This window comes from Carettochelys insculpta, chromosome 22 (genome assembly GCF_033958435.1).
Source record: "Carettochelys insculpta isolate YL-2023 chromosome 22, ASM3395843v1, whole genome shotgun sequence".
Classification (NCBI taxonomy): Eukaryota; Metazoa; Chordata; order Testudines; family Carettochelyidae; genus Carettochelys; species Carettochelys insculpta.
The window spans coordinates 20,050,213-20,119,096 of record NC_134158.1 but is presented as its reverse complement, the minus strand read 5'-3'; the positions used below and the strand labels follow the sequence as shown (position 1 = coordinate 20,119,096).

The window sequence follows — 68,884 nt, the reverse complement described above, 5'->3', positions numbered from 1 at the left end:
GTCTCTGCTCTACAGCCTCAGCTGAGACCCAGCTGGCCTTTAGCTCATGTGGTAGAGTGCTGGGCTTTAGACCCTATGCTTGCAGGTTCTGTCCCTGGTGTCTGCAACCCCAGGTCTGTTGGTGTTACACGAGGTCTAGAGAACAGGAACTATGAGTGGAAGAACTGAGCTTGTTTAGTTTAGAAAAGTGAAGATTTAGGGGGGGACCTAATAGCAGTTTTCAAGTACCTCAAAGAGGGTTACAAGGAGGAGGGAGAAAACTTGTTCTCTGTGGCCTCTGAGAACAGGACAAGAAGCAATGGGCTTAAACTGCAGCAAGGGAGGCTTAGGTTGGAGATTAGTTAAAACTTTCTGTCGGGTATCAGAGAGGTAGCCATGTTTTCTTTCTAACTGTCAGGGTGGTTAAACCCTGGAGTAAATTGCCTAGGGAGGTTGTGAAATCTCCACCCTTGAGAGATATTTAAGAGCAGGTTAGATCAACACCTACCAGGGGTGAGCTAGATAGATGGTGCTTGGTCAGGGGCTGGCAACCCCAACAGAAAGAAGTCTTTTTTTTGTTTTTGTTTTTAAATTCGGTAAATAACTCAAAAGCTGCAATGCATCAAGGCAGAGTTTGTGTACCCCGCTGTTACAAACAGCGTGCACACGGATTTGCGATGTGATCCACTTCTGCTGCAGGAAGGTCACAAACTTTTTACACAGTCTATTTCCTCACCCTTTTCGTGTGTGTGTTTGTGCCGTGCTCTGCCAGATTCCCGCTTTAATTTTGCCAATTTTATTTCCAGTTTAATTTCTCTTTTCTTAAAATGTGCATTGCCCTCCACAGCAGAAAAGCCGCCAGCTCCTTTTCCTTTTCAAAATCAAGACTTTATTAGCAACATGATCGAAACAGAGCCAGTATCCTATCCCACAATGCACTGTATATATTCAAGGGGGAGTTCTCCAAGGTTTTGAGATCCAATAGCATTTGCTATTTAGAGATGAGTGTCTCATTTTGGGGTTTGTAGACAGTCACTGAGGGTCACAAATAATCAGGAGGGTTTTTATACTTTGCAATTATAGTGGTGGGAGCCACAACAAAGTCCTGAAAGAACTACAGGCAGCTGTGGAGCCTCAGGTTGCAGACCCCTGTGCCTTGCCATGCAGATGGGGTTGTACTTGATGACCTCTCAAGGTCCCTTCCAGTTTCCTTGTTCTGTTGGAACAAGTTCTGGCCTTTGCGGGGCAGAGTGCTTAATAATTCCCCTGGTTCATAAAGGGAGGTTCCTCTGGTCTCTGATCTGGTGTGGTTTGCGTGCAGGGTTTGGGGAATCTCTGCTATAGGCACAAGGCCTGGTGCACGGTCCAGCTCCCTGACAGCTTGGTAAGCTCAGTGAGAGGTGCAGGTTCTGGGGGGTGCAAGGCCGGGGGGGGGGGCGGTCTTGGCCTTATCCCTGCAGCCTTCACACCCCCTGCACTCCACTCAGTCCTTTCCCTGCCAGGGGCTGGGCTCAAAGCTGGATTTGGAGAGCAGAAGAGGCAGGATGGGGGCTGAATGCGCCCATATAGAGTGTGGGCAGCAGATCAGCCCCTGCGTGGTCGGCCATGGAGCCCTCTGAGGGTGGGGGGAGATGGGGACCGGGGGTGGGGAGAGGGGCAGGATGCCTGGGTTCTCCCCCTAGGCCTAGATCTGCTGCTGCAGGAAGGGCTGGCACTGGGGCCCGAGGAGGAGTCGGGTCTAGTGGTTAGAGGCCAGCGAGGGACACTTCTGGGCAGCAGGATGCCTGGATTCCCTCTCCCACATTCACACAGTAGGACTGGGCACACCTCCCATGCAAGGCTGCTTTGGACGACCACAGTGGCCTGGCCTGGAAAGTTAAGGGGGCTCAGGCTTTCTGCAAACCTGCTGGTGCCTGTGGGTGTCACACCCAGCCCCTATGCTGGCTGGGCGGGCCAGGGGTCAGAGGGCTAGGGGCTGTTAGCTTGGCCTGCTCTCTCCAAGGAGAGCTGGTTGCGGGGGTATGTTATAAATAAGTGTTAAACCAGAGAGATGGATTCTCCAGGGGAAGCAGCCAAGTAAACCAATGGGGGGAAAGGCATCTTTTTCAATTGAAACAATGGCCTGTTGAGAGAAGCACAGGGAGAGACCAATTTGCTGATAAGTTCAGTAAATAGCCTGACCACATGCTCCTCAGCACATGGCTTTACCTGTGCAAAGCAAATGCCTAGTTAGCCCAATTAGGTTATTTTTATTTTGAAGGTGTCCTGGGACTTTCTAGGCTGGTTGAGGTATTTTTCCCCAGTACTCTGTAATTACTAAACTGAATCCCCTCTCTGTGCTGTAACCTGGAGGGTTTTAGTTTCTTTCATTATACCCAGCAACCAAGCTGTGCTTGTTTGCTTTTTGGGTCTATTTTATCTATTGTTTTATTAATAAATTACCTTTTTTTTAAGGCAATGACTTGATTGTTGCATCCTGAAGAAACGTCTGTATTTCAAACCTGGACCGAAATGTCAGATATCAGCTTATAGCTTAATCTCCTCTCTTTGTTCCGCACTTCCTAACTGAGGGCTGAAGCTTGGCGTTATCCCACAGGGAGTTAAGGGAGGGAGGTTGGTGGTGACAGTTACCCCCCAGGATCAGGGAATCTGTGACCTTGGGGAGCTGTTTTTAAGTAGAGCTTACAAAGACATGTATCAAAGGTAGCCAAGTTAGTTTGTATCCTCAAAAACGAGAAGTCCTGTGGCATCTGATAGACGAACAGATATTTTGGAGCATCAGCTTTCGTGGGCAACGACCCGCTTTGTCCGATGCATGAGTGGGTGCGTGTGTGTTTCTGAGTGGTATTTAAAGAGTGGGGTCTCAGTAAATGCCCCTCTGAAACCACCCCCCACTCATGCATTTGATGAAGCGGGTCTTTGCCCATGAACGCTGATGCTCCAAAATATCTGTTCGTCTATCAGGCACCACAGGGCTTCTCGTTGTTTATAAAGACAAGGTGTTTTTATGGGACCCCACTTTCTGCACACCGAGTGTCAGAGTGGGGATCAGCCCTGATGGGGTGAATCTCTCTCCCCACCCTTCAGTCCTGCTGGGGATGGACTGCCCAGGCTGGGGAGATGGGGGCGTGATTTGTTCAAGCCAGTGCAGTGCACAGCTGTGTGATTTGGTTTACAAGGCGAGGGGGGGCAGTCACAGAGAGGTTGCCCTGTTGGTCTGTGTCTTTGCAAAACGAAGCCACAGCCCTGTAGCATTTTGAAGATTAGCAAAGTTATTTATTAGGTGACGTTTTGTGGGGCTGACCCACTTCTTCAGCTCTGGAAATAGCGCTACAGCGAGGCCCTGCCACCAAAGCTCCTCACCCAGTCTGTTATTGTGTTAGTCTTTAAAGTCCTCCAGGGCTGCGGGTTTCTTTTACCGATAGACATTCCTACCGCACAGGGCCCGGAGAGGTCTGAGGCCGGTCCCCTCGGCTCACAGAGGACCTGGCACCAGCCTGGATGGACTATTTTCCCCCTTCTTTTAAATCTAATCTGCCCCAAGGAGGCCCCCTCAAGGGCTGAGCTCCCCACCCTGGGGGTACAAAGCCAGTGCTCTAACCACTAGCCTGGCTTCCCTCCCGGCTTCGGGGGGGAGCGGGGCAGGACGCCTGGGTTCTCTCCCGTAGAGGGGCGGGGCAGGTGCAGGACGCCTGGGTTCTCTCCTCTCCCGACCCGGCCCGGCCTTCCCTTCCCTTCCCCGGGCGGCAGCGGCGGCTGCAGCTGGGTGGCGCTGCGGGGGGAGCTGGGCGCTGGTTCCGGCCTCCGTCTCCGCTTCCCCGCCGGCCCCGGCCCGCCGCGTGGGGAGCCGCCGCGGTGAGTCCGACTCCGACCCCGGGGCTGGTTGGGGCCAAATGGGGCTGCTGGGCTATAGGGTGAGGGGTGGATGTGTGGGGCAGGGCCGGGCTATGGGGTGTGGGGGCAGGGCTGGGCTGGGCTATAGGGTGAGGGGTGGATGTCTGGGGCAGGGTCGGGCTATGGGGTGTGGGGGCAGGGCTGGACTGGGCTATAGGGTGAGGGGTGGATGTGTGGGGGAGCTAGTGTGGGGTGGAGCCACATGTAGGGAAAGCTTGGGTGTGGGACGGGAGCTGGGCTGCATCTGGGGACTGCAACGGATGGGTTGGCTGGGCTATGGGTTGGGAATAGATGTGTGGGGCTGGGCTGGGATATAGGGTGGGGGGCAGGTGTGTGGGGCAGGGCTGTGCCCCGGAGCTGAGGGCCGGGCTCTAGGGTAGGCTCGGATGGGGGTGGGGACTTTCCCCCAGTTCCTGCCAAGAAATACCTGCAGCTGGCTGGGACAGACCAGGTCACCAGAGCCTGAGGCCTCCTAGGCTGAGCCACTGAGCTGCGACCTGCGCTGGGGTGGGGCGTGGCTGAGGAGGAAGCTGGTCTTCCAGGGAATCCCTTCTCTGGTGCTGAGATGCAGCCACCTCTGGGGTGGAGGGGGGGGGCGGAGGTCCGAGGCTGGGCTGTAACCAACTCTGTCCCTTCTGTGCAGGCTGGATGTGCCCCACCCAACTCTGTCCCTTCTGTGCAGGCTGGATGTGCCCCACCCTCACCATGAGCAAGTGGGGTCCACCCCACCTCAGCACAGACCACCAGCTGGGCCCCCTGACACTTTCCCGAGCCCTGTGAGCACCTGATCCCATCATGTCCCAGGCTGGAGAGGGGCTGGAGCGAGGGGCCCGGCCCAAGGAGAGGCCAGGCGAGGCCGGGGGCAAGCGGAGCAGCCGCAGGAGAGCAAAGCTCCCGGAGCCGAGCCCCGAGGGTGCTGAGCCAGGCCGGCGCTCGCTGCGGCAGAGGATCCAGGATGCGGTGGGCCAGTGTTTCCCTATCAAGGGGCGCAGCCGGGCCCGATCCCCTGAATTCTCCCCCTCCCAGCGCAAGATCCACCTGCGGGAGCTGATGCTGGAGACCTGTCCCTTCCCGGCCGGCTCGGAGCTGGCCCGCAAGTGGAACCTCATCAAGCAGCACACGGCGCCCGTGTCGGCGCAGGAGGGGCTGGCCTGCGGCGGGCCGGGGCTGGCGGAGGACGAGGACGACCGGCTGCGGGAGCGGAGGCGCGTCAGCATCGAGCAGGGGGTGGAGCCGCCCCCGGATGCCCTGATCCACACCTTTGAGGTGAGGGCGCAGATCAACCCCCTCTACAAACTGGGGCCCAAGCTGGCCCATGGCATGAACGAACTGGCTGGCGACCACCGGGCCACGCTGGCCCTGCCGGAGGAGGAGGAGGAGGAGGAGGAGGAGGCGGCGGCGACGGCACCGGAACCGGAGCTCCGCGTCCACACGCAGATCGATTACATCCACTGCCTGGTGCCGGACCTGCTGCAGCTGACCCAGCTGCCCTGCTACTGGGGGGTGATGGATCGCTACGAGGCCGAGGCCCTGCTGGAGGGGCAGCCGGAGGGGACCTTCCTGCTGCGGGATTCCGCCCAGGAGGACTATCTCTTCTCGGTCAGCTTCCGGCGCTACGGCCGCTCGCTCCACGCCCGCGTCGAGCAGTGGAACCACAACTTCAGCTTCGACGTCCACGACCCCGGCGTCTTCCACGCCCCCACCGTCTCGGGCCTGCTGGAGCGCTACAAGGACCCCAGCGCCTGCATGTTCTTCGAGCCTCTGCTCTCCCGCCCCGTGTGCCGGCCCTTCCCCTTCACCCTGCAGCACCTGTGCCGGGCCGTGGTGGCCGGCTGCACCTCCTACGACGGCATCAGCCGCCTGCCCATCCCCAGGGCCCTCCAGGAATACCTCAAGGAGTACCACTACAAGCAGAAGGTGCGGGTGCGGCGGCTGGACGCCCACTGGAACTGAGCCCCCCCTCAGACTCCCCAGCACTGGGGGTCTGTGACTTTGGGCCTTTTGGCCCCAGTCTGTACACAAGAGGGTCGGCTGGCCTGAGCTTCGGGCCCAGCTGGACCAATACGGGACTATATTGCCTGTGAAGGCTTTGCCTTCAGGTCCTTTGGCAGCATTGGCCTCAGCAGGGCCAATAGGGGACTATATTGCCCTTGACGGGTTTGTCTGATGAGCAGGTTCCCTCGGCCCCTGGTGTCTGGGTGTGTTGGCCCCAGCAGGGGTGGGACTGTCCCTGAATTACTGCTCCACCCCCGGTGCTGGAGGTTTCAAGGTTTGCTGCCCTGCTCCAGTCCTGGCAGAGGGAAGATGCAGTCAGGGCCTCAAGCAGGTTTTATGGACAGGCTGGGCTGCTGGAATAAAGTGTTGCTGTGACTCAGGTCCCTGGGGTCCTGTCTCTGGTTGCAGCAAGGTTGCGGGGTGGCCCAGTCTGGTCCTCAGTCCCTGCTGATAGCTGGGGAAGGGACTGAGCTGCTGGCAGCTGACTGGGGGAGCTTGGCCAGGTGGCACATGTTACAGCTGCCCTGGGCCCTTGGCAGTGGCTAGCAGGCAGGGAGAGGCATCTTCCCCTGCCTCTGGCTTCAGCGGGAGGAAAACCCCAGAACTGAGAGAAACAGGCGGTGATCCGCCCTGACCCAACCCGATTCCCAGCCCTGGGCCCCATGCCCTGACTTCCACCCCCGCTGGCTTTTCCCTGCAGCCATCCTCCTTGTAACTCGGAGCAGCCCACATGGCTCTGTTCCTGGAAGACAACTGCTGGGATCTCACCTCCCCGAGCCACAGACCATTCCTGGGTTTGTTCCCTGCCACTGACCCCCTGCCCTGCCCTGCCCACATGGTTCCCTAGGCCAGGGCTAGCTGCTGATGGGAATCTCCAGCAGTAGAGGGTCTTTTCCCCCCCTGCGCGCTCGTGCTGGGAGGCTGCGTCTGGTTCTGGGGTCCACAGGCCAAGCGAGGTTGGTAGGTGGGGGAGGGGTTAGAGAAGAGTCCAAAGCAGGATCAAGAGGCAAGAGCCTGCCTGGCAGTAAGAGATGCTCTGGGGTGAGGGGATCCCTGCCTGGCTATACTGGGTGGGGGGGTAGGCACACAGCTGACCCTGGGGCTAGGTGTGTTTGGAGCAGGGCATCACTAACCTCAGGTGGAACTGGGGGGGGGCCTGTTACTGGGGAGGTGGTGCCCCTGCTGGCCTTGGGATCACACGGGCCTCTGCAAGCAGGAGCCAGACCCTTCCTGGGCGGGGTATATAAAAGACAGGTACTGCCCTCAGGGGCCGGGGAGAGCTGGGCTTGCCTTGTGCCCTAGCTGCAGCGCCGGGGGCTCATTCACCAGCTTGGATGCACCAGTCATTCAACCTCTGCTTCGTGGGAGCTAAGGAACCAACCACGGGTGATTGCAAGGGCAGCTGGAGCAGGGGTGCCCAGCAGCTGCTCCACAGGCTGTCCCGGCCTTGTCACCTGCAGGGTGCCCAGCCGTAGGGCTGTGTGTGTCTATAAACCTGCATTGGGCCAAGACCAAGCTTGTGCGACAGGACCTGAGAGCCCCCACTCACCCTTGGGGTGCCTGTGTGAAAGACGCAGACCAGCAGCATTCCGTACATGGATGGAAAAAACTAGAGGGACTGTATAAAGGTATGTGGGGGTGGATGTGCCTCACCCATAGCAACACAGGGTGTGGGCTTTGCTAATCTCTGGGGCAGCACCTGAATCTCTCCTCTGCTGCTGTCCAAGTGCTCAGCTTCCAGGGAACATCACAGGCCAGGTTTGGGCCTCCTGCCCAAACGGGTGAGCAAGTGTAAGCTCCCACCCCAGCAGACTTGAACCAGGGACCTCTGGAGGATCTACTATGCTGATTATTCAAATAAGGCTCCAGCACTGAGGTCCCAGGTTTGAGGCTGCCTGGGGGTGGTTACAGAAGCCAGGAAAGAGATGGCACGGTGCAGGGCTCAGCCCCTGCTTTGGAAGGAAGGAGTGAGCTGAGGCTAGCTGCAGGACACCAGGCCCTGGCTTGCAATCTGAGTGAGGGAGGGGAAGCTGGATTTTAACAGCACCAAGCTCTGCCAGCAGGTTCAGACCCTGTGCCAGCCTCTGGGACTGGGCTCCCACCAGCAGCTTCAGGGATCTCTTCTCCCCTTCAGAGCAGGAGAAAGGCAGTGTGGCCCCCACTGCTCAGGGCATTAACTCCAGGGATTAGGCTGGAGCAACAGCTGCAAGGCACTGGGCAGCCAGGTCCAGCAGGGGGAAGGTGCATGGGGCAGGCCCCAGGAAGTACAAGTTGGCAGAGTTCTGCTCTTTACAGCAGCAGCCAGAGGTAATGCCCCATGTTCAGCACAAGGCCAGGCAGGAGCTGAGCAGTTAAGTGTGCTCCCCAGCAAGAGGAGCAGAGGAGTTACAGGCCACCACCATCCTTCCCTGCTTGAGTCCCCAGCCTGCTTGACTGAAAAACTGCTGCCAGCCTGTGGCTTCAGGGGAGGGTCAGAGCCTCCCAGGGTTGAGTTTTGCCTGCAAACCTCTAAAAAGGGGCAGAAAAAAATCCCAGCTGAGAATTGCACTTTGGGGCCTAAGCTGGGACCAGCGCTGGCTGCTGCAGAACCTCCTCAGCCACCCTGAGAAGGAAGGAAACCACAGCTCTGCCTTGCACACACAGCTGAGATGCTGCCCCCTGAAGTGGCCAGGCCTGGCTGGTCCCTGGGGGGAGCCAAGCAGGGGCCTGTGAGTCACAGAGCCTCTGGCAGGAGAGGGCAGGCTGAGCTGATTACATAGGCCTATACAGCTGTAGGTCCCTTTTCACACCCCTGCTGTGCTTGTCCTGCAGAGGGAAGGAACAACCTACAATCAACACCCTCTCCTCTCTTCTCCTCTCCTGGTCAGCGAAGGACTCCACAGCAGAAATACCAGCATCCTACCCCCACCCCCTCGGGTGCTCAGATCTCCACCTGGCAGCATTAGCCCTGCCAGCCCCACAGCAAGCATCTGCAGCAAAGCCCAACGGGCCAGTGCACTAACCCCTGGGCCAGCTGGCCCCTCTTGGCTCTTATCGTCACAAACCCCAGCTGCCCACACCCCTCCAACAAATCAAGAATAAAAACCAGGGTTACAAAATAAGTACAGCTTTATCAGAGAGGGGGTTTGGGGGTTTCCAGGGGGAGGTCTCGGACTTGGGCACGATCTTTCACACAGCCAGCCAGCGAGAGCCGGGGGGCACAGAGCGGGACACAGAGCCAGCTAACACGGGTGGCCGGGTTTGGTTTTTTTTTTTTTGTAATTTTTTTTTTCCGTTTTGTTTTTTAATAACGTATTCATGGTTACCAGCCATAGTCATAACAAAAGTTATTCATAATAAAATGTATCTAAAATAACATTTCTATCTGAAACAGGAACCTTGTCTCTCTACTGTAGAAATTGGGGGGGGTTGCCCCCTGGGGTGGGGCTGTTTTCTGTACTCACTACTCTTCAGTATATACTTTGGAAAGGCCTTTAACATTGAAACAGTGGCGGGGTGGGGGGGATTTCTTTTGTACCAAAGGGAGGTGCTCAGATCGGGGTCATCCCCTTTGGGGCACGTGTCTCCCCCCGCAGGGCAGAGATCCGGGCAAACGTTTTGTCCAGAAAGAAAGATAAAGTTGTACCTAGGGTCAGGCAGGACATTGTTGCCCCTACCAATCCCTGGGGGACCATCCCCCCAGTTTTCTTCTGCTGCTGAACACTTGAGGATACCTTGGGGTGACCCCAGTTCACCCCTTGGCCCAGTCATTTGCACCTGTGCTGCCTCCCAGTTGAAACAACATTGGCACTGCCATTGTCCAGGTGTTAGTGACTGCACAGGGCTCGGGCGGGGGTCCCCTTCCATGAGCACAGCCAGGCCCACACCCTTTGGTGCCTTCTGGAAGTACAGGTCAGGAACAGGAAAATTTGGACCTTTTAGAGTTTTGTTTTGTTTTTTTTAAAAGGCTTGTAAATCAGAAGGGAATAAATAGGTTAATCCAATGCAAAGGGGGCTTGAGAGGGTAAAAGCCCCACCCCCTGCTCAGATGCCCCACCCCCTACCTACAGGCTCCTCCCACCCATGTAGTGTTTGTTTTTTTGTTTGACACATGCACACGCACGTACATAGCTTGGGGGTTAGGGGAAGACTCACTCCCGCCTGACTCCCCCGCCCCCTTCCCCCCCAGCGTGGTAGGGCTCAATCATCTCCCCCAACTCCCCCATCAAGGCATTTAGCAACAGCTCATCCCCCTCCACTCCTCAAGCCCAGGGGGGGTGAGGGGAGGGGTCTTCAAGGCCACACCAAAGGGACTTGCAAACAACCCCTGCTTCACAGCCCCCCCACAAGGTCATTAGCATGACCAGAGCCACCCAGCTGCGTGTGTTTCAGCCCCTAGCCAGGAAGGGGCGCTCTAACCCAGCTGCCTGAGCTCAGCCTGAGGGCGCTGCTAACGCAGAGCTCTGGGCAGGGAGAGGTGATCGGGGGGGTGCTGGGCCGAAGGGAGGTGAACAGCCAATTCATCGGGGGGGGAGGGGGTTGGCCCTGTGTGGGTGCAGGCTCCGCCCAGGCACCCACAGGGAGGGCCAAAGGGGGCACCCCTCCACCAAGCTGACCTCCAAGGCCCCAGGTGCAGCCAAAGCCCCACCCGCCGACCCACCGCCTGTTAAAATCCCTCCAATCCACCCAGACCCAGCATCCCTTTCCTGGGATGTGGCTTCTCTCCCTGAATCCGCTGCTTGCCTTAAGCAGGAGGGCAGGCTGCCCTCAAGGCCATGCCCCCAGACCCCTCTTACGGGGAGGGCGTGACCCCCTCCAAGCCACGCCCCCAGCCCCTTCTCTTGGGGGGGGGGGAGGGCCTGGCCCTCCCTCCAAGGCTACGCCCCCAAGAAGTCACAGAGGTGGGGGTGGGAAGTTACAGGCACTTAACAAGAGCTCAGGAAGAGGTTTCACAGCCCCACAGGTGGAGGGATTTCTCCCCAGCCTGCCCTCCACTGCGGGGATCAGGGGGCGAAAAGCAGGCAGGGGGGTAACCCGGAAGAAGCCAGCTCGTCAGGTTAGCCCCCCGGTGCCTTTCGAGGCGCCTGGCCTTGGCCATAAGCGACTGTCCTGCCCCGGGGCGGGGAAGAGTGAATCAGCTGTGCAGTATCCCCCTTCCCCACTCCTCCTCAGGCCACGCTGAGAAAGGAGCGGGGAGAGGGGAACGCGGGAGGACACACACGCACGCGTGACCCAAGATCCTGCTGCTTCGGACTTCAGCGCTCCCCTGGGAGTTCCAGGGGCGGCTCAGTATTAAACCATAGTTAAAGTAATAATAAAGTAGAAAAATATTAGAACGTATAAGATGGTAAGATTGTAGTGAGAGCTTCTTCAACCCCCCCACGCGGCAGAGCTGTCACACGCCGGGGAAGGGTGGGGTGGGGTGGGGTGGGGTGGAAGATTCAACCGCCCCTTTAAGCACCCCCCCAAAAAATAGATAAACCCCTAAAGCTTGTCAGGAATCGCGGGTCCCCATGGCTGGTCAGATGGTGGAGGTCTTGTCAGTGCCGTCTGTAAGGAGAGAAAACAGGACCGGAGCGTGGTGAGTGCGGCCGGGGCAGAAGGGGATCATTCGCTGTCCCGCTAGTGATTCTGTGCACCGGGGTAACAAAGCCCCTTTAAGGCACCGGCTCCAGCTAAGCACCACAGAGGCCTTCTTATAGGAATTTGCCAGCCCCCAGGGCAGCACCATTCCCGTCAATTTTCTCCATCCATGGGTGGAATACATTTTGTTCTGTGCCCTGAGCTGTGCGGATGTGCACCACCCATAAAGACACAGGCTGCTGGCGCTCTGCTTATCACCTGCGCGGCAGCCGAATCTCTCCTGGGCGGCCACTCAGCTTGGAGGTCACGGCCCAGGATCACAACACCGACTACACCCAGCTATGTGCCCCTCAGTCTGGCTGCGACTCAGGGCTGTGGGGGGCTCACCTATCCCGGGGTGGGGCCAAGGGGGACCCTCTCAGTCTCCTGTGGTGGTTTGTATCCTCACTTAACACCGCCCCACCCCGGGCTAACCCTGTAGCTCACCGCCCAGTGCATGCTCTGTCATGCTCAAGCAGAGTGACTCCAGCGTGGGGTTGATCTCCAGGTCTGTTCCGGGCAGCTGGCAATCTACAGAGGGGGGCAGCAGGAAGAGATGGATTAAGCACATGGCCCCACAGTTCCTGGTGGCAAGGGAACCTGGACACAGCGCAGGACCTCTGCCAGGGGCTTCATTAACCCCTGGACTGCCACTTTTCTCCACTGAAAGACAGTCAGGGATGGAGAATCCAATGGCTGGGCTGGGATTCCCAGCTCCGAGCCTCCACTGCTCTAACCTTCTAATCCCCAAGCCCCTTGAGGAACAAGGGATGGAAGCCAGGAGTCCTGGCGCTCTGCCTGCACCACTCTAACCACCCGACCCCGCTTTCCTGCCAGAGCAGGGGCTAGAACCCAGGAATCCTAACTCGAAACACTAGACCAGTGGTGTTCAACAGGAGCTCAAAGATCACCGCGCTGGGGCTGAGTAACAGAGAGGCTGCCAGGTTAGTCTGTACAGTAGGGTCTCAATATTAGCGAGCGGCCGCTTCCCCGGGGCCCCAAGCAGGGAGCGCCGGCGGCTGCCACAGTCGCGAAATTCGACATTCGTGAAATTCTCAACACGGAGCGCTCGGGAATGCTGAGACCCCACTGTGCTCTGAAACCCCAGCACGGCCGTCCCGTAGCACTGCGAAGGCTTGGGGTTGTCGTCTTTCCCCAATCGCCACGTTGCACCCCCCCTAAATAAGTGTCCTACCCCTGCCCCAGAGCCAGGCACCCCCTAGCCCAGGGCTCGGCACCTGCCTAGGCCTCCCCACCCCTCTGCCCTGCATCCTCTCATTACCGGTGCGGGATGCCTGCAGAGGGCTCCTGCCTTGGCCCGGCGGGCCCTGTGCTCCAGTGGGGGCCCCGCGTCGGCCCCCCACTCCGCAGAAAGCCCCCCGCAGCAGGGGCTCGGACTCCAGCCCCACACTGGTGGGGACCATACTCTGGCAGAGGCCCTGCAGCAGGGGGTCGGGTTGCAGAGCCCTGTTCACTGCAGGGCAGTCTCCTATTTGCCACACGTCACAAACGGAGGTGGTATCAGACAGCACAGCACCAGCCTCCACTCTCTTCCTGGCTCCCAGCCCTCCCCTCCCACCCCTGCTCTAACCACTAGACCCCACGCCCCTCACGGAGCCACGGAGCCCGACACCGGCGCTGCTTGCCAACGCGTTCGGCCTGCTCTGGGGAGGAGCACCACAGGCCTCCACGAAGCAGCTGAAAGCCGGAGAGGAGGGGGGCGAGTTTGTGACAAACGCCACATCTCCCCAGGAGCTCCCGCTGCCCTGAGCCTGCCAGGAAGCAGAGGACCTGTCTACTCACCCTGGGGGAACATGATAATGGCCTGCGGGGACGTGTGGACGGGTAGCGAGTGGGTGCGCTGGACCGAGCTGCGGCTCTGGCTGGGCATGCTGTTGCTGCCCCCAGGATTGGAGAACCACAGGTTCTGCGGAGAGAGGAGGAGACAAGGCTGGAGGATGCTGGCACAGAACAGCTCCGCCCCAGCCTGGCACACGGGGATCCGGAGTCAACGACCAATAGCAGGAAAGCACCGGGCGGGCTCGGAGCCCCCACCTTTCCCAGGCGCAGGGGGCTAATGCTGCAGCGCCCCAGAGCGAGAGTCACAAGACCCTTGCACAACAGCGGGACGTCCCAGGCGCTCCCAGGGTGGAGAGCCTGGCTTGGGTCTGTAAGCCCGGGGCTGGGAAAGAGACCCCCCCGCCTTGGGGCATCACAGGGCAGCTGTAAGGGACACGCCGCCCCCGCCCCCCGGCCACTGGGGAGCAGAAAGTCACTTTAAAAGGGGGCCACCCATCAACATATCCCGCTGTAACCACTAGACACCACTCCTTGCCCACCCTCAGCTCTGGGGCTCAGAAGTCCTTTCTCCTCACACTCTAACCACTAGTGCTGGGATAGAACCCAGGTGCCCGGCTCCCAGTTCCAGCTCAGGTACCCATCTGGCCTCCGGCACCTGAATACCCAAGCGCCTCACAATCGCTCACACGTCTGTCCTCCTGTGCCACCTGGCAGGCAGGGCAGGGCAGGGCTATTAGCGCCACAGTAAGATGGAGAAACTGAGGCACACAGAGACTAAGATGGAGAATCTAATGGCACATCTTGGACTAGAGCCACACCCCCATCTAACCACTAGACCCCACTCCCCTCCCAGAGCTGCTGCTGAGACCCAGGAGTCCCAACCTCGGCCTCCTGCTCTACCCACTGGGCCCCACTCCTCTCCCAGAGCTGGCAACAGGGCACAGGACTCCCAGACTCAGATGGGTCTCTCCAAACTGCCAGCCTAGACGGATCCGTCTGTGCTGTCCCCGTTCGTTGTCAAACCCCCTTGGGCTCAGCTGGGGCCTCAGCCAGAGCCATGGAGAAGTCTGGCTGGAGACACCGGTCTGCCTTCTGCTTTCGACACGCCCGCGGGCCCCAGCCACAAGCCCCTGCGCATCTCGCTGGCCTCACCTGTCGTCCTTGGCTCCCTAGGCTGGGGCTGGTAAGTGCATGCCGGGGCAAGACCCCTCCAATCCCCGCTGGGCTCAGCAACCCCAGGCGGCTCGGGGGCATGGCTCGAGGGGGCATCTGGAACTGCCGGTGCCCTCTGCGTGCGACGCCCACCCCCACAGATCCAGCTATGGGGAGAGAGTTGGAACCAAAAGCCCACCTGGGGGAAAAGAAAAGGGGATGGGGGAAGAAAGGGCTGACTGGAAGTGATGAGAGATTCCTGACCTCAACCCCAACGTCACACGGGGCACATGCCTGGCGTGCCCCCGCCTATGCATCTCAGCATCCTGGGGTGCTAGACACACCTGAGCCAAGATCTTCAGAAATGACAGGTGTTGGGGGGGTCCCACTCCAAAAGGTTTAGAGGGCAGGGCTCAGCCCAGCTCCCCACTCCAATCCCCGCAGAAACAGAGGTTCCTTGAAGGCGAGTCAAGCAGCCCCTCAACTCATGGGGTGAAGCTCCCGCTTCTGCAGACACCGACTGCGCCTCAGCCAGTCCCCTTCAACCAGCCTCAATATGCCCCCCCAAATCGAGCCACCTGGCAGGAGAGGCCCCAACTAAACTGGCTTCCCACCAGCTGGGGGCGTGGCTTATGGGGGCAGATTCCAGCCTTGGGGGACATCTGAGCCACTTTGTGCACGGGTCTGGGATTCACAGGAGCCAGCCAAGCCTGCCAGGATTTCTGAGACTCCCCCACCCACCACAGTGTGTTGCTTAGGCTCCCAGCACTTCCCCCTCCCCCCGGGATCCATGGGGGCAGGCCGCAGAGCTGGAGCACGGGGGATTTCATATCACAGTGCACCAGGGTCCTGTACCTCCGGAAGAGACTGGCCAGCTGCCCAGCCCCCTCGGTGATGTGGAAGGGCTGGAAGTGACCTGCCTGCAGCAATGACTCCGGAGAGCCCTGGTGAACCCAAATTCTAGTCCCCGAGCGCTAACTCCTGGGTTCCACTGCAGGATCCCAGCCACCCAAGCGTCCCCCTCCCCATTTACTTGTTTCGTGAAGCAACCAACAACAGCTGAGACTGGGGCCTCATCCTGCCGGGCGCTGCCCAGACAGGCCCTGTTCCAAACAAATTCGTCGAAAAAGACAGAGGGCGGGAAGCAGCCTCAGTCACACATCAAGAGAGCTGGGAGCAGAACCCAGGCCCTGGAGAGCCCTGCGCAGTGGCCCTAACCAGATCACGCAGGCCGCCCCGCCGGCCCACACGCCCAGCCTTCACGCCGCTGCACACTCCCCACGCCCACAGACCTACCCCTTCTGCGAGCGGTAGGGTGGCATGTCGAGCACCGCCTTCCGGGGGAACGCTCGCAGCAGCTTCAGCACCTGTTGCTTCCAGGACAACAGCCTCTTCTTCTGCGTCTCCGTGAATGCCTGCGTGCAGAGGGACAGAGCCGTCAGACGCCCGGCTGGCACCAGGGCAGAGGGAAGGGGCAGGAGAGGCCACCAAACGGGGCTGCTTTGCTACAGAGGAAGGGGAGACGGAGGGATCTGAGGGTCCACGCAGCCCGGAAGAGACTGGGGGCAAGGAGGTCACAGCGAAGCAGAGCCCTGGAGCCTGGAGGCCCCCACGAGCAGAGGGAGCTTTCCCTGAAGATGATACCTCGTGAGTCAGGCACTTCTCTATGAGCTGGAGGTAACTCGTGATGTTCTCCTCGTCGGGCCGGGAGACCAGCAGCTGCGTGCACACTGCAAGGGGAGCAGAGGGGTTACGCCTCAGGCCCTTGCAAATCACACCGCACCCCCGCCTCCAGCAACTTGCTCAGCATCACACCCCCGGACATGGGTCAGGGAGAGGGGGATGCTGTGGCAGAGAGGAACGGGAACGCGCCCAAGGACCAGCTGTGAGCAAGCAGCAGGGCTTGGAAAAAAATAAAACCCAGGAGTCCTGCCCAGCCCCAGCCATCCTCTAACCACCAGACGCCGCTCAGCACCCACAACTGGGACAGGACCCAGAGTTCAGCGCCCTGCGCTCTAACCACTGGGCCCCACCGCTCTCCCCAGCCAGGCACAGAAATGGTGATTCCTGACCACCTGTGCTCAGTCAGGAAGAAACACCAGGTGTCCTGTGCCTCACACACAGCCAACCTGCCCCGTGTGCACCTCCACTGCCAGAGAACCCAGGCATCCGGTGCCCAGCTCTCCCGCCCTACCCCCCACACAGATGGGATAAGCCATCCAGCTTCTCCGCTCCTACAAACGAGAGTTAGCAGCACCCACCTGCCTGGAACGAGGCTGAAGACAATCAGCCGGCCCCAGCCATGCATGCCGGGGTCTCTGTGGTCTACCATACCCGCCAAGTTCCAGGGAACCCCTCCTTCCTGAGCCCACGAGCATGCCCCCGACTTCATGCCCCCAGCCAGCAGAGAAGCACTAGGGCTCTTGACACCAGCCCTGCAATGGGCTCCCTGCATGCCCCTGTGGTAGGGGCAGTGCTCTGACGACAGCGGTGGCACGATACACACACACACACACACACACACACACACACACACACACACACACACACACACACACACACACCCCCCCCGCCGCCAACGCTCTCACCTTTCCCCATCACCCGAGTGAATTGCCCCGGGATGTCCCCTTCTGGGATCGGCGCCGTGGCCGACTCCCCATCACAGGGCGAGGCCGTCTGGGACGGGAAACCATCCACCGCAGGCGCCTTGTCCTCAGCCCCATTGGTGGCTTTGTCCAGGCCCAGCCTGGGGGCTCCAAGGCGTTCGGGTGTTGCTTGCTGCCCCTCCTTGGGCGTCGCCATGACCTGCAGGGAGCTGTAGGCTTTGATGGGCGTGACGATTATCTGCTGGAGCTCCTGTAGCGCGTTCCACAAGTTCCCTCCTTCCAGGATGTCCTGCCGAGGGCCCGGGAAAAGGGGGAAGGGTGGGAGAAAGGGCAGAGTGCCAGGAATTAAAGGCAGCCCTGGGTCTCACAAAGGACCAAACGTAAGAGTCTCGCTGGGCCAAGCATCCACCTCAGAGCACCTGGGATCACAGGTTCCGGTCCCAGGAGCCCTCTGGGGCAGGAAGAGTTGCTGACAACGTAGGACAAGCCACTGAGATCTTGGGTTTTAACCCCAGCAGCACTGAAGCTAACACACACCCAGCCTTGGTGCAGAGGTACCATGTGCACTGCTCAATCCCTCGGCCGCCCTGCCGTGGGGAGGGGCAGCGGCCAGCCAGCACCAGGAGTGGGGGCGGGCTGGGCGACCGAAGCAGCACACAGTGGTCGCCCGCTTCCCTCCTGGCGCTCCTGGTCACCCACCTCGCCCAGCCGCTTTCCCAGCCACGGCGAGGCCAGCTGTGACGGGAACCGTGAGCAATGCAAAGCCTTCCACCAGCGCCCCCACACGGGGAACTAAGGCGGCCCTGGCGCAATCCAGGTGGTGCCCTTGGCACCACGCTTGGTGCTGCCCGGCCCCGAGCGGGAGGCTCACAGCCTGCGAGCCCTGTTTTTCACAAGGCAGATTCCTGGAGCTTAAAAAGGGCCAGGATTCAACCCCGGCTCCCAGCTCCATGCCTGGACCCCAGGCCAGTCTGTCCCCAGCTCACACCTTGTAGGAGAAGCCGGTGGGTCCTTTACCTTCTCCAGAGACTTGAGAACGCTCTGCCTCTCTCGCAGCTTCTGGATGCTCAGAGCAATTTTGTGCCTGGCGCCTTTGGTCACGTTCTGGGAGGAAGCGAGAGACGCGGGAGGTAAGGAGACAGCCGTGGGGCAGACGCCCTGAGAGGCTCCAACAGCCCCTGGGAACAGGTCTTAGCGGCAGGGGCCCACTGGGCGCCACGTGGCCCAGCAGGAACTCCTAACCACCCCCTGCAGAGCAGTTCTGCTTATTTCACATGCCCAGCAAGGGCTCCCATGATCGTGCCTGGGACGCTGGGCCAGGAAATTTGCAGGCTAAATGACCCAGATTCTACTTTTAAAGCTGGATTAGAGAAAATGTAAATGATAATTAGGGCTATTCCTTATCTATGGCTGGGGAAGCCCTATGAGATAGCCCAGAGCATTGCAATGCAGCCTTGTACTGTCAAAGAGCAGGAAGCTGGGGCTGATCGTAGGGTCTGTGTTGACCTGGATCTCCGGCCTATGTACTCATACAGAGAGCCTCGAACTTGAATGCAACCTGACCAGCTCCTCAGACCAAAAACTACTGCACAGCCCCAGGAACGGTGGGTGAAACTTGAGCCCACCCAAGCCCCGCGGCCCAGAGCGAGAGGACTACGTGCAGCTGCAGTGGAGAAGCTGCCACCCAACGGCTTTGTTCAGCCTCTCCTGGCCCTTGGCCCCAGCGAGCCTAAGCCAGGCTTGGCAGCTCCATTAGAAGGGGGTCTTGAGGCCAAGAGGGAATCCTGGAAGTTAACTGACTGTGGATGTGTGAATCCTGCTGGTCGGTGGGAATTTCAGAGAAGCCCCTGGAATTTAGGGACCAGCCCAAACCAGGAGCTAAGGAAGTGGAGGGGTAGGGGCTAGGGTAACCACATCGGACAGGGCAATACGGCGGGGGAGGGACAGCTCCTCCTGGCTCCACCAAGCCCAGGGGAGCTGGGAACGAAGTGGCCGGCCCTTCCCGAGCCCCAGGGATGTGGCAGCTGCCAATGCTCCCCCTGCTTTCCCACGGCTCTGGAAGTGGCCTACCTGCTCTCCAGCCTGTGCAGCTGCTGGGGGGAAAAGGTCAGCTGGGGAAGGCCCAAACACGGGACAATTACAGGAACCCCCCCTTTTACGTGGCTTCACCTGGCGTGAAACTTGAGTTTTGCACAAAGTGAAGCTGCTGGGCTGTCAGCCGGCCTAGCTTCCAGCAGCCAGCCAGGCTAAGGGCTCCTTCCCCTGCCCTCCCAGGGTGGTGCTAGGCAATGCTCTGGGAAGGTAGGGGGAAGGCTTTTCGCCTGCCTAGCTGCCTGCCCCTGTGGGCAGCCAAGACCCCACTCCCCCTGCCCAGAGTCCCAGGGAAGCGGCAGCCACAGGCACCACCTGGTCGTCTCCCAGGGCCTCCCCGACTCTCGCGAAGTCAAGGCACGTGAGGGCTGTGGGGAACGCTTTCCTTGAGGGATTACTCCAGTCCCCTCTGAATAATTAGGGAGGCCTTTTTGGCATCCCATATATAAGACCGTCCCGCCAAACACAGGACAGATGGTCACCCGAGAGGGGCAGACTGCAGAAGGGGCAGTCCCAGGGGCCTTCCCAGCTGGTGAGCGCTGGAGCAGCCCCGAGTGTGTGGACGACCTGTGTCCTAGAACGATGCAGCCAGCTGGGACCTGCACGGCACGAGGTGAAGTGAAGGTGGGGACCCAGCCATCCCCTCCTCACCTGGGACTCCAGATGCTGCTCCGTGAGGGTCATCATCTCTTCGTACGTCATCTGGGAGAAGAGGGCAGCGTACTTGTGCAGGCGAAGGCTCTTCAGCCACGAGGGAACATCTGCACAGACAGGAGAGACCAGTGCCTGAGTGTGACCTAGGCTGTCACCGACCGGCTAGGCCTGGGGAAGCAGCCCCAGGCCCAGGATGGCGACAGATGCTGCAGCTGGCTGGCAGGACCACCAGCGTTATGCACTGGCTGCTCTGGTGCTGTCCAGAGCCAGACCAACATTCCCCTTCGAGGCCAGAAATCCAGGCTCAAGGCGGGGCCTCTGCAAGCGACCAGAGGCCTGTGAGACAGGGTAATTTGAAGGGCACTGGACCATGTTTTGTGGGGCTAGACTGGAAGCCAAAGCCAGCTGATTTCCGTGCTGCGCACCACCGAACGAGGACATGCCTTCATCCCTTCACTCTCCACTGCCCTGGTGCCCCCTCCAGCCAAGACAGCCTGGGTAAACTGCCCAGCGCCCCGGGCTCTGACCGCACAGGCCTCCCACGGTCAGCTGGCAGAGCGAGGCCATCGGGGTCCCCTCCCCAGCACAGCCGAGGACAACCCTCCCCCCGCCGCACCTTTCATGCCACTGCCGTCCTCCTGGAAGGTGTTGCGGCTGCTGCTCTGCTCCTCTGTCTGCTCGCTGCCCGAGGAGGCCACGCTGCTCTGTGGGGACAGGGGCGCGTGGTCCCCCGGGATGAACGCCTGCCGGGCGCACAGCTCCTCGGGGCTCAGCCACTCGCCAGGCGCCTGCGGGCTGGTGGGGATGAGGGACATGGAGCGCTTGAGCGGGCTGGGGTGGATCTGGCAGGGAAGAGCTAGAAGGGGAAGGCAGAGAACAGGACGACGTCAGGGCCTGATCTCACAGACCCGCCAAGGAGCGGGAGCACTGGGGCTCGGGGGTGGGGACACACGACACGAATCGGCTGCCTACACCTCTGCGGCCAACGCCTTGGGGCCTTCTCAGCCAGGCTCCTGCTCTCGGCACTCAGGATACGGCCTCAGAACACCCACTGCCCCCGGCGAGGGTCCCCCAGAAACCACCCGGGAGCCTTTGAGCTCTGACAACTGACAGGAGTCAAGGTCGCTCCCCTGGAAGCGGCTTCCTCCGGGGCTTGTCACAGCTAGGCTCCACCCCATGCCTATGGGGGAACTAACCACTAGGCCACACTCATTCCTGGTCACCTGCGCAGAGGGATTGGCGGGGGGACAACAAAGGGCTTTGGAAGGTCAGTCGCGGGGCGATGCCGTGTCTGAACTGACCAGCCAGCTGCACAGCTCGGCACGCTGCCTGTGCCCTAGCACTGGGAGCCAACGGGGGAGCCTTGTCCCCGTGCTGTATTCGGTGGCAGTGAAAAGAGGCAGGTACCTCCGCCCGCAGCGAGGACTCTCCCTCACTCCCTGACCACAGCTCGCTCTCTAGCCCAGGTACCTCGGCTGGGATCACAAGCCGGGTGATGGCACAAGGGCCGGGCACAGCCTGGCTCAGCCCAGGAACCCAAACTAAGTTACAGCGACTGCTTGGGAAGTTAAGCAGCTGCGAGGTCTAATCGCTGCTCTGGGGCACGGATGGTTTTTTCCCTGTAAATCTGACATCCTGGGCACGCCCTCGGAGGCGGCTTGTGTGTTACAGGGGATGTTGCAAGCCAAGTTTAGCAGCCCCCTTTTGAGTCACGCTATTCCTGTTTCTGTTGGAAGACAACACGGTGTCCCCTAGATCTGGGCCCCTCCCGCTCTCCCCACAGCTATGAGGGGTTTGTCTGGAGGATGCAGGGAGGGAAACTCATCTGCAACCAGCCCAATGGGAGGAGGAGGAGGAGAATGACAAGAAGGAAAACGTGTCTAGCAGGGGTGAGTAAATCTAATTCACTCTACTAATCATTCCTGCTTCCTCATAGAAGTAGAGGCCATTACTGGGGGGGGGGAGGGGGGATTCAGAGGGTCACCACCTAACTGCCCCCCACCCGCATGCTCCCAGCTGCCCCCTTGACACTCCTGACTGCCTTCAGTCCTCACTGACCTTGCCTATTGTTATGGCACCTGTACATGTGCACACACCCCCAGACGCCATAGTACGTAGGACTCCAATCACTTTGTACGTCCTTTGCCCAAATCACTGGGCAAACATTATCTAATGCCCCGGTGTTGGGGAAGCAATGAATAGTATTAGCCCCATTTCACAGATGAGGAAACTGAGGCACCAAACTGCAGGACACTGCTGGGCCAAGCTCTGCCTTCCCCTGAGTCACCACTCAGATTTCATCTGTCATCATCTGCTGCCCATGGCCCCCAAATGCTACAGGCCACCCAAATGGACACTTTCCCACTCCTCCAGGCCCCCTGCTGTTTGGTCCCTAAAATATTTTTTACTGGGACGCAGCCAGAAGCAGGACTCTGGGGAGCAGAGTCTGAGGGAGGCGGCATAGCTCAGGGACTTGGGCGTCCTGGGTTCTGCCCCAGTCTCTCTGGCTGACCAGCTGCAGGCATGCAGATTTGATTCCTGGTGCCATGGGCTGATGACAGCTGTTGGGGGGAGCGGGTAAGAGGGCAGAAAGGGGTGGACAGAACCAAACTGGAACCAGCGCCTTCCTTTGGCAGCTTCTGCCACAGAGAAAGATCAGTGCAGCCACCTCTGGGGAGGAACAAGATGGCTCGTGAAGAGGTACAGAAGACTAGCAATTACCCCCATGAAGTATCTGGAGCTCTACAGACAAGAGGAGGCAGGAGAATGGTTAGAAAACACTCCTTACAGTGAGGCTCAAGGAAGCTACTGCTCTCAAGGGAAAGGCTAAGAGGCAACTCGATCCCAGACTAAGTAACTCCCAAGGGAACAAGCATTTGGCCACGGGCTCATCAGTCAAGCGGAGGAAGGCGGAACACAAGCCAGTGTGTGGGTGCTGAAGCTGGATCAAATGCAACCCCTCACCCACCCCCCCGTGTGGGAACTGATGGCTGCAACAACTTCCCAAGGGGCCTGGTGGGTTCTCCAGCACTGGCACAACGAAATCGCAGCTGATGGTTCCTTAGAAGTTCTGCTCCAGGAATTACTTGGAGGCCCGTTTCGGGCCTGTGTTCGATGGGCTTCTCCCTCCCCTACCTACCGCCCCACACTTCATCCCGTCCCCCATCATACCTGCGTTTGTGCTGCTCCCGATGCTGTTGATGGCTGACGGCACTGAGCTGGAGGAGTGGAAAGGTAAGTGTCCGTTCTCTCGGGGCAGCTTCTCCTGCCAGCCGTGCCCCAGCTCCCCCAGGCCTGAGTCCCCCGGGCCCTGCCATTCGTCCGAGCCCTGGCGTGAATGGTAGGCAGTGTCGGGCCGGCCCCGGCCCTGGCTGGAATAGCTGCTAGACAGGTGCTCCTCAAGGTGATTGAGCCACAGGGCGAGGGAGTTGCGATCGTCCAGCGTGGTGGCTGGGTGAATGAGGGCATAGGATAGCAGCTGCCGGCTCTCCTCGATGAACAGGTTGCTCTCGATGGAGTAGGCCAGGACATTCTGCAAAAGCTTCATATATTCGGACTTGGCTTCTGTGTTGCCAGGCTGCAGCAGGGGCAGGTGAGACAGGAGGAGGGAGACCACCCTGTCCTTCGATTTCTGGTGCCACTGGCTGATGACAGCTGTTTCGGGAGAGAAGAATGAAGGACAGGACCAAACAAGAGACAGGTTCCTTCCTCCGGTAGCTTTTGCCACAGAGAAATCAAGGCAGCTACTTTTGGGGAGGAACAGGACAGCTAGTGAAGCAGCACGGAGGAACGCTACCAACAGCTATGGGCAGGAGGATTAGTATCCTAACAAAAGTCACAGTGTGGGGTGACCAATGGGGCTCACCAGAGCCAAACACCAGTAATAACATCCTGACCCTAGACATGGGGATCTCAAGTCATCCAGGGGATCGGTCTGGCTTCCCCCTCCGCTCCCCCACCCCAAAAAACATCACCACTTCCAGAAACAAAGCACCTCCCCCCAGGGTCTCAGGGCTAGTGCTGACTGAGGGGGTGGTGCCCCCCTGATGGAACCCCCACCCTGCCCCGCTGCGCTCAAACCGTCCTTGCAATCCCCCGTCCAGTTTCAATGGGGTCGAATTTCCCAAACCACACCCACTGCCCCGCCCCCACTAGCTCCAAGTGAGAGAGCCGGACACCAACAGCCTCCCGAAGATCCAAAGATCACCGTCTGCTAGGAAGAAACTACACCACGTACTGGATTAACCACCTCTGAGGCTGGGGAACATGGCCATCACCAGAGTCTGGAGCCAACAGGAACCACCTGCAAGTTATTATCTGAACCACCACTACCCCAAGCTGTCTTCATTCAGAGCTCCCCAAAGACTTTACAAGCGTGGTCCCATGAGTCCCGTTTTAAACTGGGGAAACTGAGGCACGGGACGGGCAGCAAACTGCCCAAGGTCAGTAGCAGAGCTGGGCTCATCAGACCTAGGTTTAAAGTTCAGTGCTCTATCCGCTAGGCCGTGCCACCTCCCTCGGCTGGCCTCCCCAGAGCTCTCTGCCCAACGGCTCTGATTTCTAACACCTGTCCCCGGACTGCACAAGGAGCTGAAAGACAGGAATTGAGCTGGGTGGGGAGGGTAAAAGAGGCTTCCCAAGGCAGCGGGGACCCCCATGAGCCTCAGGAGCTCGACAGATATTTCGCAGCCGGTTGGGGCAGGGGTGGGGAACCTGTTTCAGGTCAGGGGCCACCGACTCAAAGACAAATCAGTTGGGGGCCACACAAGTGGGAAGCAAAAAACCAAACCAGACCGAACTATGCAGTGTAACCACCAGACCACCCTTCATCTCCTTTGCTGGCTCGCTCGGATTTCTGTTGCAGTGGAATAAAATCCCAAGATGATAAAGTCTGGGAGGAACAGATCCAGCTTGAACCACAGGCACCAACTCCAGCCCAGCCGATCAGCTCCTCCCTCCTCACCTCAGGCCCTCCACGCTGAAATCACCTCACGTTTGGACTCGGTCACACGATGCTGGACCCTCTCATCTTGAGGCACAGCAAGTTTCAAGGCCAGCCGAGTCAGCACGGGGATTTTAGAGCTCTTCACGAAGGCAGCAGTAAGTGAAACCCTACCTCAAGCAGGTGTTACTGTGCCTTTGAAATAGCCTCCAGTTCAAACACACAGCAGCCATGACCAAGCCCCTCAGCCATCAGAGGCTGTGCCAAAGAGTTCCAGGAAGGCAGGTACGGGGGCCTTGGGCAGGGTGGGTTGTTTTAAATCAAAGTGACTTAAATCACCACCAAAAACGATCACTGATTTATATCAGGTAACCAAACAAGCTCAGACCACCACTTAATTTTGGAGTAAGCCCCATTGAACTTGCTGGCGCATCTGTTTTTTGAGAAAACAAGTGTAGAACGGGGTTCCCTTGGGAAAGCTGAGTAACGCAGAAAGAAAATAGGGAACGGACTTACGGCATCACCATTCTGGTCCGTGGCCGCGGGACACCAAAACAAGGAGCGTGTGTTATGTAATAAAAGCAAATGACACTCAGCGGCCACTGGCAACTCTAGATCTCTCTTACCGCAGTTTTCTGCGCTGTATACTTGAGTGATCGATTCTAAACATGGCTAACAAACAAGCCACAAGGATTTGCTAAGCTAAGCCTTTTTCTGCAGCAACATCCAACACAGCCAATAGCTTGGGGAGTCACTGTCAAATCACACTTATTATACTCAAAGACACAGAGGGAGTACTGAAGAACACTGCATTGCAAAGTGAATTACTTAAGTTACCAGCCAGCTGATTCAATCCACATCTTTATCCTCATCATTTTCTCCCAGTTTTCCTTACAAATGTGTCTTCCTTGCAGCTAGGCCCCTTCAACTCCTCCTCGCACTGTTTACACTGGACACCTTTTCCTTTTTTTACGCAGGGAACATTTTCTTCCAACTATTCACTCTTCTGGCCAGAAGCCAGGAAGGCTTTTACTGTGGCAAAAGTGGGAGGGATACAGGAAGCCGTGTGTGCTGAACAACATCTTCCCTTTTTCTTTCTAGTTCACTCCACTGTTCCTTCCCATGCTGCCTCTGTCCTTTCCTATATATTGTCTCTCTGTCTTAAGACAACGTCTTAACTAACTCCTCTGCTGTACTTGGCCAAGGTCCACGGCCATATAAGCACAGAACAAAAACAACCCTCTCCAGCTTGTGTCTTTCTTCGCACATGTTGCAACAGACCCTGACTTACACGGAGGTGATGTTCCTGCCCAACCCTGCATAAATCAAATTTTAACTTGCTCAGGGAGCCAGGAAACTGACCAGCACAGCAGGGCTGGAGGGTTTCCTGTCTCCCAGCTGAGAAAGGAAACTGACCAGCTCAACTGCTAACTGGCTGCATGTGAACTGGGACAGGGGTCAGTTAGCTGCTCTGCCTTGGTTTCCGCAAACTCACATGGAACATACCTAGATGCTTGAGGCTCCGTTCATCCCCTCCCTGACAGCGGAGGCTGCAAAACTTTGATCCCTTCTTCTTTAATTGCAACTTCAAACACTGCTCCCTTCCCCTCCCAGCCCCCACTGCAGAACATTCACCAATGGAGAAAGGAAGGTTCAGGAGAAACTTTCCTTGCAGAGTAAGAGCAGACAGATTTAGCCCATGCTGCCTTCACCAGGGGCAGGATGCCCTTAGGATAGAGTTACAGGCTCAGAGCCTGGGAAACAGTCTGGACAGCCACGTGTCTGTCAGATGAAAGACATCCTCTGCCAAGAGGAGCTGCACTGCAGGCTCAACTCCTTTAACCTTAGCTGCTGTCTCCTCCTGGCCTCCGAGAGAAAGATCCTTTCTCCACCTGCAGAAAAACAGGCCTGAGGGGCACAAGGGCGGCCCTACACCTGCACAGAGACGACGTCTACATCTCAGCACAATGGGGACCGTGTTGTTGCTCCAGTCTTAAGAATCCCCTCTTGAGGGACGCAGTGCAAGCGTAACACAGCCCCGGAGGTTCAGGACTCCTGAGTTCTATTCCTAGCTCTTCCACTGAGCTATGCTGACAGAATTAGGGCAAGTCACTGTCTCATTCTGTGCCTCAGTTTCCCCACCTGCAAAACAGGGGTAACCAATCATTTGCCAAGGGCTTAAAGATCTCAGGATGTAGGGATACCACATTGGAACTTTCCGAAAAGAGGAGACCCCTGCAAGGGAGTGCATTTGGATCAGCATCTACCAACGCACACTGTATTAACGTGTTATCATATATCTAGTACACTAACATAATGTGCGTTGGTAGACGCTGACAGAGACGCTCCTTTGCAGGGGTGTCCTCTTTTTTGAAAGTTCAAATACGGTAACCCTATCAGGATGAAAAACACTGGCTCAGCCTAAGTTCCCAAAGAGAAGGGAGCTCTGATCAGTGGAGCTGGAATCTGTGCCTTCATGGTTTATTTAGGGGGATCAACACATTGCCAGAGTGACTACAGAAAGACCTACATGCTTGACACGCCAATATGGGCTATGACCCACCCTCCCTGCAATCCCAGCCAGGGCACAGATGAAACACTCAAAGGACAGAGAGGCTACCTCTGGGGCATCACGCACAGAGACAAACAGAGCTATTTTTAACCTGGAAATTAAGGCTTAGGGAAAGAATAGGACGCAAAGGCTGAAGCCAACTCCTCAGTGAGCGTCTCCGGCAAGCTGCTGGCGGGCCCTGCGCAATCTTGACAAGATTTGCTTTGCTACTTCATGGAGGGACCGAGGGTGAGCCGCACACAGAGAGCCGCTGGGGGCTAAAAGGGTGTCATGCTACACAGAGCTTGCCACGTTTCCCATCTCAGATCCCCTCACAGGGGAATTCTGGAAGGAGGCTGTTAAAATTCACATGGGAGCTGAAGCAGGGCACAAGAGGGAGGGGGAGTTGTAGCCAAATCAAAGGCTCTTTCTTAAAAAAAGAACAAATAGGTACAACTAGTCTGTTCTGAGGCCTGACACATTCCAACTCTGACACCTCCTCCCAGCTCCAAAGCCCCCCACTTTTTAAAATTGGCTCATTACTTGTTTTCAGATTAAACCACCTTTTGGCTTCAGATCAGTCTGTGCTAGGAACAAACAAGAGGCCCATTAGCCAATCAAGTTATATTTTGCTTTTAACACGAGGTCCTGAATATGTGAATTGGCTAATTACTGTTGGTCGAGAAGGCCATTGTTTTCCCATTACGCATCCAAGGGCTGGGATTACGAATTTGGTTTCAGCTGGACAGAAATAATGGCTCACTATCTAAAGAGTTTGGATTGGGCTCTTTTATGGGACGAGGTAGAATTGAGTTAAAAGACAGAACAGCTTAACGACGATATGACACAAAGCCAAAGAAATTTAGTGGCTGTAGCCTCTGTTTGCCAGCTGCTGGGAATCTGCAGGGTGGAGGAGAGGGGATCAGCGATGGTTACATGTTCTGTTCATTTCCTCTGGGGACCTGGCATTGGGCACTGTCAGAAGACAGGATGCTGGGTTGCGATAGGCTTTTGGTCGGACCCAGTTCAACCACTTATAACAACCCAGGTCCTTGATCCCTTTAGATCACAAATACAGAGATAGCTCAAATACCACCAGGCTGCCCTTCCACCTGACCTCTCTGCTTTCTCCTTCCTCTTCCAGCCCCCCACTCACTGTTCCCTTTCTTGACTACTTGTGTATCATTTTTTTAAATTATCAGGAGGAGCAGCCGTGTTAGTTTGTGTCCGCAAAAACAACGCAAAGTCCTGGGGCACCTTACAGACAAACAGATATATTGGAGCATGAGCTTTCGTGGGCACAGACCTGATGAACTAATGAAGCAGGTCTTTGCCCACGAAAGCTTATGTTCCAAAATATCTGTTCATCTATAAGATGCCACAGGACTTCGTGTTTTTTTTTTAATTGCTACCCTCACTGTTGCATGTTATGGCTGCGTAATATGGTTCAATCCTGCAGCTCTGAGGAGTTGTAAAGTTGTGTAACTGCGTAATTACATTGGCCATCCCATGAAAGGGGCAGCAGCGGGTAACAGACAAGCTGCAAATTTTTGTTTCTTTAGGAAAACTAATAAAAAGTGACTCACCTGCCCAAAACTGAGCTTTTAACCAAGTTAGCCACAAAATTAAGATGCGGGGGGAAGTTAGGTCCTGCTAATGCTTTAGATAGGAAGTGATCAAAACACGACTTTTTAAAGATAAAATATGGCCGACAGAGCCTCCATGTCCCCCCACTGGAGACTGAAGAGGCGAGAGAGGGGAGTTTGGGGCTTCTGCCCTGCAGGAACAGGAGTCTTTGGGTTTTAGCCCAGCACCCCAGCAGGTGCTCCCTCTCAAGAGAAAGCGCTGCTTGTCTTCTGATTCTCGAACTTCTGAAGCCCAGGGTATATCTTCACTACCTAGTGGGGACGTACAAAATTGAACTATTGGGGTGGACAGTCAACCCCTGTACCCTTCAATATTACGAGGTGACCACCCTCAGTGAGGACGGCCACGTAAATCAATGGTAGATAAGTTGATTCTAGCTCTGCAATTGAGGCACCTGGAAATACATATCTACAATCAACCTTAAGGTCTAGTGTAGACCCGGCCTCAGAGACTGCAAGTGCCCATCCTGCACTGCCCTGATCTTGCTGGCTTGGTATCTACCTATCAGGATGTCTAAAGGGCAGATTCCACCCCACTACTACCAGCATGGTCGGAGTGGCAAAAAATCCCACCCTAGTGCAGATAGCATTATATTGGCATAGTGCAGCTTGCTTTGGCAAAGCACAAGCAGCTCTACTGGAATAAAACATCTTCTATTGGTATAACAGCACCTGCAGTAAGGTTATTACTGGTAAAAAGTCACAGCCCACTCCCCGCCCTATCATACACATTTTAATGCAAGCAAGCCCTTAGCGCACTCAGTTGCAATCGGAAGTCACTTTGCTGGGACCAGCTACCCAAGCAGAGGGCATCTTTGAGTTTGTCTGCACATGTTTTAAATACAGCAGTGTAATTATAGTGGTATGCATGCACACACGCGAGGAGGTTCTTGTAAGTATCAGTGTTTTTTCTACCACCACAGTCAGCTCTGCATTCGGAGTGCTGTGCTGGTGTAGCGAAGCAATACAAGTGCAGTTGCATTTTATATTGAAACAAACCACAGTTTTACTGGTATAGCACCATCTACTTTGGGGGCAAAGCTAGGCTGCTCAGTGATCACCTCTCAGCACAACCCTTGACGACGTAGCTCTGTTGGCAGGGGTTCGTAGCAGACCTAGGCTAAAGCTAAGAACACCGCAGGTTAGGATAACAGCATAACAGCAGCCATTTCTGGGACCGCCTCCACAGAATTATCGACAGGTAAAAACAAAACAATCACCCCTCTAAGTGGCAGTAATGCGAAACCAAAAGAAAAAAAAAAAATCAGTGTGTGGAGCAGACCTTAAAACGATGTAAAAGCTTGTCTCCCAGGGACACTCTCCAAGTTAACTAGATGTGTAAATTCAATGTGGATTAGTTAAACCGCTCCAAGACCTCATTAAGAATTAAAGCGGCCTTAATTCAGATAAATTCAATTCAATTCCAAAGCCTCACTCGTAATTCACTGTCACAGTGAATTAAACTGTATGAATCAAATTAAGGTGGCTTTAATTTACAACGAGAGTGTCCACCCAGTGGTTTACAGTGATGTAACTAACTTACAACTTGGTTAATTCAGATTGATTATCCTAAGCAATCCTGTGTAGACAAGTCTTAAGTGTCCATCCTAAAGACTGCACTAGTTTGAGTATGTCAGTTGAATTTGGTTGTTGATTCCATACCACCAGCATAGAAGGGGGAAAGAGATGGTCTTAATGTGGCCACAAACAAGGCTTTAGATGAGGCAGCTCGCAACCAGAAAGGCCACAATCTTCAAGGGGTGGGTGGATGTCATAAAGATGTTGAACTTTTTTTTTTTTTTTTTTATAGTCTAGAGTAAGGAAAAATCTCAGTCCCCCCATTTCTGTGGCATATTGACCTTATTCAGGATCAAGCATTCTCTGATCCGTGTCCTAAAATGCACAAATCATTTGTGTAGGTTTAGCATTGTCACTGATTTTATATATTAATATTAGTCCTTTATAATAAGTATGAGTGGCTCAGGAAAATTTTGGTCTTCTAATACAGCGTCACCAGTCTGACGCCTGAGTAAAGCTGCATTAGAATTGAGTTAAAGGAACCCCCCTACAAATAAACATGCATTGAGGAGACCACCGGTGGCCAGATTTACACTGGAAAAGCTTTAAAACTTCTGTGCTTCCCAGATGCTTAAGTGATCAAGCACAAGAGACACACAGAGAAGACCAGCACAGCAACTACTGGGTCCCAGGGAGGAGAGCCAAGTCATTCCAGTGCGTTGCAACTTCTCTCCAAGAATCTGAAGAATGTGAATAGCTGAGGCGGGAGAGTGGCTGGGGGTGGGACAGGGAAGAAAGGGGATGAAATGGACTGGTGGAGAAGGGAGGCCTGGATTGGCGGGTGGGGGGCGGGGGGAACGGACACACATTCTCCTCCCATGGAAGGAGCCCTGGCTCCTGGAACAGTTAGAACTAGGTCACAAAGAGGATTTTCCTACAGGGAGAGAACACTGCCCTGATTCCAGGTAGGCTGGGTTACATAAACCACTTGTCTATTTCAATCGTTGGTATGGGACAATACGCATGTTCCCATGTTAATTACTAAGATCTGTTTACACGGCAATCCGTGCTCATCGGAGGGTGCTCTGCCCTCGGAAACGTCATCGAGCCCAATGCCTCAGCACAGCATTAAGGGGCGCAGCTGTTCTGTAGAGAAAAGGGCAGGTGATTCTCCTCTCTGAATCAGGGTTTACCCCAACACACCGGCTTGGGGCTGGCTTATGCCGTACTGCACAGCCACTTCCCTTGGGGAAGCCAAGGCGCAGAGTTTACATTACCACCCTCTGTATGAAAGCTGTGCTCAGCCATGAACCAGGAGCTCACTGCACTAGGGGCTATACAGGTGTCTTATGGTAGCACCAAGGAACCCCAGTTAGACACCCCCCTGTGCCAGGTGCTGCAAAGCACATGTCCGAAAGAGAGAGTCCCCCAACAAGCCGCAGGGATTAGCATGCCTCCTTTCCCACCACCCTTAACCGCTGCAGCGCTGTTGCAAAGCTACTAACCGATATCCTGCCTCATCACAGAGGTAACTGCATTTGAAAGGGGGCTGAGTCTCGCACGCCAAAATAGAGGGACTGATTTCAGAGTAAAGAGAAGGGAGACTTGGATTAAAGACCCTGCTCTAAACCCACCCGACTCTCAGAGTTAACACTTGGGGGCAAACAGCCCCCGCCTCCCGAAGCCGCGCCCAACTCACCTGCGCTGTTGGCCTCCGACTCCACGATGTGGATCTCGGTGCAGTCGGCCAGCGAGTGCTCCAGGCACAGCTGCAGGAAGCGGGCTTGGGTGCGAGTGACGCGCTTCAGGAGGGAGAGCAGAGCCACCGTCTGCTCGCATTCGTTCCAGCCTTTGAACCAGCCGGCCAGGATTCCCACCTGATCCCGGAACATCATGGTGGCAGGGCGTCACTACAGCTCAGCAGCAACACGCCTGAGGTGGGGGGAAGGGAAGGGGGTTGGGGAGGGGGGGAGCCCAGGAAACCCCCTCACATGGTTTCAGTTTTAAAGTCCTACAGTTTGGCCCGGGGGTGGAGGGCGGCACAACCCAGAATGCAAATCTTGCTGCTGGTGAAGCTGGAATCACATGGGAGGATGGTCCCTAAAGATCCTTCTCTGTTGAGATCTGTTTGCAGGACTTTCTTCCAAGCTGAATGCCTTGAAGATCCCTGCAAGGAAAGAGAGATGTTAAGACTGAGAAAGTTTGGTTATCCCGGAGCACATGGTTCTATAACCCAGCCTAAGGCCCCTCTTGCTTTACAACAGCAGGCAGATGGGACATGCCAGAGCCCGAGCCCAGGGAAAAAGGAGCCCAAGCAACTCATTGCCACAGGAGATCAGAAAGAGGGAACAATTCCATCTGGACAGCTTCATGCCTCAGGTGGCAGCAAGAAATTCACTTTTCTTTTTGCCATGTGCAGAGGTGCAATTCGCAGATTCTGAGGCCAGAAGGGATCATTGTGACAACCCATGTTCCCTCCCATCTTTTCCACCCAAGTGTGGAATAATTTTTTATATGCGCTGAGGCATGTGTGAGCGTGCACAACCAGCAAAGACAAAAAACCCAACCGCGGTCACGCTGCTCATCAGCTGGGTGGCATCGGAATCTCTCGAGCGGCCACACAAGCGCACAGTTTACAGTTGTTCGGACCATCAGGACAAGCACAGGCTAGAGAACTGCCCCAAAGTAATTCCTAGCGCAGACCTTGCCCAGCTGGAAGATCACATTGTTAAACAGATTTCTAGACGTCCCCCTGTCCTCCCCACACTCATGCATCTGATGAAGGGGGTCTTTGCCCACAAAAGCTTTTGCTCCAAAACATCTGTTAGTCTGTAAGGTGCCACAGGACTTCCTGTTATTTCTAGACTGGCATTTCACACTCTTTAGTGTGACAAATGGGAACGTAACTGACTGAGTTGTCTGGTTGAGGAGGGGGTTCACCTGAAGCATCAGGCACTGGTAGAGCCTGGATCCAGGCAAGGCAGACCAGCAGTCTGACCCCGTACAGCAGAAATACGTCAGTTGGAACAAGTGAGCAGTCAGGCAAGGCAGGGTGGCAATACAAAGCCAGGGTCCCATCGAAGAGCCTCAACTAGCCATTCCTGGAGCCCAGTGACAGAAGAGCAGCACCTCACTACAACAGCGCCATAAACCCTCTGCTCCCCTCCCCGCCAGGGCGAGTTAATGTCTGCTCATCAAGCCAAGCAGGTCCAACTCTCCCCAGTTCCCAGGCTGTCCTGACAAGCCGTGAAGGGAGATTTGAAAGCAGCACTAAGACAAGCAAAGAGATACAAGTCGGAGCCGGCTGCTGCTGATGGGAAAGGATGGTCTGGGGCCAATATTTAGGCGCCAGTTAAAAGACCTTCTCTCTCCCACCCTCCCCAATGAGGGACAACCCTGGAAAGCCAGGGAGAGGGACTTTTACTTTGAAAGTCTTTTCTTGCACAGCTTGCTGCCCAACAACAGAGCTAACCGCATTCAAGAGGCAACATGGTCCAAGCCGAAGGACATATGTTAGAAACATGCAGGGGACCTGCCAGACCAGACTTTGGGAGGGCTTATCCATACCACAAGACTTTGCTGGTGTGTCCGTCCCCACACTAGGTTTGCCAGCAGGATCACATCGATTACGGGGCGTGATTTTTTTCCCCCACCATATTCCTAGCCAACATAACTAAGCTGACAACACTCTGCACTGGATCAGGTCTAGGGATCTGCTTTCTTTTCGATAAGCAAAGACGATCCCTCCTTTTTTCCCCCCCAGGTAGGGAGATGCCCCTTTGGGCTCCTTGGATGGCTCAGGCACAACTCCCGAAAGCTATGCTTTTGCTCAGCTTGCTTTAGTTTTCCTGCCACTGGTCGGTTTCAGGCGCTAAGCTAACTAGGCAGCACACACAAGTAAAGTTCTTAGTCGGGGCCCAGGAGGAGGCAGGTAGGGGTGGTTAGGATGCTAACCTGCTATTTTGGAATTCGATACCTCACTCTGCAGGACCTCAGAGAAGACACTTCAGCTCCCTGGGTCTCCCTCAACCACCCTGCCCCAAAAGGGGATTGGGAAGATACAGAAGTTGAAGACTGCAGGATGCTTGGAGTCCACGGCAGTGGTTTTTGCAGACTATCCCTAAGATTCCCAAAGGCCTCTGAGACTCTGCATCTCCATTCAGAAAAAAGAGTATGGATCCGTCTGTACATGAAAAACCACTTGTCTATGGGATGAGGGTAACTCAGGCACCAAGAATCACTGGAGGGGACTTTTCGGAAGCTACATTTGGCCTTTGCACTTCATTCACAGCAGAATCTGTTCTCACCTCTTTGCAGTCATTTCCACTTCCTGGGTCTCATACACCAGAGGCCGCATTGTCAGGTGGTATGCGCAGCAGGGGAAAGTAAAACTCCAAATAAAACCTCAGTGATATTCAATTTACAGTCAACACACCACTGACTGAGGGCTAATCTATATCTACTGGATAACTGACCATAGGGAGATTGATCTTCCAGAGTTTGATTGTGCTGTGTGTTTTAAGACATGACAAAATCGACCTCCCCAGGCTTGGCCATCAACCCCTGCACTCCATGCTATTGTGTGGAGAAAGGGATGTCGGTGCAACCCTGCGCTATACAAGGTAAGAAAGTCTATTCTGCTATGTTGATTCTAGCCACACGAATGGTGTAGCTAGAATTGCATACTGGGAATTGACTTTCTACACTAGTGTAGAGCTCGCCTTACCATAAGTCACTTCTGTCAGGAGGCGTTTTAGCTACTCTTAAGGCACCTAACATCAGAGAGACAGATGGGGGGAGGGTCCTTTTGCCCTCAATTTCCTCCATGCATTCAGCAGCACTTTGGGTATAATCAGTCTGGTTATTTCCCCTTTTATTCTGCCAACCCCTTCTGTGCTGCCCCAGTGGAAGACTGCAACATAAAAGCTAGGAAAACGTAACTGTAAAGCCCCAAAAGGGGAATATTTTCAGGGCATGTGCTAGGACTTACAGCGGCTTGTCACTTAAAAAAAAGCCCCCCCGCACACCAAGACTTAGAATCACTTAGTCTCTAAATATTCACCTGCCCCTGGCATGTGCACACAATACAGTAAACGCTCTGCTGCTCACATGTTGGAGGAATGAGGGGAGGAGAATGGTGGGGCGGGGGGGATGGCTGGTTAGTCAAATGTCCTGGTTAACAGAGTAATCAATAGAATAATTTTTCAAAGAATCGGAATACGATAAAACAAATGACGTGTAACACAGTATCCGGGTCAGCAGTCGTACTGCAGTACAGAGGGGTTGGTTTCTCGAAGCACTTACGTGCATCCAGGTCAAGCTTTCTACGCAGTAGGTTCTCTTGTGACGCTGTGTGTTACGAGCATTGCATGGCACACGCCCAGATCAATAAAAATATGACACTGAACGCTAGAACTTAACACTACTTCATATGGAACATAATTTCTTCTTTCCTCAATGATCCAAAAGGCACCATGGGATCCTACAGCGTCTCAGGGTCATTGCAGAGGTAGAAGGCGTAGGAGACGGGGCTGAATCTGTACCGAGGCTATGACTAGAGTCCTGTGACACAGCTATAGGTGTGGACACAAATCTTGCAGATATGTGGCCATCTAGGGGTACCTGCACCTGCGGACACAGATGTGGGTATCCGGGTAAGTTTTGCTGATGCAGACACCAACTTTGCATCTGTGTAAAGCTCTACCGAGGCCACAGCCGGGAAGCTGCTTTTTTTGAAGGAATCCCCGACAGCCGCTTGCTCGTCTGCTTGCTTCTTCTGCACAGGAGCAGAATGTACGACTGCATAACACACTGAGCAGTGTACTAGTCCCAGTGACTAGACTGAAGACTGGTATTGGGGGGAGGGGAAGTACTGGACATACCAGTTAATTGAGCTTTCTGGGTTATTTAGGGCTAGAGAAGAGCCTCTATTGGAGGGAGGCTCACGACTGCATGAGAGAGGCAGACAGAAGAGAGGCATGAGAGAGAGACAGCAGCAAGGGAGAAGAAAAAGGAACTGGCTTTCAGTGCCTAAACAAACAGCGACCCATCTTCCCCTGCCCCGAGAATCCCCCATGAACTCTTTGGCCATCGGGAGATCCGTGCTATCCGGATTTTGCAGAAGGGGATCCATGTCAAAAGGGGAACTTAACCACCTTTGTTTTCCAGTCTCTTCCTCATCCAGAGGAGTCCCGATGGGAACCCAAAACTCCCTGCCCCCTTGTTCTCCAAGAAGGGATAAACTGCACTGGGGAGAAAGAACTTCCCCTTCACTTGGGGGTGGGGTGGGGGAGTTCTCTCAAAGGCAGAGAAAAAGCAGCTAGCTGCAGTAATGGGTCGGGGATACCGGCTCTGTGGCAGCAGTTCTGCAGATACAGCACTTCAAAACTGACTGTGCTGAAGGCTGTCGAAGAAAAAGATGTGGCTAAGTGGAAGGACAACAGGTGCTTCGTATTCCAGCCACGTAACTGTCTTGGTTTCCTTTTTTTTTTTTGGATAGTCTCAGGGTGCGAACTTCTCACACAAGCCATCTTGAACCTCTCGACCTCCGACTCTTCCCTATTGTCTGCGCACCTCCATCCTCAGGAGGAAGCCCTGGCTTTCTGAAGCTCAAAACGTTTTGACAGCACTTAGCGCTGTGAGTAAAGGTTTATAGACTGTGTCAGTGCCACAGAAGGCCAGTTTGCTGGCTCTGTCTGCAGTGAGATTAGCTCTGTCTCTGTATATTTAACAGGAAGAAAAGGAAAAGCAGAGATGCTTTTCCAACAGACCCAGGGAGGATGGACAGAGACCAACTGTTGCAGAGAGATGTATGGTTTCCTGACTGGGCTGTGGAAGCGGTTGGACCACGCTCTGACTTGGCAGTGCAGGACATACCATATCAAGAATGCAGCCCTTGGGAGTCACCCAAGGCAACTTTCAGCTTGTTCTCTGTAATACGGGCCACTGTACAATGCTGTCACCTTGAGCGCAGTGGGGAGCTTGGCTCAGTGGTCAGAAGAAAGGCTCAGGAGCTAGGACTGCCATGTCTTAAGCCTACGTCTACAGATTCCTTGGGTTCATTCTTGATTCCCTGGTGCTTCTCAGAATACCGAGGGCCAAGTCATAGCCTGGGCTGCAGTCCAAGAGGGGAGAGTCCACCTCTCTGAAATGGCCAGAGCCGCTTTCAACAGGATGCCTCTCTCTAACCCCCCCATCCTGAATTACCAAGACCACAGGGCATCACTAGACTCACCTGAGCTGCGTGAAAGCCAGGGAATAATAAATCAATCATAACCCCAGCTCTTAGCAGCAGCAAGTCTTGGGGAGTTTTACAAAGTAGTATTCTCCCATTTTACAAATGAGGAAAGCCACTCACTAAAGGCCAGCGAGTGGGAGATGGGGGCAGAACCCAGGAGTCCTGGCTCCCTGTCATCCGAGTCATGCTTGCTCCATCCTCTCTCCATTTGCCCCTTGATGCAGTCTTGAGCATAGCTCAAGGTTGTGGTCAGGCTGCCTCAGCCACTGCCATGCTCAACACAGACACTGGAATTAGGCTCAGAGACTAAGAACACTTGTCAACAGGCCTTCGGTAGATCCTGGAGAAAGGATGATGCAGCGGTGAGGCTCCCACAGACCTCTGGAATCTCTGATGAAGGGGGTCTTTGCCCACAAAAGCTTCGGTCCAAAATACCAGTTAGTTTATAAGATGCCACAAGATTTCTCACTCTTGGGGCCAACTTGCGACTCAAGAGACCTGGGTTCAATTCCCTGCTCCACTACAGTCCCTGTGACCAGAGTTTCCTCTAATTTTTTTCCATCCATGGACAGAATAAATTTTGTTCTGTGCACCGAGGCATGTGCACCACCATAGAAACACACGCTGACGGCTGCGGGTGTTCTGGTAATCCGCTGGGCAGCGCCTGAACCTCTCCTGGTGGCCACCCCAGAGCTCAGGTTACAGGGAACACTGCCCGTGACCATGGGCATGTCGTGCTGTTTGTACAGCTGGGGAAACTGAGGCACTCGTGGGAACACCACGCAGCCTGGTTCGTCGGTCTCTCTCAAAATGCTTGGAAGATTTGTCTGCTTATCCCCATTTACAGCTGGCAGGAGGAAGAAAGACTCTGACTTCTCCAAGGCCACCAGATAAAATCAGACCAAGAGCCAGCTCAGAGTTTCCTCTATCCCAGCAGGCCCTCCTTCATGGGGGTGTTAGGAGGATAAATATGCTAGTCCAGTGGGGCTCTCAAATGCCATTGCAGCGCGACCCTTTTCTGACAAAAAATGACACCACCATGTCTGAGTGTGGGGGGCTGAAACCTGACCTGCACCATCGGGGTGGGCAACCACCAGTAGTGGGTGGGCTACATGCGGGGCCCTCCTTCCCCTCAGTGGGTCACAGCAGCCCACAGCATTCCACCTCCGAGCCTGCAGCCCCCTCATCCGCCCCACTCCCCAAGCACCTCTCGGACAGCAGGGAACTGCACTTACTTTCTCCTCTTCCCGCCCTCCCAGGGCTGGGGCACCACAAACCGCCGATTTGTGGGGTTCTAGCTCTGGGAGGGAGGGACAGGAACAGGGACAAAGCGTGACTCAGTCTGGGAGGGAGACATATGAAGTGTCCGGCTCCAGGGAGAGGTGGGTGGGGGAGGGGGACAGCGAGGGGTTCCCACAGGCTGCATGCAGCCCCCAGGACTCCAGCTGCAGCCTCAGGTTGACCACCCCTGCACAAGGCCCAGCTTGCGCCCTGATGGATGGGGCTCCGGCTTCCGTTTTGGCCCCAGGTCCCAAGAAGTCTCAGCCAGCTCTGAGAGCAACCCCATTGAAATGGGGGTTGCGGCCCACTTTGGGGTCCCAACCCACAGTTTAAGAACCACTGCACTGAAGGATGGGAGGCTTTCAAATACACAAGTAAGAGAGCTATAACCCAAGGAAAACGATCTCTAAACAGAAGCCAGGCTGACGACCCAATAAAAGAGCGAGTAACCAGGTACGAGCAGCTAACCCTGAGATTGCAAGGGTACAGCCCGCTTCTCTGGCAGAGCGCACGCCTTTCCCCCAGAGCTCAGCACCTACATACTGTGCCCATTGCTGCAGCAGGCCAAGACAAATCCAAGACGCGATCGTTGGGTCTTTGATCGACACAAAGAGAATCTACTGACCCACTGGCATAGGACCTGAATTTCTCAATCCAATATATTTATGCTCTAGGCCAGGGGTCTGCAACCTGCATCTCTTCCAGGACTTCTTTGTGGCTTCCGATGCTACAATTGCCAAGTTAAAAAAGACCTCCTGGTTATTTTTGATAAAAGGTGAATGTCTACAAGCCCAACAACAAACAACTTGTACCTAAACAGCCAACGATGTGTGATCCCCAAACGCTGGATAACTCCCCCTTTAACGTGCAGTGCATTTTGGGATAAGATACTGGCTCTGCACTTTGATCATGTTGCTAATAGTCTTATTCACATGAGTTGCAGCTCTTGAATTATTGAGTTTTTTACTGAATTCGGAAAAACAAAAAAGGCTTTTCTTACTATTTTGATTGCCAGCCCCGGCTCTAAGAAAAGAGCTCAATTCGATTTCTCCACGATTTTGACAGCTTAGAGGTTTATTTTTAAGCACTCCTCCTTTCATGTTTATCTAACTTTTCACAGTTGTGGGAAATTGGAGGGTTAGGCATATTTAAGGACAGTACACGCCCAGATCCAAAAAGTCAAAAGGTTTAGAAACTGGTAAGACACAACCTGTCAACATCACCTGTAAAAACAGCCGCAGATCAACAAAACTGACCTGTTTCTACCATTCATCCACTTGTGACAAACCTAATGCAAAAATATCTTGATAGCTGGATTCTGACTCTAAGAAAGGGGATTTTTCTCCCCTGGGCTTGGCCATGCAGTGACACTGCTGTTTACTGGCATTTAAAAATAAAAATCTATTCCCTCCAAACCTGCCTACAGTGGAGGGAAGTGCCATCATGCACCAAGACAGAAACTGAGGCCCAGACGGATTAAGTGACACAAAGTTACCCAAGGAGTCTGCGGCACAAATAGGACTGGAACTTCCAAGACCTAGGCTAATACACTACGTGGGAGCAGTGTCTGGACCCCACTGAATGAAGCATCTTTTGTCCCAGGCTTTTTCCTCTGCTTGTTTGGGCTGGGCGCTGTTTCCTGTCAGGGAAAATGCTGTGCTGACGGATGGCCAGGTTACAACAGTGCCCTGTGCGCAGCTGTCCATTCACGCTAGCCACAGCCAAGTTGAAGGATGGGGATCGCACTGACGGGAGAAGCAGCAACGTTTAAAGGGTGCTGCTGTCAAAGCTTTCTGAAAAGGTGAGTGTGGGAAGAGAGACCGAGGGGAAGCTGCTGTCTGGGTCTCTCCCCACTGGACGCTATCTTTAGAGCCAAACTAAGCAGGCTCCCGGAGGTAAGGAGACAAGAGCAGTTTGTTAAGAGCAGCGACACAGCCCGCTGTAATTACACCTTTGGCAGGAGCGTGAGCTGCCAGCTGCCTCCGCTAGCGGGGAACAGGGAGGGGGCGCCACGCCTTCCTTGCAGCTGAGCGGACTGATGCAGAGCACACGCCGCTGCCAACGCCCAGTAACAACTCAGCTGGAGACAGGAAAGCCAAACTCCCCAACCTCCCCGGGACTTGTCTCTCCCCACTGAGCTGCTCCTAAGGGAGCCCCAAGAACTAGGCTGACAGCCAGCCACTGCTATGGCAGCCGGTTTGGGGTGGATCTGTGCTACATCAGAACCAGCGATCTGGAGACCTAAGTCTCCTGCAGTTCGCCCCTCAAGTTACCCATTCGCTGAGCCCGACCCTCGAATATTGACCCAATGCAAGCTTCCCCGCTGGCAATCACAACTGGGCTTTGCAAGCAGGCAGGCACAGAGAAGAGGGAGGAACTTCACACCAGCTTCTGTTATCCAGGCCTGAAGGTGCAGCAACTCCGAGTTCGCAACTCGCACCACTGACTGACGCAGTCGCCGTCTGGAAATCCATTCGACGCGCCACCCTCTGCCTCCTGCTTTGGGAAGTCACTGCTGTACCCCCCAGCTCTCTAGCTGTAGACCAGACAGCATTTTACAAAGCAGCGTGCCTCCATTTCCGCCCTCATGTAAAGCGGAGAAACAGAACCACAGAGGTGGGATGTCCCAGCAGGGGACAGAAACCACCTCTCCTGGGTTCTATTGCAGCACCCTGACCACCACTCACATCAGCGCTGAGCAGGGGACCTACCACAAAAGCCACCACAGGAAGAGACCAATGCCTCAGGCAGATGAGGTCTGAATGGACCATGGAGGCTTCTTCCCCTAGAGGGGCTCTCTCCAGGTCTAGGCTAAGGCACACGAGTGGGAGGGGGAAGCGTGTAGGGGGAAGCTTCCCCTGCCATTATCAAGGCTTTACCTGCTCCACAGATAAGCAGAGGATTCAGTCTTCAAGGCATGTCAGTGCATTGTAAGTCTAATCCCTCTACTTATATGGCTCATGTCACCGTGGCACCTGACCACCTCACAATGGACTCTTCCTCCCTACACCCTGTGAGCTAGGGCAGAGCTAGCATGTCCATTTTACAGATGAGGAAACTGAGGATGAACGAGATGAAGGGACTCACAGTCATACGTCGTTCATGGTCACACCAAATCACTTCAGCAGAGGCAGGAACAAGTCCCAGGCTTGCCCAGAACGTTCTCCCTCTTCTACAATGCTAGAATTCAGGGCAATTTCTGCCTACCCCAAACCACAGCACACCCTGGAAATCCCACGACTGGCGTGACTGGGTCCCAATAAGCTCCTTGGGCCAAAGTGCGCTTTTCTAGCATCCAGTGCTTCAGAAGAGCCTCTGCGTTCGCTTCAATCACCAAAGACTGAACTTGGAGAAGCCAGCCCTCTCACCACCTTCAACCTAACGACCCATCTCCCTGCAGCCCTCTAAAGGTCCCCTCCCACTCCATCGACTTTAAAACTGGCTGTCCTGCCAGTCTAGGCCCTATACAACTGCTTTCCAGCCTACACTCTGACAGCGCATACTGGTGACGAGCCATCTGGCGCCCACAGCACCACCCAGGGCCAGTTACCAGGTTTCTTGGGCTGCCTTTGAAGAAGGGGGCATCAGCCACTCTGCCCTCCCCACACCAGGAGTTTTGGCACCTCATGCATCTGCTCCCACCCGATACACCACCACCTTCCTAGTCCACTGCTGCTTTCCCCATGTTTGACACCATGTTCCCTCTAATCTTTTCCATCCACATGAATGTGCACCCCCTGCAGAAACAAAACACCCAGCTATGGGCGCTCTGCTAATCAGCTGAGAGGCCCTGGAATCTCTCCTCAGTCGCCGCACAAGCACACAGCTTAGAGGGAACACTGATCTGGAGGTCTTGCTCCTCCATGATGCCTCTAAGCAATGAGATCTACCACCAGCAGGATGGCAGCTCGGGTGCCCAGCACCTCCACAGCACCTCTTTAGAGGCAGGAGAGCGTTCATTTCAGGGAACAGGACTACAGCGCAGCAAGATGTCAGGTTTGGGATTAGCCTGGATATGAGAATGGTTCTCTCTGCAGGCAACAGCCTGCTGGGCACGAACCAAAAAAGCATCTCCTCCGAAGGCTTCTGGGTAAGGACATAGGAGGCCCTCAATGTGAGGGCGAGATTGCCACTCCCCACATCTCAGCATACCACAGGCGATGATGGCAGAGCTCTTTCCAAAACACACATTAGTTCCCTAGGGTTCACCCTTAGGCACAGGGTATCTACCACTCTAAGACATTGTTTCGCTGATTTTGCACACCTTGGTGTAAAGGGCAGACAAGTTCTCCCACAAAAGCCACCGTGACACTGCTGACAGAGTGCTCCAATTAGTGCAGTGCTGAGAACCATGGGGTATGCAATCTCGCTCCCTCCTCCCCAGATCTCCTAGGGCTGCATGTAAGGATAGGACCAACATGGAAGCAGTAACTCCAGGATTTTGCCTTGCGGCAACTTTCAAACAAGGCGAACTCAAGGAGTCCAACTGTGCGGTGAATACGAGTCCAGAGAAATCTCCCCTCACCCTTACATGTTTCCCCTTTGCTAAGCTTCAGCCCATGCACACAGGCCACAGTTCTTGTCTCTTCTTAGGTTTCCCCTGCACCACATCTTTGATTGCGGCTTCTTTTGATCTTCCCTTGTAAAGGCAATGCCAGAGCACTTCTGATGCCCATCCTTGATGGGCAGCCCACCTCAATGACTAGGCCCATACTGCTGCAGTCCAAGGGCTGGAAAGGGATTCGCCCCTCAGAGTCTCCTCCAGTTACGTTCTACAAATGGGTCGAGCAGGCACTCTCATGAAAACATTTAAACAGCTTCCTCCTTCAATCACTGTTGCTGGTTTTGGCAGTTTCTATAGCAAGCTCCATCATCCTAACACAGATCCCTAACATTCCCCCATGGGTTTTATCTCTACATTTCTCATGTGAGACAGGGTATTCTCATGTTAAACCTGGGGAAGTGAGGCACAAAGACCACACAGGAAACCTGAGTAGGTCTCCCTGCAAAAGACGGGTGTTTTGATGCTGAATAAACTAAATTGAATTAGTTAACTCAACATAAAGTCTTAGTGGAGAGAGAGAGATAGGTTTTTACCACCATGTGGCCAGCTGAGGCAACTCCCTTGTTAGGGGACTGTAAGATATAGCTCATCCACCCAAGATTAAACCTTGTGGCCTGTCTCCAATAGGACTGGCTATCTAGCCCCTGCCTTTCTGGGTGGGAAGACATCCTACTTGTGACAGAAGCAGGACCAAATTCAGCCCTCCCAAGCTCCAAGCCCAGGTGCCACCACTGTCCCCAGTCTGTACCCTCATCTCCCCAACCACTTTGTTTCAGCTCAATCCTGCCTTCAAGCATTTGAGGTGCCTGGAGACCTTTGTTACTGGGTAACCAGAAGAACCACACTTGAGCGCTTCTCTAGATCTTGGTATTTCCATGACCTCCAAGCACAAGAAGTCTGAGTGAACCCACCTGGAGAAAGAGCAAGTTATGAAGCAAGGCTGGGTGGAAGAGACAGGAATGGAAGCCAAGAGTACTAACGCCCACTCCCTTCCTCTAGCCACTAGACCTTGCTGTCGCAGCCAAGGATGGAACCCAGTGCCTGACTGTCAGGACTGTGCTTTAACAACCGCACAACACACTGTTAAGGAAGTGATGGTGAACAATAAAAAAGCAGCGACAATGTATACACTCTGCAGTCGGTTTGTTCTTTTCAGTTAAAAAGAAAGACAAGGTACTGAAGAAGACCAACAAACACAATCAAAAGGACAAGGCAGAAATCTGAAACATGGAAAGAGACACAGGCTTATGGTACAAGGCTAACTCCAGGGAAAACCAGTTTGGTTCTCCCTGTCTATTCCGATCTGACCTGCTATAGTGCAGACAGTACTTATGTATATTTTTAAGATGTCTAACATACAGAAGGAAAAAAGGTGTTAATGTAACTTAAAATTAACCCATGGAATGCACTGCCACGTGAGAGTAAGCGATTGGGTTGGGCACTAAGATTCCAGAAAGGAAACCATTAGGAAAGAAATGCAGCTGTACAGCACAAAAACTTAAGGACGCTTGGCCCTAAAGCACGAGGACATAAGATAATCAGCTGGGGATGGCCAGGAAGGAAGTGCATGTGCATGTTCCAGAGTGGGATGCGATTGCTCAATGATGTAAGGGAGGGTTATGCCTGTCTCTGAAATATCTACCACTGGTGGTGGTGGTAAAGAAGAACACTAGGATCAGGATGGCCAGATACCAAACAGACTCAATGGACCATTAGTGGCATGTGCAATGGGTATCAGGAATAAGGAGCTTCTGGAGCTAGAGAGCTGGGTGAATGCAAGGCCTTGTGGGGAACACTTTCAAAGAGGGAAGGAGAACAGATCGCCTCCATGGGAAGATCGCGGGGACATACAAGGAGAGAAGGCATTGTCATAGGCGATATATTACATAGGCCTATGATGCTCTGGCACTGGAAAGATTTCTACTCCAGGGCTGCCACCCACTGCCCCCAGCTCTCCCTTCATTGCCCAGCCCCCTGCCTAACCTACTCATCGACCAGCCCTGCATGCTGTTCCTAGGGCATTTTAAATCACCCAGAGATAGCAGGAAGGCTCGAGGGTGTGTGGGCAGAAGGCACAGGCAGCAGGGAGGCCAGAGGGCACACAAGGGGAAGGGACCACACAGGGGAGCAGTTAAGACCCCTTCCCGCCCCTCAAAGCCTGTCCCCAAACTCCGTCCTCACCTCCAACTTCCCATCCAGAGCCTGCACCCAGGTCCCTCACCCCCTGCCCTAGGCCAGAGCCAGCACCCAACGCCCTCTTAGAGCACCCACCCCCAGGGTTCACACATGCACCCAAGCCCCCCGCCACCTTCCTCTCCTGCAGCCAAACTCCCTCGCAAAACCCACACCTTTCCTCCACCCCAACTCCTTCTCAGAGCTTTAGATGGGAGGGGAGTATGAACCAGGGAGAAGTGAAGGCTCTGAGCATTCTGGGCATCAACAAACTTTCTGCAGCCATGTCTACTGGAGAGCAATGTCACCATCTTAAGGGTATCAGAGCAAGTAGATGGGAGGTGTTCTGCCTGATGCATAGAAATGGGGAAAACATTTGGCTAGAGTCTGCATGTGCATTTTGAGAGAAGGGGAGAAGAGATGCAGCCTCTAGCAAAAGCGCTTTAGATTCCATGGGGATAGTGAAGGGTCATTAAGAATCACGTCCTTTGCAGGAGAAGCAAGGGAGGATGTGCTGATGGATTGCATTTTTGGAGGATGGGAAGGGGGTGTCCCTGGTTTAGGGTGGGGTAGCAGATCACTAGTTGGAGAGACAAGAAATGAAGGAATATAGGGGAACCCCAAATAGCAGGGGGGCACAAATCCAGAGAAGGAAAAACGGATCCCCAGCTGGAGTGGTTGTAAGCAAGAAGCCTAGGGCAGGACGGTGTAGGGTGCCTACTTTGAAGGCGGGAGAAAGAATCCTTAACTGAGGGCTAGCTGAATTGAGTACAGCTGGTATCTAGCTCACAGATAATGGAATACACAAGATATCCAGATTAGGGTGGGGCTGGCCACGATGGAGACAAGAGGATCCCTAGATCAGACTGGATTGGAGGATCCAGGTGGGAGGACTGGTTGTTTTGGGGGGAAATCAGGGATGATGGAATGCAATGGTTCCCTGAAACAGGGCAGGACTGGCTGGGATGGATGGAAGCGGGAATCTGAGAACAGAGAGCACCAAACACAGGGGACACCTGGATCAACGTGGGACTGGAAATGTAGGGAGAGGGGAGCTACAGCGAGGGAAGGAAACAGGTCTGGGCCAGGGGGATGAAGCACAGAGGGATCCCTGCATCAGGGCGGGAGGGCCCTTGGCTGGGGGAGGGGCACTGGAGCGGCTGGGGGAGGGGCAGGACACAGGCCACGGGAGATGCTAGGATCGGGACGAGGGACCCCGAGCTGCGCGGGGGGGTGTGTGGAGTAGGGGCCCTGACTCAGGGTGGGGGAGGGGTGAGACGCAGCCAGTGGGAGATCGAGGCGGGGGGGGCAACAGCCCCTAGCTAAGGGTGGGGCCCGAGTCGGCGCATGGGACCCTGGCTGGGGGAGGGGCCCTGCCTCGGGGTAGGGGAGGGCTGAGGCGCAGCCCGTGGGAGATCGGAGCAGGGGGCGAGGACCCAGGCTGGGGGAGGGGCCCATGACTCGGGGCGGGGGGTCGGTAGCCCCAGTGTGGGGGAGGGGCGGGGCACAGCGCGGGCCCTGGGGGGCTGGAATGGGGGAGGGGCGGCACCGCGTCCCGCACTCACCGTCACTGCGACCCGTCCAACCCCGGCCTCGGCCCCGCCAGCCTCACACCGAGGCGCCCGTACCGTAGCCCACCGCGCAACGTCAGCGCGCACGGCACGCAACGCGTCAGCGCGAAGCCGCCGTTCCACTGGCTGCGACAGGACGAGTGGCAGCATCGACGACCAACCAGAAGCTGGCGGCCGCCCTCCGGAGGGGCGGTGCCTGGCTGTCGCGCGCCTGTACGCATGCGCAACATACTCGCTCCCACCCAGCCTCAGCCTCTGGCGAGGCTCCGAAGCTTCTGATTGACTCATGGTCCCGTCACTCCTCAGCGCCACATCCAATGGAGTGGCTTCAACTCGTTGATGTACAAAGTGGCTGTGGCTTTTGAGTGTCGTTTGGGCGGGACGAAGACCTTCATTCCCCACCCCCTCTCCACCTGCCCCTCCCAAGTCCCTCGTGCCCCTCCCCTCCTCAACTCCCGCCTGCCCCGCCCCTTTTCTCCTCCAAACCCCTTTCTGCCCCGCCCCTTTCTCTTTCCCAGACCCCCCACGTCTCTCCTGCTCCCCCTTTTCTCCCCTCCCAGCTCCTTCCTGCCCCTCTCGCTGGCCAATGGGCATCAGTGGCCTCTGCTCCAAGATGCAGGAGCGGATTCCTAGGACCACTCTCCTGCGCTTCTCCCCTCCCTCACTCCACCCCTTATGCCCCCCACCTCCCTCCCGCTGCTCCCCCTCCTACATCCCCTCCGCCCCCTCCTTTCTGCTCCCCTTCCCCTCTCAACCCTTCCCTTCCCTCCCCTCTTCTGTCTGATTCTCTCCTCCCCTCCTCCTCCTTTTTCCCCTCCCCACCCAAGGGTCCCTCTAATTTTTTCCATGCACCAAGGCTTTTGCAGAGGTGCTCCACAGAGAGAAACAGGCGGGTGACTGTGGGCGCTGTGCTAATCAGCTGGGCAGCACCCGAATCTCTCCTGGGGGGCTGCCCATGTGCTCAGCTTACAGGGGACGCTGGTGTCTCAACTCTCCACCTGCACCCCTGCCACCCCATAACCTCCCCTCTCCTGTCTTCCCCGATCTCACCATTGTCCCACCCAAAAATCCACAAATCACGAGAATGGCTTCAAAACTGGGAGAGATTTTAAATCAATAAACAGATCATTGCTGGGTCCTTCCTCTGGCCTGAAGCCTTGCAGGGCAGAGGTGGTCCTACATCCAAGCTTCTCCATGTGGCCCTCAGGACTAGACACATGAAGCTGGCACCAGAGAGGAACTTGACTAGCAGGGCAGTACCAGGATTTGTAGACCCAAAGGGCTGTGGCACTGTCAGTTCCCCTGGAGTGGCCTGTGCTTTCGGTCTTTTTTTCCGCACTTAACTTATGCCTCTTTGGGAGGCTGCTTAGTTAGTTAAAGCCTGTTATGACCATTGACGTCTAGGGCAGCAAAGAAAGGTCCTCCACTTATGTCTGTCTTTGGCCATTTTCTCCACTGTGTCCCAGTTATAGTTCATTCTGTTCACTGCTGCCTCAACAGTACACCACCAGGTTGTCTTGGGCCTCTCATGTTTCCCTCGTCCTTCAGGCATCCAGCGAAGTGCTACCTTTACAATGGCATCTGCCTTCCTTCTCACCATGTGCCCTCTCCATCTCCAGCCTCTTCTCATGATGACAGTGGTCATGTCTTCCCGGGGGCATCACAGGAGCAGGTCATGGTTGGAGATGGTCTTCAGTCAAAAGATGTGAAGTATCTAGCGAAGGCTGGGGGCGTGAAAGGACGAGAACTCAGCAAGGTAGAATCCCTGCCAAAATAACTTCTTGTAAACACGTTGCAGCAAATGGTGTCCAACCCATCTGGTTGGGAGAGTTGGTAACTTTACGCCTGATCTCGGCTGGGATCTGGGCAGTGCCTGGCACAACAGGGCCCTGATTTCAAACAGGGCCTGGGTGGCACGTGGCACAACAGGGCCTTAATCTCGGACAGGGTCTGAGCAGTGCCTGGCACAACTCCTGCTCTCTGTCAGGGTCTCTTGTCTCTCCCATAATACACAGTTCTAAGAGTGTGACTAGGCCCTGGGCTGTGCCTTGGGCATTCCCCCTTCCGGAGCAGTTGATTTACCCCATTGCCCTGGTGTGAAAGTGCATGCGAGGTGTGGGGTGTGGCCGAAGCCATGGGACATGGGAAGTTGGCTGTGGCGGGGAGGAGGTGGCAGTTGGTTCAGTTCATCCAAAACAGGATGTGGTGGCACATGAGGAGATCCGTGAGCGCCCTGGGACAGCGCCCGGCCATCTCTGCCCCTTTACGTCCCAGTCACCCCTTGTGCTGTCCTGCCCGCACCCCTCCCCACAATTCCACACCCTCTCAGCCCCTGGAGGGCGAACCCCTTTCTCTTTCCATACCTACCCTTCCTGACCTCCCTTCCCCCACCCCGTCACTTCCCCCTGCAGATCAGTGGTGTCAGAGTGTCCCCGACCGGAGCACTGAGCTCTGAGCATCCTGTCACAGGATCAGCGCCGGCCCAGCCCTCAGCGAGGAGAGCAGAGAGCCAGACCGCCCAGCACCGGGAAGGCAGAGTCCACGGCAAAATGGTTAGGCCACACATTGCTTCTGGGTCAGGGGCTCAGGTGGTGGTGTGGGGGGATTGCACTGCGGAGGGGCGGGGGGCTGATGGAGCAGGAATTACGTCCCCTCCCCCAGCGCCTCTGCAAAGCTGGGATCCAGAATTTGGGGTGTGCTCAAACTGAGTCTGCCGCTCCAAGTGCCCTAGCCCAGCTGGGGTGGGGAGGTGGGAGGTCACATGCACGTGGGTGGAAGCTTGGGGCCTTCTGCTCCAAGGTGTCAGGGGGTGAGTGACTCCAGCAGTGTCTGCGGAGCGGTGGGAGGGAGGTGTGGAAAAGGTGCCCGCGACCTGGAGAATCAGACAGGAGCCATGGTCAGGGGAGTTGCCCTCTGGGCCCCTCTAAGGTAGGAGGGGAGCTGGCAGCGAGAGCGAAAGCTTAGCAGGGAGCCAGGCGCCCTCCCACGATCCGGGTCAAAGGTGGTCAGAAAAGTGGCTGGGGACAGGAGAGTTTCTTCATTGTTCATCTGCGTATCAAGCCACACCCAGGGCTGTGTGTGTGACCATAGGAGTGTGGGTGTGTGACAGTGGCTGAGTTATGCTTACAAGAAGCACATGGGATCTTTTCAGAGGGATAAGGCAAGAACACAGCGTTTATGGAGAATACAGCACTATCGTTTGATATGCATGTAATATACTCAGGTTACCCACAGACACACACGTACACACCGCCTTGTGGCTACTTCTAGTTACCCAAAGTTGCTCGTTCTAATTCACTGGCCAGCTGAATTAGATGTGAGCATGGAGCCAGGTTCTGTTAATCCGGATCCATGCTCTGATGTTGACAAGATGAGAAGAACCCAACCCTGTTGTGGTGCGCACCTCTTTATATGGCTCAGTCCATCACTCTGGTTCTGCCCCACTGCCCCATGCACCAGTCAATGGCAGAGAGATGCATCTCATGCGTCTGACAAAGTGGGTTTTTGCCCATGAAAGCTGTTGCTCCAAAATATCTGTTAGTCTATAAAGTGCCACAGGACTTCGTGTTGTTCTCAAAGCTACAGACTAACACGGTGACCTCTCTGATACCGGTCAATGGCCGATGGGTTAGATCCTTTCCCAGGGCCTAGGTTGCTGCATAACTCATCATCTGCAGATGGGACTTAATCTTCCTCTCCAGGTGGGTTATTGCTGCAGAATCCAGTTCCCATTGTTCTTCAGCCACCAAGTCTTTGCTGTCTGGACAGGCGGGCTCCAGAGGATAACTCTCTAAGCATCCACATTCACACGTGCAGACGAATCTCACCCCCCAACCCCCGTCCTCATACAGACAGCACAAGGGTTACAGGCTTTAAAAAGTAATTTAAAATACAGCAGACTGTATCCCTCAAAATGAAGTCTTAGGTACAATTTGGAGTTAGATAAAAAGCATCTGTGAATCCTATCAAGATACAGGGTAATACAGGGAAATCGAAAGATACATGGCAATACAAGTTTCTGTTGAAACATATGCATCTATTTAGGGTTGTTACCGCTGTGTGTGTGATAATGTGTGTGTAAGAATAGGCATGAGGGTCTGTGTGTGAGAATGGTTGTGTGGGACACTAGGGATGTGGTTGTGTGACAATGGCTGTGTGTGAAAATAAGTATGAGTGGGTGTGTGAGAATGGTTGTGTGTGGCAGCTGTGTGGGAGAAGAGGCACGAGTGTATGTGACAATAGGTCTGTGGGTGTGATAAGTGTGTGTGGCAATGGCTGTATGTGATAATAGGCATGAGTGTGGGTGTGTGACAATGGCTGTGTGCTTGATAAGTGTGTGGTGATGACTGTGTTTGTTATAATGGGCATGAGTGTGTGTGCGACAGTGGCTGTGTGTGACAATAGCTGTCTGTGAGTGACAACAGATGTGTGTGACAACGGCTGTGCCAGCAAAGCGACTTATCATGAGGCTGAACATGTACGAGTGTGCAGGGGGGAGATACGCGTGTATGTATGTGCATGCACTTCTTGGCTGGCTCGTCTCTCCATGTACAACCCACCGATGAACAGACCGGGTAACTTTTTGGATCCACACCCCGGCGGCCACATCCTTCCCTCCTCTCACGCAGGCGTTGTGGGGTGCAGTGGAGGACCACTGGCTTCAGGGGCAGCTCCCCTCCTGTCCAGGATGGGGTTGGGGGTCCAGCAGGGTATGAAGGCCCCCCACAGCCCAGCCCCTGCCCTGCTCACAGACAGTCTCTCTGCAGTCGGATTCCCTGGTAGTGTGCGATGTGGATCCCGCCCTGACGGAGAAGCTGAGGAAATTCCGCTTTCGAAAGGAAACCAACAACGCAGCTATCCTCAGTGAGTGTCCCCAGGTCAGCTCCCTCCCCCTGGAAATGAGCCCCGGCTGTTCTCCATCTCATCTGCCCCAGGCTGGTCTATCTCCTGCTCAGCCTGCACAGCTGCTGGGGCGGGAATCCCAGCTTGTCCCAGTTCCAGCAGGGGGCACTGTGGGACAGGGTGGTGGCTGTGGGGTGGATTCCCAGCTACTCCAGTCCCAGCAGGGGGTGCTGTGGGGCAGGGTGTTGGCTGTGGGGGTGGGAATCCCAGCTAGTCCCAGTTTGGGGCACTGTGGGACAGGGTGGTGGCAGTGGGGTGGATTCCCATCTACTCCAGTCCCAGCAGGAGGCGCTGTGCAGAGTGGGGCTGTCATGCTGCCTGGGGTTATTCAGCTTCCCCCCTGGGGAAGGCAACACAGCCTGGCCGGGGCAGCTCATTGAAGCTGCTGACCCCTGCTCTGTCTCTCTCCCCAGTGAAGATCGACAAGGAGCGGCAGCTGGTTGTGTTGGAGGAGGAATTCCAGGTGGGGACGTTTCTCTCCTTTCTCCTGGCCTCTTTCGGAAAGCCCAGTTCAGTACCTGCTCCAAGCTCCTCCCAGGTGCCCTGGGACTAGACCCTGACTCGTCCTGCCTCCGAAGCCCCTGCAGCTGCAGCCGTGGGAGTGCTGCTTAAGAGGTGCAGGGCTGGCAGTCTGATTGGCTCCACTCCAGGGCAGGGCTCTCACTCTCTTGCCGGCACACACAGCAGGTGTCAATTGCTCCAGCTTGCACACACAGAGCAGGGCTCATGCCCTCCAGCAGGAGGCAGCAACACACACACATGGAGTTCCTCATCCCTCCAGCAGACACCCCCCAGAGCACAGTGCAAACCCTCCAGAAGGGACACAGATCAGGGCACACACAAAGGACGTCCCATTTGCTCCAGCAGAGGGCAGCACATGCACCTGCACACTCAGAAGAAGTGCTCATTGCCCCAGCAGAGGGCAGCATGGGCGCACCCGCACACACACAAACGCACACACACAGCAGGCGCTCAGTGTTCCAGCCCAGGGTCACATGCACACGCATACACAAACACACATACACACACACAAAGCAGGTGCCCAGTGCTCTGGCAGGGGGCAGTAGCCACATGCACACACACATACACACACACAAACACAGAGCAGGCACCCAATGTTCCAGCCCAGGGCCACATGCACCTGCACAGAGCAGGCACCCAATGTTCCAGCCCAGGGCGACATGCACCTGCGCGCGCGCGCGCACACACACACACAGCAGGTGCCCAGTGCTCCAGCAGAGTGCAGCATGACATGCATACACAAACACACACGCACACACACAGCAGGTGCCCAGTGGGTCCAGCCCAGGGCCGCATGTACCTACACACACACACACACACACAGAGCGCAGGTGCCCAGTGCTCCAGCAGAGTGCAGCACACCCCCACACAAGCATACCTAAACACATGCCCAGACAAGTGCACACACATTCTCCCCCCTCCATCTCTCAGTGCAGAGCTAGGAGCTGAGCACCCAGCCTTTCAGGGGACCTCGTGCGGCCCTAGCGCCCACCCCGCTCCCTGTCAGTCGTTTGCTTTCTGAATTCCATGGCCTGCCTGTGCGTTCCCGGCCACGCGCAGAGAAGCGACACGGGCAGGAGGAACATTAATTGACTTTATCGCCAAATGCAGCAGCCCCGGGGAGGCGCGCTGCATGCACCAATTGTTTTCATCTTTAATCCAGTCCAGGCTTGTGGTTTTTACAGTCGGTAGGAAGTTGCCACACACTTTCCGGCTTGCTGCACTGGAAAGGGGATTGCTGCACCGCTGAGGCTAACCCCACCACCATGGCGACTACAAGGCCTGAGTTAGTTACTGCCCTGAGAACTAGGACTGATCCAGAACCAACTGAATGGGCTCCCTTGATATAGGTCCTGTATGTAAAAACTGCATAGAAAGGCCAGTCCCCAAAGCGCTGATGAGAGGAGAACGTGAGTCACTTTACACTGGTGGAGCAATATCTTTAGCTCCACAGAAGGGGAAACTGAGGCATGGAGCAGGGCCGTGACTCACCTGGAGCGACACTGAAACAGAGTGCGAGCCTGCTGGCACTCTGCCCATTAGGGCTCACAGCTTCTTGCTATCAGTTTCTCCCACTGGTTTCAAATTCAGTTCCTGGCGGGTCTGTACAGAAGATAGCAACTTACTTCTGCTGCCAGTTAGCGGAGGAACTTCTTTAGTCAGCAATTCCAAAGCCAGTGGGAACATTTGAGACCCTCTAGTCTAACCTGCCTCTGTACAACGCAGGCCAGGACCTGACCCTGCATAATTCCTGGAGCAAAACCTTATGGAAAACATGCCATCTTGATTTGACAATAGTGATGGAAAACCCCCACGAACTTTGGCTGAGCGTTGCAGCTGTTACTTACCCAGCCTGTTCCAATACTGTGATTTATTTCCAGTCTGAATCTGTCTAGCTTCCTCTTCTGGGGGGAAATGAACATGGACTCAGGATCTGGTCTGAGGTCAGTAGGATGAAGTTCAACAAGGGCAAATGCAAAGAACTCGAATTAGGGAGGAACAATCAGTTTCACACATACAGAGTGGGAAGTGACTCCCTAGGATGGAGTCCTGCAGGAAGGGATCAAGAAGTCAGAGTGGACCACAAGCTAAATATGAATCACTGGTATGACTGCTGTTGCTAAAAAACCCAAACATGATTCTGGGATGTGTAGTGAGCAAGACTCGAGAAGTCATTCTTCTGCTCTACACTGTGCTGATAAGGCCTCAAATGGAGTCTTGTGTCCAGTTCTGGGCACCACATTTCAAGAAAGATGTGGAAAAATTGGAGAAGGTCCAGAGAAGAGCAACAAGACTGATTAAAGATCTAGAGAACATGAGCTAGGAGGGAAGACTGAAAGAACTGGGCTTGTTTAGTTTAGAAAAGAGGAGACATAGCGGGCACATTATAGTGGTTTTCAAGTACCTCAAAGAAGATTACAAGGAGGAGGGAGGAAAAATTGTTCTCCTTGGCTTCTAAGGACAGGACAAGGAGCAATGGGCTTAAACTGCAGCAAGGGAGGTTTAGGTTGGACATTAGGAAAAACTTCCTCACTGTCAGGGTGGTCAAACACTGGAATAAATTGTCTAGGGAGGTTGTGGAATCTCCATTCTTGGAGGTATTTAAGAGCAGGTTTGATTGGCATCTATCAGGGACGGTCTAGAGTAGACGGTGGTTGGTCCTGCCATGAGGGCAGGGAACTGGACTTGATGACCTCTCGAGGGCCCTTCCAGTGGTAGAGTTCTATGAGTCTATGATCCCGGCAATGCCCAACGCAGAGGAAAAAGAGCCTCCGTGTGGCTACCCAGGACTCCCCCGTTTATACAACCCAGGGTGGCATTAGCTCTTTTGCCCCCCGTGTCACTCTGGGAGCTGCTGTTCTCCTGGTTCTCCACCATGGCCCCAGATCTTTTCCAGAGTCAAGGCTTCCCAGGAGAGAGCTTCCTCTGTCTAGCTTGGGAGAGGGGAGAGCAATGCAGGAATCCAGAGGTTCAGAAAAGCCCTGCTAGGGCCCCGGCCTCTCAGCATGACGGCAATGAACCCTAAAAATAGGGGATATATTCAATGATGGAGCATGCATTCCTGGGACTAGGTTTGTCCAACCTGAGCACCCCAGGTTTCAAACAGGGCTGCTGGCAGGACTGGACCCATTCAACCCCACTTGCTTGTTTAGCCTGAGATTAGGGTGACCATATCTCCCCCAGCCAAATATTGGACAAAGGGAATGACCCCTTGTCAAAACGGGACTGATGGTCACCCTGCCTGGATGCCAGGAACAGGGCTGCCACCCCCCAGCCAAGCTCCCGGCTTCCTTGAGCTGTGGGTGACAGCCTGAGCTGCCACACAGGTCCAGCTCCCAGCTTCCCCAGCTGGGGGTCACTGGGCAACTCTGGCTCCAACCCCACTGCGGGCAAAGTTCACCCCACCCTGCGGCTCTGGCTCAAGCTCCCCCAGCTCCTGCTCCAAGCTCCGCAGCCCGGCTCAACCCCCCGCAGCTTCGGCTCCAATCCCAGCTCTCACTCAAACCCCCACCACTCAGGCCCCAGATCCAGCCCACTGAAGCCCCAGTTCACCACTCACCTGTGGCACCTGCTCCAACCCCTGCAGCACCGACTCAGCTCCAGCCCCCACTGGGGGAAGCCGGGTAGCAGCTGAGCCGCCGCACGGTCTGGCTTCCAGCTCCCAGCTCCCCCAGCTGTGGGAAGCTGGTGGCCCACTCTGAAATACGGGGCAATTTGCCCCTGTGGCAAAATAAATGGGGATGCCAGAACGGCTCCCGAAACGGGGCTGACCCGCCGAAAACAGGATGGACAGTCACCCTACCCAAGATCCACAAAGGTGTTTGGGCTCCTAACTTCCACGGAGACCGAGGGGAGTTAGGCGCCTAAAGAGCTTTGTTGCTGAAGGGAGCATGGCTCCGTGTCCCATATGATTTGGGCACCCGATGCCCCTGGGCTGAGCTCGGAATTCACGACTGTAAACTCATCCCAGGGCACGTGGTGATTCCAGGAATGGCCTGAGGGCCAGCTGCAAAGGAAAGAGCAATCAGATGCCTCTTTCAGTGCCAGCAACTTCAGACAGGGTTTCAGTAGGCTCCTGTTGATCCAGGATGGGGAGGTGCCTTTGGGGGAGCAGCACCACCCCAGAGTGGGTCTCCAGAGGGCAAAATGCCGCAGGAAAGCAATGCCTCTGGATCCGCACCCTGACAGCTGCCGGAAGTCTCCCCGCTGCTGTTCTCTTCACCCATTCCCTGCTTGTCTGTATGCTGAGTGGCACTTTCTGCTCTAATCCACTGGGCCGCCTGGATCCCCCCTCAGCTAGGGACAGAACCTGGGAGTCCTGACTCCCTGTCCTCCCTTCTATACCCATTAGTCCCCACTCCCTTCTTACATCTGGGGAGAGAATGCAGGAATCCCGACTCCCAGGGCCCAGACTGTGTTGCAACCACTTTGCCAGGCAGGGTAGGGAGCCAAAATTTCTGGCTGCTAAGCCAGGCTCCGCCACTGATGTGCTGGGCGACCTAGGTCAAATCCCTGCCCTGTTTTTTGCCTCAGTTTCCCCAGTCCTTCAATGGTAAATGATGGGGAGGCTCCTTGTCCCTTTCCCCACCCTGACAACCCCTTTAGCTGATGCAGCCTTTGTTGTCTCTCTCACAGGACATCTCTCCGGAGGAGCTCAGGAGCGAGTTGCCGGAACGTCAGCCCCGATATCCTTCTGTTGCAGGATTCAGAGTGGGCATCTGGTGCCAGGCGTGCGCACCGGGGATATGTGGGTGGGTGGGACCTCTGGAGTCAGCCGGGGCTCCCTAGGCCCTGGGAGAAGAGGGGTGCTGGGCTCTGGGCATACACCTCTGTCCCTTGCCCCACGCACGCTGTCTGGCTGAGTGTGCCAGTACCTTGTGATGGCCCTTGGGAGGCTGCCTGCTGCTGGAAGAGCTGGGAAAGGGCTCCCAAGCCATCTGTCCCCGCTGATTTTGGCTGGCCCTGTGGGGAGCAGGTGGACGTTTCCTCCCCATGTGCCCCCGGCTCTAGGCTGGCTCTGGCGGGAGCCATTTGTGCCCCAGGAGGTTCTCAGGGCCCTAGGCTGGACAGCCCCATCCCCTTTCCCCTCTGTGCCTCTCCCCACTGGCCCAGCTCCGCAGAGATGCTGCTGCTTCCTTGACTCGGTCACCTTTGTGGTGTACAGTTATAAATATGTCCACGATGACGGGCGCATCTCCTACCCACTCTGCTTCATCTTCTCCAGCCCAGCCGGTGAGAGGCGGGTCCAGTGGGGCCCAGAGGTCAGAAAAGGAGAGCGGGAGGACTCCTATTTCTGTCCCTGGCTCTGGGGATAGTGGGGTATAATGGTTAGAAAGCGGGGAGGGGAGGGGAAGGGAACTGTATCCCTGGGTTGGGGGAAGGGGAGGGTCTCATGCATGGAAAGCAGGGTGGGAGCAGGAGCTGGGGCTCCTGAGTTGTAGCCCTGGCTCTGGGAGGGGAGTCGTGTCTAATGGTTAGAGCAGGGCATCAGGACTCCTGGGTTCTAGCTCTGTCTCTCCCCATGGGGCAGGATGCAAGCCAGAGCAGCAGATGATGTACGCTGGGAGCAAGAACAGGCTGGTGCAAACAGCCGAGCTTACCAAGGTAGCCGGGCAGTGCCACCTGCCCCAGGTCCTCCCCTTGGGCAGTGCTGACACCTCAGGGACCCCCGCTTTCTGCAGCCCCTTCCCCCTTGCCAGGGAGGGAGTCCTCTCTGCCCCTCCCTCTCTGGTCCATTTTGGAAGGGGCTATCAGTGTCCCCTCCCCTCTGCCCTGCTTTGCTTCTTCCTAACCCAGTGGGGGGGGGGCAGGGGGCAGGCTGCCCCATCTAGCAGGGACATGCAATCATGCCTGGATTTGCCCCCCGGCTGGGATCCTTCAGCCCCTAGAGGTGGGATCAAGCTGAGCCCTCAAGCCACCACCCCCACATCTGCGCTTCTGAATTGAGGTTCCTTTCTGGGGGAGCCCCCTCGCCCTGCTGTTAAACCTAAGCCAGCTCCATCCGTCTCTCACCCCCACCCCCAGGTGTTTGAGATCCGCACCACAGAGGACCTGACGGAGGAGTGGCTGCGGGGACGGCTGGCGTTCTTCCGCTAGGGGCCAGGGGACCCCCACCCCACGCTGCAGGCTGGCGCTGAGATCCCCCTGATCTCCCAGGGCCTGAGAGCGACCCCCGCCCCCCAGCTGCTGGTTGGGAAGCAAATAAACCATTTGGAAGCTAACCTGGGTGTCTGGTCTGTATCTGGGGTCTGTCTGTGCTAGGGAGGGGATAACTCAGCCGCCCCATTATTGCCTGGGTCTGTCTCTGCCCCACAGTCCGTTACTGCCAGGGTGTGCCCCTCTTCCTCCCGCCATCTCCCTTACTGCCTGGGTCTCTCCCTGCCCCCTGGTTCTGCCTGGGTAGAAACCTGGCTTTTCAGGGGAACCGTTTGCTGGTTGTTTCTGTCAGCGTCGGTACTTCTACCGTATTGTACAGGCGTCCTTGAAATGAATCTGGGCCCTCAATGTTACTGCCTGGGTCTGTCCCTGTGGGGGGCTACTGGGTCTGCCAATGTTGGCCTGGGCCTAGCCCATAAGCCCCCTGCCCCATGCGGAGCTGTAGGGTGAGCCCCTGAGATTGTCCCCTCCCTCCCCGCCCCCTCCCCGCATCTCCGGCCCCACCTCCGCTTCTGTGCCAAGCCCCATTTCCGGTGGGCAGGGATGGGAAATTGTAGGTGAGCATGACCCCTCCCCCACCTTCTTGCCCCTGGGGAGGGTCATTTGTGAACGAACACAGATCTGGAGGCAAGAGGCTGATATTGAGCTGGGACCCAGGAGTCAGCACAGGGGGCAGCAAAGACACACACAGCACAAAGCAGGGCTCAGCTCCTCCAGCAGGGGGCAGTGCGCATGTGCGCACACGCACACACACTCAGACACACACACACACAGCACAAAGCAGGGCTCAGCTCCTCCAGCAGGGGGCAACGCGTGCGCACGCACACACGCACGCACACACACACAGAGCACAAAGCAGGGCTCAGCTCCTCCAGCAGGGGCAGCGCGTGCGCACGCACACACACACATCCACACACACACACACACCCTCTCCCACTGCCCCTGTAGCCGGGGTCCTTTTGAAAGGACCCCCGATTTCAAACACCCCTTCTTCCTGTTTGATTTTCGGCGGGCAGCGTGTGTTCCGAAAGCGGCACTTTCGAATCGCGCGCAGCCGCCATTATGCTAACGAGGCGCTGCATATTCACGTCAGTGCTTCATTTGCATCTTCCAAAATCCCTCATCAACACGCCCCTTCCAAAAGGCGGTGGGTAGTGCGGCCACAGCCAACACACATTTCGAAACAGCACCCAGCTATTTCAGACCCATCGCGCGATGTCAAAAGAGTGTCGTTGGCGGCCTGGTGGCTGATTTCGAAATAGCACTACGCCGCCTCCTAACAGCGCCTGTTTCGAAATAGCTCCTTCCGAACAGGCCTTCTTGCTCCTGCAGTGAGGGTTACCGATTCTGAAATCACACACCCTCCGTTCCACATTTCTGTCGAAATAGCGCGGCCGTAGCACAGACGCTCGCTAACATATTTTGAGATAATGTCTGTTATCTCGAAAGAGCTCTCTTGTGTATAGGTAGCCTCACTCACACACACACACACACACACACACACACACACACAGAGTGGTGGGAGGGTTAGCTCAGTGGTTTGAGCATTGGCCTGCTAAATCCAGGATGGTGCGTTCAATCCTTGAGGGGCCTGTTCAGGGATCTGGGGCAAATTGATTTAAAAAGAGACAGTGCTTAGCCTGGGTAGGGGACTGGACTGGAGAACCTCCTGAGTTCCCTTCCAGCACCAGAAGAGGTGTGTATCTCCATAGATTAGTAGGGGACCCAGAGTGACTGGGGTGATGTGGTAACCTGGGCGCAAGCCTTGAGGGAACATGGCTCCATGTCAGTGGAGAACAGAGAGACAAAGCCCAGCAGCTGCACTTACAGGCTGTTGCAGGGGGAGGATCTGGGGGCTGGGGTGGCTCCTCGGTAGAAGAGGAGCAAAGGCTGATGCTGTCTGGGGTGGGAGCAGAGAAGCCGTTTTCCCTGGTGTGACTGCTGCTGGGGCAGTGGCTCCCCTCCCTGGCTTGTGCCCACAATTCAAGCAGGCTGGGGATGACTCTTGGAGGGCTCAGAGAAGAGCCACCACTGTGATTTCAAAGGGTTTGAAATCGTGCCTGGCAGTGACATATGCAAGGAACTGGTTTACGCTGGATTTACACCAGCATCGGGATCTGTCCTCTTGTCGCCACTGCTGCCTTTTGGGGAAGGGGAGAGGGGGCACTGGTACCTGACACCCACCCCCCCACCCCTGCGTTGTCCTGTGTGTAACCCACAACCCCCTACGGTATTCCCCCCTGAAACGGAACAATGGCTCTGTTGGTTACCATGGCAACCAGCTGATGGTCCAGCCTAGTTACAAGCTGCACCATATCCGTTAATGGGCTGCACCCCAGTGTCTCCCCCAGCCTCCCTGGGGTCCCCTGGGAGTGCTCAGCCCAGTGCCCAGGGCCAGGGGCTGCTGGCCCAGGCAGGCAGGAAAGCTAGTCCTGCCAGGCCCCATCCCTTCTCCTTCTCTGCAGCATGCACGCATTGGGCCCTGCTCCTCCCTGCCCCATATCCATCCCCCACATCGGACTCTTGGCCCAAGAATTCCTGGGGCGGGGGCTCAGCACTGGCCGGTGTTGGTAGGAGGGAGCCAGGGCTATTTCCCCAGCTGAAATTCATTGCTCCACCCTCCCCTCCGTCCTCATACACACCGTCTGTCCATCCGTCCATCCATCTGTCTGTCCACCCACCCCTCTGTCCATCCGTCCACCCCTGTACATCCATCAGTTTGCCCATCCATCCATCCATCATCCGTCTGTATATCTGTCCATCCCTGTACACCCACCCCTCCCTCCCCATGCACTCCATCCATCCGTCCATTCCCAAACACACCCATCTATCTGTCCGTCCATCCACCCTTCCTTCCGTCCGTCCACTTTCCTCTCTGCCCCCCCTCCATTTATCCCTCCCTCGCTCCAGCCCCATACTCTCCTCAGCCCCAGGGGCTCACTGGCCTGACTTGGGATTGCAGGAAGTGGGGTTCCAGGGGCCCATCGATTTGAACGGGCAGGAAATGGGAGACGGAGCCCCCCTGTCCTGACTGGGACCCCTCTCTCCGCACAGTATGGAGACAGGCTGCACCAGCCCTGCCTTAGGTGCCCCAGGGTGGCACTGCTCGGCGCAGAGCCAGGGCCCCACTGGCGTTACACCCACAGACACACCTGGGGGGCCCGCGGAGCCACCTTTGAGGGACCAGGCCATGTAGTGCTTGTTGCACTGTGGCTGGGGATCCCTGGCCAGGCCAGGGAGCTCAGGTGCACTGAGCCCTGCAAAGCCCCTCACTCTTCTTCCTGCTGTGCAGCACCCTCTACTGCTACAGCGTGGGGGCAGAATGGAGTTGGGGGGCAGAGCGCCCCCTTCTGAGCCCCCTGCCCCACTCCCTGCAGCACAGCGCCACCTAGTGCCCACACCAGAGCACTGCACTCACCGCTGTCCCCAAACAAGGGGCGGGACCAGGGCTCCCCATAAGTTGTCACTCAGGAGAGATTCAAATGCCATCCATGGCGCCCCCGCGCTCGGCTTGCTTCTGTTGGTGGTGCACATTTGCTCCTGCCTCCGTGCACATAAAGACATTTATTCCACACACGGATGGAAAAATCTCGCCAGTCGATGGCAGATATTAGCAGGAACACCGGGTGGGAGGTGCCCCCGAGCCAGGCTACCCTGCATTGTAAAGAGTGACTGTCGCAGACCCAAGCACGCTGGTACCTAGCTCGTGGGAGTACCTGGAGCAACAAAGCTGCAGCAGCCCTGGGCACAGAGCAGGCTAACCACCCCCGAACAAGCCCCCTGGGACTCCAGGGCTGAAGGTAGGTGGCTAGCCTGGACTGCTGCCTGTCCAGCCACAGCTTTGCTGCTGGTTTAGCGAGTTGGCCGATGTGCGCCGACATGAGCTGCCGTGCCCTCTGCCGACTGCAGCACGGACCTACCCAAGGAGGCGAAGGCCCTATGACCCGGCTCCTTTCCAACCAGCCGCAAAGTTTCACACTAAAGGACATTTTATGAAAGCATTGCAGATGGCTGCCCCGCGCTTCCCCTCATCCAGGCCTGGCTTTCCTGGGTGCCTGCCCCCTCCTGCGTGGTGCTGGGGGTCCCCAGAGGCTGAGCACCACTGCAAAAGTCAGCAGAGGCCCTGGGTGCTTTCCTGTTGCTTGCATGCAGGAAAAGGTCACACGCTTTTTCCTCGACCGGCTGTGATGTATGGGCCCTGTCAGGCGCAGCCGACATTCAAGGAAACAGCTGGGAGGGGGGGACGGGAAGACAGGGTATTGTACAGACTCTGTGTGTGTGTGTGTGTGTGTGTGTGTTGGATCCAAAGAGCAGGGACCTGTGTGGTGCCAGGAGGGACAGTAGGAAATGCAGCTGCTCTTAGAGACTGTGTTAGAGTGGAGCCTGGGAGAAGGGAGATGCGGAACGAGCTGGTGGTCAGTGGGTGCGGCCTGGAAGTCAGGACTCCTGGGGTGCAGTGGTTAGAGGGGCAGAGCATCCCGGAGCCAGGACACCTGGGTTCTACTCCTGGCTTGGGGAGGGGAAGCTCGAAGGCAGAACAGGTGGGACTGAGAGGCAGCACTTCCGGGCCCTTCCCTTGATGCTGTAAAGGGGTGTGATGTGCAGGGAGGTGAAGGGGAGGCAGGACGCCTGGGTTTGAAGCTCAGGGAAAGGGGGTACGGTCTAGTGCAGGGTTTCCCAACCTATGGGTCGGGACCCAAATGTAGCCCTTGATTACTCCACAGGTGGCTGTTAAGAAGCATTCGTGCTCCTGCAGTGGTTCTCAACTTCTTAATTGGATTAACAGCTGTCAGGCAGTCAAGCCAATCAACTACATTGAGAACCTTCTCACCCACAGGGCAGAGAACTGTACGCCCCAGGAGCTGTGCCCAGCTCAGGTAAGGTGGGGGTCTGAATCTGAGGTTGGAAAGGAGGGAGGGCAGAGCTGATCAGCTCCCTGCTTTCCAGCCTGTGCAGGAGATAGGGTCTCTGCAGCCAGTACTGCTGGCTGGGGCGCTGTGCTCCAGTTGGCTTCCACTTGTGGTGTCCCTTTGTCTCCCCAGCTCCCTGCAGCCCCTGAGTAACTCCCAGCCTCTGAGTGAGACTCCCCAAGCCCCTGATTGTGGGGTTTAAGCTGGGGGGAGCAGTTTGGGGATGTGTCTTTCCACCACCACAGCTCTGACGGACCATAGCAAATGTAGTGTTAGTGGTTTATTAATGTATTTCCCCTTTTCTGTGAAATAACTGTGAGGAACCTACAAATGTGAGGGGCACCATTTTATATTCTTGCCTCACGCAAAATTGGCTAGTTACGGCTCTGTGTTTGAATGGCCGTGGGTCACCAAGTCTCCCTGAATTGTCAGAATGGGTCCCAGGCTGGAAAAGGTTGGGAACTGCTGGTCTAGTGGTTAGAGCAGGGGCCTATCCGGTGCACGTGGGCAGGTGGAGTAACACAGCTCTGCCCTTACCGGCTGGACTCCGCCTACCCATGAGCCACAGCTTGAGCCAGGTCCATGTGGCTCTTAGCTGTCCGTGGCGCAGACTGTGCCGGTCTCTGGCACATGGTCACTAGCTGTGTCTTCTCCCGCTGTGTTGCTGGCTGCTCTGATTGATGCCCTTCCACCCCCACCCCAGGACCCTAATTGTGATGGGTGTGAAAACAGCAGGGGCCCCTCAGGAAGGCCAGGCAACCGCAGCCAAGGCCACCATGGGTACTGCCCCATCAGGCCCAGCCAGAGCGCATGGACGTGCTCACACAGTGTCGGTCACACACACACACACACACACACACACACACACACACACACACACACACACACACACACACACACACACAATCTCACTCCGTCTCTCCAGCATCTTCCTTCCATCACCTCCGTGCATGACAAACAGCAGCTCCCCTTCCAGGGCTGAAGGACGCACAAGGACGCACCATCTTCTCCCTGCTTTTTGAAAGGACTCAGGAGGGGTCTTGTGAGATCACCAGTGCCAAGGCCTCCTGGCTCCACACAGCTTCCCCAGCCTGGACTGGAAGGCCTGGGAGAACCAGCAGTCCTGAACCAGCTGTTGCTCTTGATCTGACCACTGTGGAGATCTGAGGGAGATCAGGTTTTGGGGGTGGCCTCTGCCTGTCCTGCTGCAGCCTGATGGAGGAAGAGGAAAGGAACCCCCTGCTTTTTGTGCAGTGCCAGGCTGGTTAGTTTTACACGGCGTGTTGCCTCCAGCATCTGGGGGATGTGCAGGGAACGTACGAGGCTGAAAGGTGCGTGCACAGAAGGCACGGGCGGGCGAGGAGGGTGAATCAAGTGTGCAAGATCCATGGAGTGTGCGAGGAAGATGGGACACACAAGGTGTGATGAGCCTGAAACTCCCCCTCCCCCTGCAAAGGGACATCTGGAGCAAGTGCAGAATGTGCAAGGAACATGCATGAACCATGCAAGGGACACGCATGGGGCATGCACAGAGCATGTCTGGAACACACATGGGACGTGCCTGCGACATGGGGACAGGCTGTGGGACATGTCTGAGGCGGCTGCCCAGAACAAGGAGGCAAGGGAAGTGACCGGGATGGGTGAGGCGGGGGGCATCTCGCCTTTGACACACCTCTTTCCATACCTGGGATCCCGCAGTGGGTATGGATCCCCAAGCACTCAGGGTCTCAGTCTCTGCCACTCCCCTGTAAGGAGGGGTGGGAGAAACTGAGGCACGGGGCAGGAAAGGGACTTGGCCAAAGTCACCCAGACATTTGGTGACCAAGGCGGGACTAGAACCTCGGAATCCAGATCTCTCCACTTCCCTAGATTCCCCCCACCCCCATTTCGTGGGCTTGGGGATAGACACGGGCCACCTGTGGGATCATTTAGGTGCCCCAGCTAAGCCTGGGGTCCCCTCGTTCTGGGTACTGCACTGACAGATGGATCCCCTCCCAAATAGCTCACAAGCCAAGGGACGGCCCATTATCACTATTGGGCCAATGGGGAAACTGAGTCACAGGGCACACACAATTCTGTTCCTCCCCTGCAGGTCGTGTACCCTGTCCCTCCAGCAGATCAGAGCTCTCCACTCCCTGGTGCTAGCGTGATACACTCACTTGGCACAAGTGACAGAGAAGCAAGAAGGCCACGTAAAGCACCTCCCCGAGGCTATGCAGGAGAACCAGGGGCTGAACACAGGCATTCAGCATACCAGCCTGGCACCTCATTCCACAGGCCAGCAGCCACAGGGCTTAGAGCGGTTCCTGTTGGCAGCTCTCCCCAGAACCCAGCCCCTCTGGTGCGCTGGCTTCGTCAGCCACGAGGGTTCTGTGCCTGCGGCAGAAGGAGGCAGCTGGTCCTTGCGGCCGAACAAGCAGCGTTAAGTGAAGCGGCCAACGTCTGGCTGTTTAATTTTTCAATGCACAAGCCAGCTTGGCAGGGAGCTGGGGATCGGCGGCATTGGATTTATTCGCTCCACGTTACAGCTGCCCTGTCGGGAGGAGAACCACGGGGGGCTAATGGGATTTTTGGCTGCAGCTCGGACGGCCTTTTGCCCTTGTCTCCATCCCCCACCCCTCTGAGGTCAAGGTGGTTGGAGGCGGGGACTGTGAACCACAGGGGGATGGATGGGTGGAGGCGATGGCTTGGGACCCAGTTCATCATATAGCAAGGAAGCCACAAAGACAGCCGTAGTGACGCGAGGTTTGAGCATTGGTCTGCTACACCCCAGGGTTGTGAGTTCAGCCCTTGAGGGAGACCTTTAGGGATCTGGGGCACATAGAAGGTGGTGGCGGGGGGAGGAAAAAGGGATGAGGCTTGGTCCTGCCAAGAGGTCAGGGGACTGGACTTGATGACCTCCTGAGGTCCCTTCCAGCTCTATGAAGTGTATGTATCAGAGAGGAGGAAGGTCACCATAGTAACAATATTGCTAGGGGAGACCTGGCGCCATGGTGATGTCGTTGAAGAGGTGGAAGGTCACAGCAGCAATTACATCACTGAAGGAGAAAGGTCACCATGGCGATGACATGGTGGAGGTCCAGTGGCCACCATGACAATGCTGAGATGGCACTTGGTGGGGTCAAAGGTCACCGTGCCAGAGACATCAAGAAGGTCTCCTTGGAGATGGTTGATGGAGGTGATGATATCATGTGGTCACCGAGATGCTGATGACATCACACAAGGCACAGGCCAATGAAAGCTCACTGCTAGAGACCTGCACAGCAGCAGAGTGAATTCCCCTTTGGGGGTTTCTCAGAGCCAGATGGTCCCAGCACAGTGTTCAGGTCCAACCGCTGCCCAGGCCATGGACCCACCAGGACCACTCCAGGTGCAGTCTGCCGTGAGCCATTATTTCTACAGCCTCCCCCTCCACTTCCCGCCTAGCTGGAACCATGTCACCAGAGGAGACATTGGCTGGACCTGCCGCACCAGGGTGCCCCTAGCTCAGGGGCAGCTTACTGAAAACAGCCCTTCCTGGGAGCTCGTTGGGGTCAGGGACCAGCTCTTGGCTGGGTTGGGTCGCACCCAGCCCAACGGGGGCCCTCATCTGTCAGGACCTGCATGGTGCCCAGACCGATGGGGGCCACTCTTCTCTGTCAGGACCTGCATGGTGCCCAGCCTGATGGGGCGCCAGCCTCATTTGGGGTCTACAGTGGGCTCTGGCACAATGGGGATTCAATCCTGGTGGAGGTCTGTGCAGCACCTGGCCGGCAGGGGCCTGATCCCCGACAGGGGCCCGATCCCCACCAGGGTCTGCCCAGCACCTGGCCCAATGTGTGAGATCTGTCAGGGCTTCTGATTCTCCATAAACCTCCCTAAGGGGGCGCTGCACCACCCTGTGCTGTGCTGTCCTTCTGAGAGCTGGGGCCCCCCTCCCCCTGGGCCACTCCCCCTCCTGCTTCCCGCCCACCCATCCACCCACCCACCCAGGCTCTGTTCTGCATGAGAGCACCAGGGAATTGTTGGCGCAGAACTCGTGAGCAAATCCCCCTGGTTACGGCAGCCTCGTGCCCGGCACAGGCCGACAGCCTGTAATTACGGAGATAACGAGGGAGTAATTATTACTCAGGTACAACTGCGGCTCCCTAATAAGCTCTTTTCTGCCTAAACATCTGCTGGAGATGTAGGTGGGGAGCGAAGGTGTAGGAGACGCTCCGCGAGCGCACCTGATGGCAGACTGGGAGCCAAAAGACCTGGGTTCTCTTCCCAGCCCTGAGAGGGGACTGAGGTCTAGTGGTTAGGGCGGGGGGTGGGGGGTGAGCGGCTGTCAGGACTCCTGGGCCCTTTTCCCAGCTCTGTCGCTGGCTGGCATGATCTGGAACAACCTCCTTTCCCCTTCTGCCCTCCTCTGCCTGAGCCTTGTATTCCCCGCCTGCAGGGCGGGAATAGCCACTTGTATCTGCCCACAGCTGAGCAGGGAGGGGCCAAAATGGCAGACTTCCCAGCTGGGGTGCAAAGGGCCTTCCTCGGTGCACGCTGCCAGCTAATCCAGAGGCTCTGCTTCGGGTGGGAGAAGACCCCACACCAGATCCCCTGGGACATCCTTATCCCTGGCCGCCTTGAAGCCAGATGTTGTGTATCTCATCTAACCCTCCCTGCCCCGGTTCTACCAATAGAAATGAATCGTAAAGATCTGGTGAGTCTGACGTGCTGCCTGATCCGCTTTTCCCACAGGTGGGTAACCCTCAAGGATCCATCAGGCATCTGGGCCTGGCTCTACCCGAGGGCGCCTGGCACCTGCTGCAGGCAGAATCGGGCCCATTGGCCCTCTGTGCTGCTTGTAGATGCGCCCGTCTCTGGGGTGGGGTGCGAGGGCTCTTTATGGGGGAATCTCTTGCCTGGTGCTGAGATGCAGCCAGCTGTGGGGTGGGGGTTGGAAGCAGAACTGATGTGGGGAGGCGAACGGCATTTGCCTGCATTGCAGCTGGGTGGTAAGAGTAGCCCCTAGAGGCTCTGATCCAGTGTACAGGCCCCGCACCCAGCCCGGTGTCCCCTGCATCACGCCGCATGGGACACGACCTAGACACAGCCCATGTCCCAAAGAGCTGCCAGACCAGCCAAAGGAAGGACTCCTGATGTCCAGCCTCTCCCCTGGCTG

The 68,884-nt window shown here is 56.0% G+C and overlaps 3 protein-coding genes across 4 annotated transcripts; 2 read left to right on the top strand and 1 right to left on the bottom strand.

Annotated features, from left to right (window-relative positions):
• Nucleotides 1-3,711: 3,711 nt before the first annotated feature.
• Nucleotides 3,712-6,914, top strand: LOC142024423 (suppressor of cytokine signaling 5-like). Of its 2 annotated transcripts, none has more exons than XM_075016403.1 (2): nt 3,712-3,834; nt 4,517-6,914. In XM_075016403.1, exon 2 carries the CDS (start codon nt 4,669-4,671, stop codon nt 5,824-5,826), a length of 1,158 nt encoding a protein of 385 aa, XP_074872504.1. In that variant the 5' UTR covers nt 3,712-3,834; nt 4,517-4,668; the 3' UTR covers nt 5,827-6,914. The 2 variants fall into 2 exon arrangements, with proteins under 2 accessions (XP_074872504.1, XP_074872503.1); XM_075016402.1 differs by having other exon boundaries at nt 3,724-3,834; nt 4,556-6,914.
• Nucleotides 6,915-10,046: 3,132 nt separating this feature from the next.
• On the bottom strand, nt 10,047-47,338 carry SAMD4B (sterile alpha motif domain containing 4B). The gene is made up of 13 exons (XM_075016553.1): nt 47,249-47,338; nt 32,129-32,596; nt 22,944-23,426; nt 20,389-20,628; nt 19,770-19,879; nt 18,045-18,131; nt 17,010-17,316; nt 16,066-16,151; nt 15,718-15,836; nt 14,422-14,620; nt 13,273-13,396; nt 11,917-12,000; nt 10,047-11,397 (listed from the first exon to the last, which is right to left on the bottom strand). Exons 2-13 carry the CDS (start codon nt 32,322-32,324, stop codon nt 11,369-11,371), a joined length of 2,064 nt encoding a protein of 687 aa, XP_074872654.1. The 5' UTR covers nt 32,325-32,596; nt 47,249-47,338; the 3' UTR covers nt 10,047-11,368.
• A 595-nt stretch (nt 47,339-47,933) lies between these two features.
• Nucleotides 47,934-58,893, top strand: GMFG (glia maturation factor gamma). The gene is made up of 8 exons (XM_075016446.1): nt 47,934-49,010; nt 49,666-49,806; nt 52,021-52,117; nt 52,570-52,619; nt 57,314-57,363; nt 57,828-57,910; nt 58,209-58,282; nt 58,703-58,893. The coding sequence occupies exons 1-8, from the start codon at nt 48,684-48,686 to the stop codon at nt 58,772-58,774; spliced, it is 894 nt and encodes a 297-aa protein (XP_074872547.1). The 5' UTR covers nt 47,934-48,683; the 3' UTR covers nt 58,775-58,893.
• Nucleotides 58,894-68,884: the final 9,991 nt, after the last annotated feature.

What these genes read in the sequence shown, in the direction of transcription:
- LOC142024423 (XM_075016403.1), top strand. Translation starts at nt 4,669, where the DNA reads ATGTCCCAGGCTGGAGAGGGGCTGGAGCGAGGGGCCCGGCCCAAGGAG.
- SAMD4B (XM_075016553.1), bottom strand. Translation starts at nt 32,324, where the DNA reads ATGATGTTCCGGGATCAGGTGGGAATCCTGGCCGGCTGGTTCAAAGGC. An exon ending in GTCGGAGGCCAACAGCGCAG is followed by an intron (nt 23,427 to 32,128) that starts GTGAGTTGGGCG and finishes CTCCCGAAACAG; the next exon opens with CTGTCATCAGCCAGTGGCAC. An exon ending in CACTCGGGTGATGGGGAAAG is followed by an intron (nt 16,152 to 17,009) that starts GTGAGAGCGTTG and finishes CTCCCCTTGCAG; the next exon opens with TGTGCACGCAGCTGCTGGTC.
- GMFG (XM_075016446.1), top strand. Translation starts at nt 48,684, where the DNA reads ATGTCTGTCTTTGGCCATTTTCTCCACTGTGTCCCAGTTATAGTTCAT. An exon ending in AAGGACGAGAACTCAGCAAG is followed by an intron (nt 49,011 to 49,665) that starts GTAGAATCCCTG and finishes TTCCCCCTGCAG; the next exon opens with ATCAGTGGTGTCAGAGTGTC. An exon ending in TGTTGGAGGAGGAATTCCAG is followed by an intron (nt 52,620 to 57,313) that starts GTGGGGACGTTT and finishes TCTCTCTCACAG; the next exon opens with GACATCTCTCCGGAGGAGCT.